This window comes from Cupressus sempervirens, chromosome 4 (genome assembly GCF_028749045.1).
Source record: "Cupressus sempervirens isolate cs-2001-9-10 chromosome 4, ASM2874904v1, whole genome shotgun sequence".
Classification (NCBI taxonomy): Eukaryota; Viridiplantae; Streptophyta; class Pinopsida; order Cupressales; family Cupressaceae; genus Cupressus; species Cupressus sempervirens.
In genome coordinates this window covers 371823879-371895967 of record NC_143121.1, presented here as the reverse complement: position 1 = coordinate 371895967, position 72089 = coordinate 371823879, and the positions used below count along the sequence as shown (strand labels likewise).

The following is a 72089-nucleotide window of genomic DNA, read 5'->3' as shown; positions in this document are numbered from 1 at the left end:
CTTTTGGATCTTTTTTTTTCTGATGTTTTTGAATTTTTTTAGTAATGAGGTGCTTCCTCAAAACTTTAGACATAGAACCATTTGAGATGGATATTGTTAATGGGTTTTTCTTTTTCCTCTCTGTCACAATCCAAAAGTTTGTAAGTACTAATCTTGAAGGATTTTGTGATAATGTAAGGACCAATCCAATTGGCTTCCCATTTTCCTTTCTTTTCCCTGGCTGCTTAATTCTTAAGGTTTTCCCTTAGCACTAATTCTCCAGTTTGAAAGACATGGGGTTTGACCTTCTTGTTGCAGTGTCCAGACAACATATTTTGATACACTTTAAGATGTTCATGCATTGTGCACTAATCTTCTTCTAGGAATTCTAGGTATTCTAGTCAAGTAATTTTATAGTCTTCATCTGATAGGATATCACAAAGAGTGACTCTCAAAGATGGGATGTCAACCTCTAAATGGATAATTGCTTCCCTATCGTAGAACAAAGAGAAAGGAGTGGTGCCCATAGGCATTTGAACACTTGTCCTATAAGCCCATAGGGAAGGATTTAGCTATAAATGCCAATCTCTACTAGTATCTTTAACTATTTTTTCAAGGATTTTTATGATTTTTTTATTGGTGGCCTCTGCTTGGCCATTGCCTTGGGGATAATAAATGGCAATGAATGGTGGATAATGTGAAACTTTTCACACAACTCGTCATCTATCTAATTTTTAAAATAAAATCATTATTCATTAAGATGGCATGAGGTATGCTAAACTAAAAAACTATATGGTTCAAGATAAAAGAGGAGATTTGTTTGTTAGTGGACTCTATGAGTGGTGTTGCTTCAACCCACTTAGTAAAATATTAAGTTGCTATAATAATCTATTTGTGTCTGCCAAAGGAAGTGGGGTGGATTTCACCAATCAAATCAAAACCCCATTGATAAAAAGGCCATGTTGTGGCCAATGGGTTGAGTTCTTGTGTGAGTGCATGAATAAGGTTTCCATGGAATTGACATTTTTTACAAGTCTTAACGTAATTTATAGAATCTTTTCCATTGTAGGCCAAAAATAACCCATTCTAAGAATTTTCTTTGCCAATGTGAATCCACTAGAGTGTGACTCGCAAACACCCACACGAAATTCTTGCAGGGAAACTCTAGACTCATCCTTTTTAAGACATATAAATAAAGTACCGTCGAGACCTTTCCTATATAACATATCAATCACCAATGTGTAATGCGAGATCTTTTAGATGAAGTTACATTTTTAGTTTTGTGAGAGGTCAAAAGGGATAATGTTGTCATGGAGGTAGGTGGTAATGGATTCATACCAAAGGGAGTCAGAGGTGTTTAAGTGGAAAATAATGTGGGATGGTTGAGTAAACATGGGTTGAACCACCTCCTCTACTAAGAACTCATATTGTTCATGTTGATCTAGTAGTTGAAGCAAGGAGGCTAAGGTAGTTATGGCATCCATTGCCTTGTTCTTTTCTCTAGGAATTTGTTCAAAAGTAATGTGAATAAAGCATGCCTTAAGTTTATCAACCATGTGCTTGTAATGTAACAATTTCTCATCTTTGGTTTGATACGTGTATGTAACTTGATTGATGACTAGTTGAGAATCTTCATAAACTTCAAGTGTTATTAACTTCCATTCCAAAGATAACTTGAGACCCAAAACTAATGCTTCATATTCAAACATATTGTTTGTGACTAGGAAGATCAATCTGTAATACTTGGGGATGGTGATGCCTAGAGGCATGATGAACAATATGTTGCCACTTGAACCATGATGTGTGTATGAATTGTCAAAGTAGAACTTCCATGTGACTAGCTCTATCTAGAGGATGTACATATCTAGAAAGTCTACTAAGATAGGGTTTGATCTCTCTATGGGTACATGTTCCAATTGATCTATAATGGCTTTACCTTTTATAGCTTTTCTATCAATGTACTCAATGTCAAACTCCCTCAAGATCATCACCCATTTGGCCAATTTTCCTGATAATGTTGTTTTTCTAAGAAGATATTTGAGAGGGTCAATTTTGGATATGATCTTGACTTTGTGTGTCAAGAGATAGTGATGTAGCTTTTGTGAAGCAAAAACTACTACCAAACAAGCATTTTCAATTAAAGTGTAATTTAGCTCATAATTGACCAAGATATGACTAATGCAGTAGATAGCTCTTTCCTTACCTTGATCAAAGAGGGCTCCTATTAATTTTTTTGTCAAAGAGATATAGAAAAATAAGGGTTTGTGCAGTATCGAAGGCACCAAATTAAGTGGATTCATTAGGTAGTTCTTGAGAAGATCAAAGGCCATCTAACACTGACCATCCCATGTAAAAACTATGTCCTTGTGAAGGAGATGAGTAAAAGGAACACACTTCTCTACTAGCTGGGATATGAATCAGCAAATTGACTAAAGTCTCCTCTTGAGGGAGCATAGCTAGCTCAAGTTCTTAGGATGTTGCATGTTGACAATAGCTTGCACCTTTTCAAGATCAACCTCAATTCCTTTAGTAGAGACAATATAACCTAGGAGCTTTCCAGATTGTCTGACAAAGGCACATTTCTTAGGATTTAGCCTAACTTTGAAGGCTTCTAGGCATGTGAATATCTTATGCAAAATTGGCAAATGGTCTTGATGTGTATGAGATTTGGCGAGAAGGTCATCTACATAATCCTCCATAAAGGTATGCATCATGTCATGGAAAATGGTAGTCATAGCCCTCTAATATGTAGCCCCTGCATTCTTGAGACCAAAAGGTGTGACATTCCAATAAAAGTTCCTACATGCACAAGTAAAGGTTTTCTTCTCTTGGTCTTTGGGTGCTATCCTTATTTGGTTATAACCCTAAAAATCATCCATAAGAAAGAACATAGAATGCCCTACAGTTAGGTCCACGATGTTGTCAATATTTGGGAGGTGGAAATCATCTTTGGGACATGCTTTTTTGACATCACAAAAGTCAATTCAGATCTAGATGCTACTATATTTCTTTGAGATGGGTACAATATTTGAGATCCATGATGCATAGGCCAATGAACTGATGAAGTTGGTATGAAGCAATTTCTCCAATTCTGTTTTGACCAATAATGCTATATGAGGATTCATTTTCTTGAATTTTTGTTTGACTAGCTTGGCATCCAAAGAAATGTTGAGATGATGAAGGATTAGATTTGGATCTAACCTTCGCATGTTAATGTAGGACCTATATATGCTACTTTAGTATGTTAGAAACACTAAATTAAAACAATCAAAAAGCATTTGCATAATAATTTAACATAACTTCATGAGAGACAAAGTGAACTCCTCAAATGAGAATATGAGTCATGGATAGGCTCTCTCAATGAGGATGATCACTTGATGTAGAGGCATTTCTAATAGCTAAGATGGCTTGATTATGTATTTATGCTCAAATGCTCAAATGGGCTTCAATGGAGGATTTTTGATAGATTTTGGTGAATGGATTTGATGTAAAAATGGCTTCTCAAAATAGCATTATGGCTTTACTTTCCAATATTGTGTTAAAATGGCTTGGGAGAGGATTCCTTAAATAGGAAAAGGGCTTGAGGGATAAAGGGCTAGGATGCAAGGATGGGAAAAATCTTATGGAAGGTTTAGATTGAATGTGAGGAGAGCACATGGATTGTGCTTCCTTACAGCCAATCAGGGAGTGACACATGTCACAGAGTCATTGGTTAGAGCAAGAGGGGTTGAGGGGTCAACAAAGGAGGCTCAAAGGTCATAAAGACCCTCATAATGGCTTGTAAGAGCAATGAATGGGCTTGTAAGAGTCATTTATGGCTTTGTGGGCTTCATAATTTTTTATGGTTGGGATATTTGTGAGAGAGTTGAGATATTTGACTTGGGTTGGATTAAGAAAGTCTTAAGCTTGACTTAGGAATGTGCAAATGATTAAGGCTTGGATTAGGCTTGGGTTAAGATTAGATTAGGCTTGTTAGAGATGGGCAAGTGGATGGCATTTAATGAGGGTGGGTGAAAGAGGAGATATTTGTTGGCTTTGGCTTGGGTTAGCAAGTCTTAACCCATGTTTAGGGAATGTGACAAGGTTAGGAGGGGATTAGGATTAGGATTAAAGATAAAGATTGACATCTTCTAGAAGAGTCTAGGCTTTGGATGAGGATGAAGACTTTCTAGAAGAGTCTAGAACTTCCTAGGATGAGGATAAATAAGGTTTTTAGGAAATAAATAAAGTTTTATTTATTTCAAGAGTTTGGGTTGAGGAGATATTTATTAAAATATATTTAATAAACATGAGGATTAATATTTAATCTTAATTAAATATTTTGAGTTGGGATTAGGGGTAGGAAATGATGGGATTAGCCTTTAATCGAAATTAAAGAAGGATTAGAAGATTTTGGAAGAGGTTAGCGGTCTTAAGGAAATTGGCCAAGTTTTGAGCAAAAAATAAATTAATTATTTATTTTGGGATTTTTGGTCAATTTAATAATTAAATAATTAATAAATAAGGAAATTATGTTTAAATAAGATTTAAACATTTTTGGGAGGGATTCCTTAATTAAATATTTTTAATTAAGATAAAGGGATTTAATGGCATAAAAATAAATTAATTAATTAATTAATGATGATGTCATCAGGGATTTTTTTCAGAAAATACAAATACTTTATTTTCTAAAGGATTTTTAGGTTTCTACAAGACCATGTAAAATTTATTTGCATACCTTTGAAGAAGATAATAAATTCACTTCTTTCCAATGGAGTTAATGAATGTGCCAAATTAATTATTATGGGTTTGTGCCCTGTCCCAATGTTAACCTTTTCTATCAGTTCAATTAGGATTGATGACCTTTCCTCTGAATATTCAAGTTAGGAATCAATCATCTTATATTTGGGTGCCATAATTGGGTTTTCACCATTAGATGTGTCACTTCATTTTGTTTCTATTTTTTGTCAAGACCGTCCATAGCATGGATCAATTCATTACTTCTTTGATGTGTTAGACCTTTTCTCATGTGACTAAGATGATTAATACTTGACCCAAACATAGGTATTTCTCTTGATCCTTGTCTATTAGATGGTTCAACCATATTAAGGTACATGAAAATGTCATGGTCAGTGTCAAAATTAGGGTTATTATGGGGTTTAGTTGTATCCTAGCTGATAAGCTTAAGATGGACTAGGGATAATGATTTAGGGTATAGATAGCATTCAGTAGGATTCAAAGACATGACCTCATTTGGTGACTCATACATCATATTGGTTAAGTCTATGACATGAACTTCTTCCAAATTATCTAGAGAACTAGAGGTGTAGAATTGCTCGCTAAACTCATCTTTGCCTTCTTCTAGGAAGAAGTATAGAAATAAAGTTTGGAACCCGAATCTATCATTATGTTCATCATTAGTCTATGGTGAGGAATCATGTTCTTATTCTATGATCTCTTAGGAGCTAGTCTATGGAGTGGAATCTTGTGTTGTGGAAGTTCTTTATGTAGGAATATGAACAAAATCACATTCTTTATCTTGAACAGACTCTTCAGATAACAAGTCAAATTCCCTCTTGGTAGAATCATCATCATCTTCATTATTAATGGTGTTTGTGCATTATTCTCTTTTATGGTGTAGATCAGAGAAGGATAGGTTCATACTCTTTGGCCTAGCTTCTTTGACATCCTTTTCTTTTGGAACCCATACCAGAGTAGTAGAAAAAGAATCTTTGTGTGCAGAGCAAGATTTAGGATAGGGTGTGGAATTATCATTGTCTTGTTTTGAATAGCCCAACCCTATTTTTAACTTGTTGGGTTTGAAATGTGTTGATAGTGGTGCCACAATACCTTTTCCTTTTCCCAAGGGACCTTCTCCCGAATAACCCATTCTCTTCATTAGATCATAACCCTTACCAAAAAGGTGTGGTGATATATCAATATTTTGTATCCTTTTTCTTTCTTCCTTTGGAATGTTTGGATATATGCCCCTTTCTTTAACAAAGTGCCCTTGATAAGTGTTCTTTTTGGTTGGCCTACCATGAGATTTAGGGGATAGTGGTGAGTCAAATAATGAAATTGAATATTCACCCACCACCTTATGTTGTGGTTTGCACTTTTCATCAAATTCTTTCATTAAATAATCCATTTTTTCATAATGGGTTTTTTTAGAGTTTCTCAGTGGGTGTGGTGATGAAGTAGAAGAGCTAGAACAACTTACTTTCTCTTTACCCTTAGTCGATGTGGATAAGTGGTTTTTATCTCGGTTGGTGGAGCATGAAATATCTGTTGATGTAGATTGGTTGATGTCATTTGTCAGGATGTTGGTTTCTTCCCTGTTATGAGGAAAAAGGGAGTTACAATATTGGGTATAATTTTGATCCCCAGGTATGGTTAGCTCTTGACCCATGTATAGATATTTGAGACAATTATGGTAAGTGGAAGGGACTTCTTGCACATCATGGATCCATGGCATACCTAATAGAATATTGTAAGTTAATTTCAAGTCCAAGATTCACTTTCTTTTACAACTAGGTCGACCCTAATTGGTAGAATAACCATGCCTTTAGAGGATCTCTCCTCATCATCATAAGCTTTTATGGTAATCTTTTTCTTAGGATCCACAACATCCTTTGTATACCTTAGTGTCTTTACCAGGTTCAAGGTACAAATGTTTAGACCAACCCCTCTATCAACCAAAGCTCTTTTTACTCTATGTCATTGGATGAAGACTTCAATATGCAATAGAGAGTTTTGTGGATGTGTGAAGGACATGTCATCTTATGCCAAGAAGGGCATATAGTGAGGGGCAACTAGGTTACTTACCATATTTTGAAATATATTGACATCCAAATTGTTTGGCACTAAGGCTTTAGTGAGGATCTCTTTATGCTCAGGAGATATTTGTAATAATTTGAAAATAGAGATATGGGTGGGAGTTTTCAATAACTAGCTGTCCATACTATATTTGGATATGTGGGCACTTGTGGTGGCTTGCTCTAGACTAATGGTTGGCCTTGGCAAGACTACTTTGGAGGCTTGATCTTTGGTAACAATGTTTAACAGTTGCTTCTTATGCTTGTCTTTAACAATGATGACATTAACAACATCATCAAACCCAGAGATCATGTTAATCATGTTATCATTGTTATGGGCATAGTTGACTTTTAAATTGGAGGATGAGGCTTGGTTATTTTTGGATGATTCTCCCTTCTCATGACTCATGAAAGGGTTCTTGAAGGTTGTATGCTCTTCATTATTATGAAGATTGTTTACTTTAATAGTGTTATTATCAATTAATTTTTGGATGGCTTCCTTTTAGGGCATAAAAATTATTGGTAAAATGCCCTTGATTGCAGTGGTAGGTACAAAAAAAAAAAATTGCTCCACTACTTGGGTTTGAATGGTGGTTTGTAGGGCTTTTCTTTTGGTAGTACAATGAGCTCATCTTCTAAGAGTGTTTGTGATGCTCTTTCATCAATCTCCCCAATGGGAGTACAGACTCTAGGTTGATCAATAGATTTGTATCCTCTTGGTGGAGGGACTTGGTTATAAGCCACCTACTAGTTGGAGATATTTTCGTTTAAAGGAGTGTTTGTGTTCCTGCAATAAAAAGGACAAGAGTGATCTTGCTTTACTATGTCCTGTTGAGCAATCATGTTGGTGTTATTGATAGATGGATATTGTTGATTGGGAGAGGGGGGAGTTGTAGTTTAAAATAATTGGCTTCTACCACCCCCTCATTTTTCACATGTTTATTGTTATTCCTCCACCATGATTTTGGTTTGTCACTCAAGCAGTCAGACAAATTATGAGACTAGGAGGAATTGTTCGAGAAACCCTTGCCATCTTTTGATAGCTTGATGATGTTGTTATTTATTAAGGTCTCTTCTACTTTGGCTACATTTTGTAATGTGGGTTTAAAGTCCTTAGTGTATATGAGCAATTTTAGTATGCTAATAGAAACCAAATTTAAATAAAGCTTCTACAAACTAAACAAAATTCATAAACTTCAAGATAGACTAAGATGAGCTCTGAATTGAGAATATGAGCCATTAATGGACTCTCTCAATGAGAAGCTCTCTTGTTGAGTGGATTTGTCTAAATAGATAGGATGTATGCTCAAGCTTATGCTTCAAAAAGGGCTTCAAATGGAGTTGGAATTTGGGTGTGAGTGTATGGTTTTGATGTAAAATGGCTTCTTAAAATGGCATTATGACTTTACTTTATGGATTGTGCTATTTTTCAAAGGGGAAGGATCCAATTTATAGGCAAGAGGCTTGAGGGATTGAGGGCTAAGATGCAAGGATGGGAAAAAGCTCATGGAGGGCTCAGATTGCATGAGAGGAGAGCACATGGATTGTGCTTCCTTACAGCCAATCAGGGAGTGACACATGTCACAAGGTGAGAGGATGGAGGAAAGGGGATGGATGAGTCAACAAAGGAGGCTCAAGGGATAAAATCTTCATGAAGACCCTCATAATGGCTTGTAAGAGCAATAAAGGGGCTTGGAAGAGTCATTTATGGCCTAGTGGGCTTCATAAAGTTTTATGGTTCGGATATTTTGAAGGAGATGAGAGGAATTTTGACTTGGGCCTGATTAGGAAGGTTTTAAGCTTTCTTAGGATTGTACAAATTATTAGAGGATAGATTAGGATGGTTTAGGATTAGCTTAGGGATAGGCAAGTGGATGGCATTTAATGAGGGTGGGTGAAGGAGGAGATATTTGTTAACTTTGGCTTGGGTTAGTAAGTTTTAACCCATGCTTAGGGAATGTAACAAGGTTAGGAGGGGATTAGGATTAGGTTCAAAGACATCTTCTAGAAGAGTCTAGACCTTGGATAAGGATAAAGACTTTCTAAAATAGTCTAGAACTTCCTAGGATGAGGATGAAGACTTTCTAGAAGAGTCTAGAACTTCTTAGGATGAGGATAAATTAGATTTTTAGGAAATAAATAAAGTTTTATTTATTTTAAGGGTTTGGGTTGAGGAGATATTTATTAAAACTTTTTTAATAAACATGAGGATTAATATTTAATCTTAATTAAATATTTTAAGTTGGGATTAGGGGTAGGAAATGATGGGATTAGCCTTTAATCAAAATTAAAGGAGGATTAGAAGATTTTGGAAGAGGTTAGAGGTCTTAAGAAAATTGGCCAAATTTTGGGCAAGAAATAAATTTTTTATTTATTTTGGGTTTTTTGGTCAATTTATTAATTAAATAATTAATAAATAAGGAAATAATGTTTAAATAAGATTTAAACATTTTTGGGAGGGATTCCTTAATAAAATATTTTTAATTAAGATAAAGGGATTTAATGACATAAAAATAAATTAATTAATTAAATAATTAATTAATTAATAAATGATGATGTCATCAGGAATTTTTCAAAAAATAAAAATACTTTATTTTCTAAAGGTTTTTAGGTGTCTACATTTTTCCCCTCTTTGATGTGATGCCGCAAGTGGCATGGCATCAAAGATAAGAAAATAAGATGCCCAAGGCTAGAGCAGAAGAGGAGAGAATGGACTGCAAGATGCCCCCTTAAGAAGGCGGCGGGGAGAGAAAGTGAGGGTCGATGACTTCTTGAAAAGTACAAGAATCTGAGATGAGCAAGAAGACTCGGATTGGCTTAAGAGAAGAGGTTTAGTTAGCTCAAACTCTCACTATGGGAGAATGAGAAAGGGAGAATCAGAGGCATAAGAGGAAGCAAGCTTAAGATCTCAGGGATTGTAGAGGATGAAGGAGCAGAGTGCTATAAAAGGAATCCAGGATAGGGAGATGGATGAGGGGATTAAAAAGCTGATGCAATAGGATTTCAAAGAGTCAGATTGGCAGCAGATGGGTTTCAGAGATCCCTAGGACTAGGATTGTGGATCTCGAAAGATGAGGCTTGGTGGATTGATTTGGATTGGTGGATCCCTAAGACTAGGATTGTGGATCCCTAAAGCTAAAGGTGAGGAGTGATTCAAAGAGATACTGATGCATAAGCTGGGGTAGGAGAGACGGATGCTGGATATGGATGGGGGATAATGGAGATGAAGGAAAACCATTGAAGCTTTTTGAGCGGGGGGGATACTTCAAAGAGAAGTACCACCATGTAGTTGAGCACTAGATTTGCTATAGGACTGTTGGTTAATTGCCAAGGTTACCAAGAGCATCAAGGCCTTTTCACCAACTGTCCAGAGGACTGACGAACTGACTCAAAACAAACACGCAAGGATTGCCCCAGCATCACACATGATTCTCGAAAGAATCATAGTGGAACCGACACTGGGTAACCCACAAGCAGAAAAGAAAAACAAACAAAAGACTTGATCAAGACCTTATGCCCAGATTGCCCCATTTGCAGTATACCATGATATAGAAGATCGTGGCAACTTTGATGAGGGAACAAAAAGATTGTTTGGAAAAGATACTTCAAGACCCAAAAGGGAAGATTCCAAATCAAAAGAAAATGAAAATCCAAAAGAGAAACATTTGCCAACGAGATGGGTAGGATGAGGTACTAATGGACCAAGATTAGACATGAGGAAAGCTATATCCTACAAGGATCTATCAGAGAGCACCTAAGCTAGTGGATCTGGATGAGTGATGCGTCTGGCAAGCTGAACTAAGAAGGATAACACTTTGGTGACAGGAGATCTAGCTAAATGATGCATTGGGATAGCTAACCAAGGGTTGTGCGATGTGTGCAAGATGTTGAGCAAGGAGGAACTGACACAAAAATTGGATAGATACAATGGTACTAAGCTAAAGAGGATGTACAAGCTAACGGACCAAGATATTTACAAGTGGGCTAGTCAAGATATGGTACAAGCTAAGGGACCAATGATAGGTATGATACAGATGGATAAAAAGCTCAGTATGAGAGGATAGCGGGATGGCTCAAGTTGGTGCAAGAGGCAGAAGCTAAGGATGAGGTGATAACAAAAGATATGGATTTGACAAGATGCATCCAATGATGATGATGGGGACAATGCTAAGGTTGGTGGTAGCGGAATGGATAGATGGCGCTAGAGTGAATGCCTAATGAGAGGATGACATTGGATTTGCATGAGGATAGCCTAGAGCGGGATACTAATGACAAGGGAGGATGGAAAAGACAAGATATCCAAGGAATACAGTGCCCCCAGTCAGAAGATGACATGTGGAAGGAGGTCTTACGATGGATGTGATAGGCTTCAAGCTAGGATGGAAAAGTAAAAGGCGCCAGGGAGATGGATGATAGCTCGGATGATTGGCTGAAGCTGCAGAAGATCAGTGGATGGTGTGAGATGGAAGCTGGAGGATGGAGGATAGGTGTATAGATTGGAAGATGGAGTTGGATGTCAAGATGCGACCAAAAGCATGAGGATGATAGGGTAAGCTGGGGATGGCTGGATTACGCATGATGCTTGTTTGCCAAGTTTTCATCATGGTACTTGTCCAAGGCGCTTGAATTGCCAAGTTTTCACCAGTGGACGCTTTATTTTTATTTTTTATTTTTGACTTTTTGACTTTGGACTTAGCTGGAATGATTTTGGCTTTCTTCAGCTATTTTGGCTTTTTTGGGATTTTTCACTGGCTGTTGGAATGTTCAATTTTGTTGCTAGCTGTTGGTGAGGCTGGTTGATTGGTCGGATTGATTGGATAGAAAATTCTAGCAGAATGACAACAACTCTCTAAAGGCTTGGGTGTGATTTTGGATTGGGTTGCTAGCTAGCTGGGGGGGATGATTTGGAGAGACTTTGGATTTGGGATTGTTCTAAAGTAAGGAACTAGATAGATTTGGTTACAGCAGGGGAGCTTGGATGATTTTTTGATGAGGCAGTGACTACGCTAAGTATGCCTTGAGCTGGGAGATTTCTACTTTTATAGGATTTTGACCAAAGTTGGCAAACATTCATTCAAAAGCTATGAACAAACAAGCAAACAAAAGTTTGGAGCAAGCACGTCAAACACACCAACATCCTAGGCAGCTCTCTACAAGGATGAAATTTGGTTTAGCTAGGGATTCCTCCATATACTCAAAGTACGTGAGGCCCAAGTCCGTAGATGAAACCAAAAAGATGTCACACAGCCGAGAGGAGCGGTAACCCACTTCTCCTCTTTCACTTCTCAAGGGTATAAAGTTCCTTGAGGCTTAGCCCGAGTGACAAAATCTTGATCCCAAGAGAGGTGTCTTTCAATTCACCTCCTCATTCTTATACTCTGTCAGAATGCTGGAGTTGAGGTTGTCCCAAGGGGTGATGAAATCCCCAAGCAGGCCTCCTAAAAAGTGTAAAACAATACCACATACATGATCTTGGTTTTAAAAGACATGCGTTCATTCCAATTGATGATTTAGATTTTGTAAGCTATGATTGAAGACACTTGTGATTATGGCATACAATGTTCATTCCAATTTGACAACGTCGTTAGCATAATGGAAGTCGAGAGATCGTCAACATAAGAAATGCGAGCATCATTGAAAATGCATCAAAACCATGCGATGTTCATTGATTGTTAGGCATTCAAGATTGAATGTGAGTTTGTTTTAAGCCCAAAACAAAGATGTGTGAAACTCGATTTGTCAAGCGCACGCCTAGAGGCCCTCCACGTCAAGAGTTGTTCAATTTTTATGCCCAAATGAAGTGTTAGTGAGACTAATGCGCATTCAAGGAATTTTCTAACTTAGAAAAACCACTAAAAACCCAAGTGAGTGGAGTTTGATTTGTGTGGAGCACTTAACACCCTCTTAGGTGGACCCATCCCCATAGATGGCGCTGAGATTGCAACCATTGGTTAAATTGATGGGTGATTAAAGAGGGTGAGTCCTACGACAAACTCACTCAAAGCATTTTTATTTGTTTTTTATAACTTAAAAGATTACAAAAATGTAGATTCTTTTTATGCTCCAAAAGATGATTATTTGATCTATGGCATTCAAGATTGGATTTGTTGTTTTAATCATGCATTCATAAAAAAAAAAAAAACTTGATTTTAATCCATGGCACTCAAGAGTGATTTTAGCAACATGCATTCAAAGACAAGTGATTAAACATTCAAGTTTTTTCCTTTGAGCATTCAAGATTGAGATTTTGTGTGTTGTTTTAAGAACTTTGAAGTGCTTTTTTTTAACCTTAGATCATTCAAGATTATTTTGGACTCAAAAGTGAAAATGACTCTTTGGACTTTGGTCTTCATTCAAGATTTTGTGTTCTAGTTTGCATATTTTAAGCCCAAAAATGATATTCCTAGATTGTTTTGATGCGTGAAAAACCTAAGAAACATTCAAGATTTTGCAGCAAGACATTTTTTTGGAACAAATAACAAAGCTTTTAGGACAATTTTTGGCAACCATTTAGGACTCTTAATTTTCATGAGATTTTTAAAAGAACTTTAAAATATTTGCAAATGAGGTTCATTTTATCCTTGATTGATGCTTTGAGTTTGATTTAGATTTTAGAGTGCACTTAGTGTTGATTTTGAACTTTTTGAAATGGAAACTTGAAGTTCTTTTTAAATTCTCAAAAATGAAGTGTTCCTAACTTTGCGTGAATGCATCTAAAACCTTGATGTTGCAAGGATGCAAATGATTGGATTGGTTTAGTTTCACTTGTTAAAAGATTTTATTTTTTTTTACAAATTTTTAGTTTTTAATGGATTTAAGTATGATTTGGGGGTTCAATTTAAGCACTAAAAAGAAGTGTGTATGATTTTGCTTCCTTAAAAAAAATGGCCAAGATCTCCCACAAGAAGAAGAAGAAGAAGTAAATGGAATAAGAAGAATATAGACAAGAAGAGGAAGAAGAATTCCAAGTGCTTTGTCCACCTATAAGCTTGGAAAATCTGTAAATACTATGAGATAGACTATGAGTTCCTTTGTCTTCTTCATGCTCATGTGGACCTACAAAACCAATTTATACAATCCTACCAATCACAAAAACAAGCAAAATTAGCCAAAATTAGCAAATGACATAGAAAACTTGACTAAAAAAGCTAATGAAGATGACCCATGCGGGGTCCCACCGGGCGTGCCAAAATGTATATGAGCAATGTTAGTATGCTAATAGAAACCAAATTTAAATAAAGCTTCTACAAACTAAAAAAAATTCATAAACTTCAAGATAGACTAAGATGAGTTCTGAATTGAGAATATGATCCATTAATGGACTCTCTCAATGAGAAGCCCTCTTGTTGAGTGGCTTTGTCTGAATAGATAGGATGTATGCTCAAGCTTATGCTTCAAAAAGGGCTTCAAATGGAGTTGGAATTTGGGTGTGAGTGTATGGTTTTGATGTAAAATGGCAATATGACTTTAGTTCATGGATTGTGTTGTTTTGCAAAGGGGAAGGATCCAATTTGTAGGCAAGAGGCTTGAGGGATTGAGGGCTAAGATGCAAGGGTGGGAAAAAGCTCATGGAGGGCTCAGATTGCATGAGAGGAGAGCACATGGATTGTGCTTTCTTACAACCAATCAGGGAGTGACACATGTCATAGGGTGAGAGGATGGAGGAAAGGGGAAGGATGATTCAACAAAGGAGGCTCAAGGGATAAAATCTTCATAAAGACCCTCATAATGGCTTGTAAGAGCAATAAAAGGGCTTGGAAGAGTCATTTATGGCCTAGTGGGCTTCATAAAGTTTTATGTTGGGATATTTTGAAGGAGATGAGAGGAATTTCGACTTGGGCTTGATTAGGAAGGTTTTAAGCTTGCTTAGGATTGTGCAAGTGATTAGAGGATGGATTAGGATGGTTTAGGATTAGCTTAGGGATAGGCAAGTGGATGGCATTTAATGAGGGTGGCTGAAGGAGCAGATATTTGTTAACTTTGGCTTGGGTTAGTAAGTTTTAACCCATGTTTAGGAAATGTGACAAGGTTAGGAGGGGATTAGGATTAGGTTTAAAGACATCTTCTAGAAGAGTCTAGACCTTGGATGAGGATAAAGACTTTCTAAAATAGTCTAGAACTTCCTAGGATGAGGATGAAGACTTTCTAGAAGAGTCTAGAACTTCTTAGGATGAGGATAAATTAGATTTTTAGGAAATAAATAAAGTTTTATTTATTTCAAGGGTTTGGGTTGAGGAGATATTTATTAAAACTTTTTTAATAAACATGAGGATTAGTATTTAATCTTAATTAAATATTTTGAGTTGGGATTAGGGGTAGGAAATGATGGGATTAGCCTTTAATCAAAATTAAAGGAGGATTAGAAGATTTTGGAAGAGGTTAGTGGTCTTAAGGAAATTGGCCAAGTTTTGGGGAAAAAATAAATTTTTTATTTATTTTGGGTTTTTTGGTCAATTTATTAATTAAATAATTAATAAATAAGGAAATAATGTTTAAATAAGATTTAAACATTTTTGGGAAGGATTCCTTAATAAAATATTTTTAATTAAGATAAAGGGATTTAATGGCATAAAAATAAATTAATTAATTAAATAATTAATTAATTAATAAATGATGATGTCATCAGAAATTTTTCAGAAAATAAAAATACTTTATTTTCTAAAGGTTTTTAGGTGTCTATGCTTAGGACTTTGAAGTTGCAGCTAGTAGTTCATTGGTGTGGAGATGTTGTTAATGAATATATCTAATTTGTTCTTTATCTGGGATGTCCCAATGATATTTGGAAAAGGCATGCCCCCATCTTTGTAGGAACACCTCGAAGGATTCTCCTAGGAGTTTTTTTCTATTGCATAGGTTGATCACGATGTTCTCCCTTGTGATGTTATAGGAATATTGTGTGATGAACACAGCAACTAATTGATCAAATGATTTGATGTTGGAGGGGAGCTTGGAGAACCACTTGGCTTGTCCCTTCAAACTTCTAGAGAATAGCCTCATGAGGTAAGTTGTGTCATGGAAAAATTCCATACTCAAAATATAGAATTGTTGGAGATGATCTTGTGGATCAGTTGTGCCAAAATATTTATCATATTTTAGTATTTGCATGTTTTGTGGAAATGTCGTCATGGTAATGCTTCTGTCAAATAGGAGGGGACATTCTTTCTCAAGAATGAATTAAGTTAGTTAAACTTTCCTTCATTTCATTTTTTTCATCTCTAGTTGTAGATCTTCAAGTTTTTGTGTGACAACATCTAGGGGTGATTTTCTTCATTCCTCTTAAGGTTGGATACGTCAAAGTATGATGGTAATTTTGCACCTTGTTGTGCCAATGATAGAAAATAGTGTTATTTATGTCATTTGAGTATCTGTTCTGTTATGTCCACAATCTTTGGATTTTGTTGAAAATATCCAATCTTTGTTTCAAGTTCATTTTCGTCCCACATGTTAGATAAACCCATTTCATTGGAAGGTTGTGAGTTATGGCATTTGAACAAGGGTGATTCATTGGCAATGTTGGTTGATAGATAGTCAATAGGTGAAACAAGCTCAATAATATTTAGGGATTGTGCAAATTTGATAGTTTGTTTTGCTATTCTAGCACTTACCCATATAGGAGATCTTTTATGTTCCGTGAAGTTAGGTTGGAACATTGCTTTCTTTAAAGATAGCAATCAATTTTAGTATTCTTCAATTTTGCATAATGTTGGTGAAGGAAAAGGGTATCCAAATATGTTTTTTGTTTATGAATATTACGTGTGCAGATAGCCTCTATTTTGAGATTTCTCTAATATGCATTGTAGGAACCTTCAAAATATGCTCTATTTTATGATCTATCAGGCATTTTTATGCAAGGTGTAAGCATTGTTATATGTGAAAATGTGCTATTTAATTCTTCAAATACATTTTTTGTTCATCCAAATGCGTTATTCTATCAGTCAGATGCATTGTATAGGGTGTAAATGCATTACAAGAGTGGTCAAATGTGTTGTTCTAGGTATTGGATGTATTATTTCAGGGTATACAGTAGTAATTGTATTTGGTTTAGTATTGGTTTGCAGTTGTATTTGAATTGGCTTGTAGTTTGAAGTTCATTAATATGTTTTAAAAGAAAACGCATTCAAGCATAGTCAGTAGTACAAATGATAATGAAATAAACCCACATGCACCTAGAAAAAAAAAATGACTTCCTGACAAGGCTTTCTAAAGCTGGTGTCTGCAAGGTTTTAGTGTTTAACCAATAGTGTTCTAATTTACCTCTCTTGTAACAAAGAGCTTCCCACCAATGCAAAGGAGGTTTGGCACAATCTCTTGTGAGACTATTGGAGGAAGTCTATGTTTCGAACACAGTTGAATTGCATTTGATTACGAATGCAAGATGGAAAGCATTCCTTCTCACCAATCCTACTATGGAAACTCTTAGGAGGTAGCCTTTCTACAGCTAAATAATCTACTTAGTGAAAAGGAGGAAAAGCAAAAATTAGAAGTAGGTTTGGGAGTTTGATCACCCTAAGAGATTAAGAGAATACCCTTATTACTTTGATCTCCAAAACATGACAAAGAGGATTGTTCAGTTACGAACCTTTACTTACAAAAGACAAGAAGCTCTTATTTAATCTTTGTGTTTGTTCATTCCCAACTTGATTGTTACTGACCCTTCCAAAAGGTTTGGTGTTCTTATCAACTTAGTGAGTTGAGAGCATAGGCCTACTTCCAAACAAATCAGCAAAATCAAACTTCCTACTTAAGCTAGGTTATGAATTTAGAAATGTCATTGTCTAATGAAGGGTTTAGGCCTACTTGATTTGGCACTAACAAGGGCTAGGCACATTTTTTATTGTCTTCATTCTCTTCTTGAAATTTCAATAGCCTAGGAGTTCATGTCTGGTCTAGAAGAGACCTGTAAATAGCTAGCAATCAGATCTGCAAGTTAGATATTGCATTTAATAACTCTAACTAGATGTGCTACAAAAAAATTTATGTGTTACAAAAACATGCAAATTTGTTATAAGATAAGTCAAAAGTACTAATTAAATATGTAAATGTACTACACAATCTAGTAAATGCAATATAAAACAATGCAGATGTGTTACAAAATACTTCAAATGCATTACAAAACACTTCAAATGTGTTACAGAATACTTCAAATGTGTTAAAAGACAATGTGGAAGCATTAAAATAGTGTTCAAAAGCATCAAAACATCAGAGAAGTCTCAGATCTAGTGTTTGTGAGTTTGTGAATGTCTTCAAAAGGTGGTTACTCCTATTATGGGTCTTTCCAAATTTTGTAAACCCTATAACAAGTTAGATCTACACAAGAAACTAGAGAAACACACAGATCTATAAGAAAAATAGAATATTAGAAAGAAAAGTTAAAGAACAAAGAGGCTTTAAGATGAAGCCCCATAGTGGGCACTAATTTGTACATGGTGGAATCGTGTATTCATGAGACCTTAGTGTAAAGTACAATTGAAATAATAATAAACTGATTTAGACCCAAGAAATCATTGTTAAACAAAGACTCTAGGAACATCTCATGTTTCCCTAACTACAACCACTAAAAATTTTCTTAGACCAGCATCTTAGTGACAATTCTAGAATGGGAGTATGCTATGAATGCAAATCTACAAAAAATCTATGTGAGATCTATGTTAAGATGCAGATTATATGAAGATAATAACACTAAAATGCTAGAATATTTGTTTGCATGGGACTAGAAACAATGCTAAGTGATGTTAAATTACTATTAAAATAACACTAACATGATACTAAAATGACATGAATTCTATATGATAACAATGCTAAAATGGATGATAGCTCTAAATATGCCTATAGTGCATATGCCTAAAACTTGGGTCCCTTTGCTCTTGAATTTCCCTCCTATTTATATGATTTTAGGAGGGGGTTCGGGTAAGGATCGGGATTTTACTTTTCACTAGAGGGTAATAGTGAAACTATAAATATATCATAAGGCACCAAGAGGAAGAGTCCAACAAACTTAGTTTGTGAGGATAAATGAGGATTTTTCAATTCTTTTGATTGTAAAAAGGAGGATTTTCACTTTCGTGAGGATAAATGACTTTTATTGATTTATTAAATGTTCCCTTTATTCTCAACTTTTGTCTTTTCATTTTTTCCTTTTTATATTTCATTTTATGATTTTATGAATTGTTTTTCCTCTTTTTAAAGTGATTTAGGTCCTTTTGGATTTGATAAATGATTGATTGATTAATGACTTGATGTTACCATTGATTTGAAAGTTTGTTGTTTTCCTATGTTATTTGATTTTTTCCTCAATTTTCATTGTTTTATCGGATTTGTGTTCTTTTAGGTCTTTGTCAATTTTAGGGTGTCTATGTATCATTATTACTATTTACTGCCCTATTATCTTCTCTTCAAACCAACAAAGACTTCCTCGTAAATAATTACTTTAGTCTTCAAATGTGTTATCTAGGAAATTGAAAAACAACTTAAAGAAACCTTGGGAATATTTCTATTGTTCTTTCAAGAGAGAAATTTGTGCTATTATCTTGCGTGATATTGATGCTTAACAAGAGGCTAGATCTGACAATTTGAATATCTTATACCTTGACGATGTAATTCTCTTTGCGGTTGATCACAATTGTTGATGTCATAACACAAATCCACAAAAACCTAAAATAAATTCATCAAAGATGTGATTGTATGAAGTTCTTTAAACTTTCCACAGAGAAGAATATAGTAGGGTGAAATTTTTTGAGCGATAAAATTTTCTCTTAGGGATTTTGCATGCGAATTTGTAACTGAGAGCTCCAATTGAGTGTGTTGCAAAAAGAGGGAGATTAGCTTTCTCATATTACTCTTCCAACCATTGTGGGGTGTTAGGGATGTTGATATACGTTTACAATTATGCTGAAAAAATGTTACCATTAAGCAATTTCAAATTAGGCTTAATCATCAACAAAAAAGATGTATATGTTGGCCCACTCCCTCCAATGTGGTCTCGAATTAGGATCTAAGGTCTTATTTGGAGAGGAGAAGGAAAAAATGCAATCTTATTTGAGCTAGGGTAAGAGAAATTAGATGATGTGGTCCCAAATTAGGACATGGAATCTTATTTGGAGAGGGTAAGCTAGAATTGCGATTTGGATTAAACCGGGGTAAGAGGAAATCATTCGTGAGATAATGTGCATGCTAAAAGAGAACCTAGGTAAGAGAGAATTCATGCAAGGATGCATATTTACAATTGTACAATTTGTTCTTTGATCACTCCCTACATCTAACGACAATTTAATTTTTTTTTACTATTGCATGATATTTTTCTTACAACTATAGGTCAATAGGTGTTTAATAAAAAAGTCATTTAAATGTTGTTTAATGTGAATAAATTAAATTATGATTAATTTTTAATTTAAGTAAAATACGATAAAAATAATCAAACTCAACTAAAAATTTATTATTGACTTATAGTTTCATATATGAATAAAATGATAATCTAGAAATGCTCCACATCAAAATATCTATTATAAAGAATTAATAAGAAAATAATAATGAATAATATTTTAATTGTAAAAACAAACTCAAAACTTTTAAAAAACTAAAAACTAAATCAATTTAAAAAGTTGTAAGCTAAATTAATTTAAAAATAAACAATCAAAAACTAAAAACTAAAAACTAAATCAATTTTTTAAAAAATGAAAATGAAATTTAAATTTCTTGAAAAAACATAAATTAACTTGCTAAAATCATATACTCTTTTTTTTAGTGAGAAAATAAAAGAAATAACATAAGTGTACAGTCGAAAAAGAAGACGTCACAAAAAGAGAGCTAACAATTTTCAAGCAAGAAAAAGTTATGATAAAACCATCAAGATTCAACTATGTAGCTTTTTGAGTCAAACTCATTGACTCATGTTTCATTAGTAGTGGTTCACAGAACCCATCTCTCATGAGAATGAATAGAACAATTAACACACATTGGATCTATGTGATGCTCATATAGCTAAAGCACCGAGACTTCCTAGGAGGTCACCCATCCTGGTATTACTCCATCTTGAGCATACTTAACTATGAAGTTTCCTCAATGGTTAAACCCACTATGCTTGCAACCCCATTTGAAAAACCTTCACCAAGTGTTGTGCCTTATGAACCATTTAGTAGAAATCCCCTTAAGCTCGTCAATTTATAAGTAAGAGAATTCATAGAAAGTCAAATTATGATAGTGCTATCAAGATTCAATTGTGTAGTTTTTTTAGCCAAACTCATTGAATCATGTTTCATGAGTAGTGCTTCACAAAACCCATCTCTCATGAGGATGAATGGAACACTTAACAAACATTGGATCTAGGTGATGTGTGTAGAGGTGAAGCACCAGGACTTCTCAAGAGGTCACCTTGCCCAGTACTACTCCAGCATCAGCACACTTAAATATGGATTTTTCTCCATGGTTAAATCCACTTTTCTTGCAACTCCATTTGTAAAAGCTTCACAAATTTTTGTGCCTTATGAACCATTTAGTAAAAAAACCCTTAAGCTCTTAAGCTCATCGATTGATAAGTAGGAGATATTCTCCACAGCAAGTCAAATATGAAATTGCTATTAGGATTCAATTGTGTAGTTGTTTTAGTCAAACTCATTGACTTATGCTTCATGAGTAGTGGTTCATAAAACCCATCTCTCATTAGAATGAATGGAACACTTAACATGCATTGGATCTAGGTGATGCTCATAGAGGTGAAGCATGGGACTTTCCAGGAGGTCAGTCATCCCAATATTATTCCATCTTGATCGTACTTAACTATAGATTTTCCTCTGTGGTTAAACCCACTCTTCTTACAACCCCATTTGTAAAACCTTCATCAAGTGTTGTTGCTTTTGAATCATTCAGTAGAAAGACCTTTAAGCTCATCAATTGATAAGTAGGAGATATTTTCCACAACAAGTCAAATTATGATATTGCTATCAAGATTCAATTGTATATTTTTTTGAGTCAAACTAATTGGCTCATGTTTTATGGGTAGTGATTCACATAACCCATCTCTAATAATAATGAATGGAACACTTAACACACATTGGGTTAGGTGATTCTCATAGAGGTGAAGCATTGAAACTTCCCAAGAGGTTAGTCATCCCAGTACTACTCCAATTTGAGTACACTTAACTAAAGAGTCTCTTCCATGGTTAAAATCACTCCACTTGCAAGCCCATTCACAAAACCTTCACCAACTATAGTTAAGCATGCTCAAGATGGAGGAGTAATAGGATAGGTGACCTCTTAGGAAGTCCCAGTGCTTCACCTCTATAAGCATCACCTAGATCCAATGTGTTTTAGTATTTCATTCGTTTTCATGGGAAATGGGTTATGTGAACCACTACACATGATAGCAATGTTATAATTTGACGTGTTGTGGAAAATATCTCAAAATTATCAATTGATGAGCTTAAGGAGCTATATGCCGAATGGTTCATAAGGCACGACACTTGGTGAAGGTTTTGTAAATGGGGTTGCAAGCAGAGTGGGTTTAACCATGGAGGAAACTATATATTTAAGTGCGCTCAAGTTGGAGTAGTATTGGGATGGGTGACCTTCTGAGAAGCCCCAGTGCTTCGCCTCTATGAGCATCATTGAGATCTAATGTGTATTAAGTCTTCTAATCATTCTCATGAGATATGGGTTCTGTGAACCACTACTCATGAAATATGAGTCAATGAATTTGACTCAAAAAACTACACAGTTGAATCCTGATAGCAATATAATAATTTGACTTGCTATGGAAAATATCTCCTACTTACCAATTGATGATCTTAAGGGGCTTTCTACTTAATGGTTCATAAGGCACAACACTTCGTGAAGGTTTTACAAATGGGGTTGCAAGAAGGGTGGATCTAACAATGGAGGAAACTTTGTATTTAAGTGTGCTCAAGTTGGAGTAGTACTAGGAGGGGTGACCTCCCGAAAAGTCTCAGTGCTTCACCTCTACGAGCATTACCTAGATCCAATGTGTGCTAAGTGTTCCATTCATCCTCATGAGAGATGGGTTTTGTGAAGCACTACTCATGAAACAAGATTCAGTGAGTTTGACTTAAAAAACTACAAAGTTGAATCTTGATAGCAATATCATAAATTTACTTTGTTGTGGATTCTCTAACTTATAAATTAATGAGCTTAAGAGACTTTCTACTGAATGGTTCATAAGGCACAACGCTTGGTGAAGGTTTTCCAAATAGGGTTGCAAGTAGAGTGGGTTTAACCATGGAGGAATTTTTTTAGTTAAGCATGCTCAAGATGGAGTACTACTAGGATGGGTAACCTCCTGGGAAGTCTTGGTGCTTCATCTCTATGGGAATCACCTAGATCCAATGTATGTTAAGTGCTCTATTCATTCTCATGAGAGATGGGTTATGTTAACCACTACTCATTAAACATGATTCAATGAGTTTGATGCAAAAAACTACATAATTGAATCCATGTGAATATATCATAATTTGACTTGGTGTGGAAAGTATCTCCTACTTATCAATTATGAGCTTAAGGGGTTTTCTATTGAATGGTTCATAAGGCACAACACTTGGTGAAGGTCTTGCAAATGGGGTTCTAAGCGGAGTGGGTTTAACCATGGAGGAAACTTTGTAGTAAAGTGCCATCAAGTTGGAGTAGTACTAGGATGGGTGACCTCTTAGGAAGTCCCAGTGCTTCACCTCTATGAGCATCACCTAGATCCAATGTGTTTTAAGTGTTCCATTCATTCTCATGAGAGATGGGTTATGTGAACCACTGCTCATGAAGCATGAGTCAATGAGTTTGACTCAAAAAATTACACAGTTGAATCCTGGTAGCAATATCATAATTTGAATTGCTATGAAAAATATATCCTAAATATCAAGAAAATATATATTTCCTATAGCATAGCTCCCACATATAGCCTATCGACTTAATAAAAATTCCTTAGTAAGCCTCACATGGGAGGGGCTTGGGCTTGGGCTCTATTTTTGTGAAGCGGATAGCTCCATGATAAATAAAATTTAAGGCATGGATCCCATGGGAGGGGCTTGTGCTCTATTTTTGTGGAGCAGGTACCTCCATGGTAATTTTTTGGAGGGGGCTAAAGATTTAATTGGAATCTTTTCCTACAAAATAGGAGCTCCGACATTTTATCCCTCTCAAATTGAGTGGGTGAGAATGGGGTGGGGTTGGATCTAGCCCCACCAACTTAGGAGTGTTTTTTGCCACATGTCAACAACTATTAATTATTTTAAGAATTTAATTATGATGCTAATAAAATTATGATATCATAAATTTAAATTGTTAGAATGATAATCATGGGACTGCTAGATTCCTTAAATTTTGGAGCTAATTTTTAAAGCTCAAAGAAATTAAGAAAATTCATGGGACTGTTCCCCTTTAAATATTCCTAAAAACTCTCAACAACTACCCACTCTATTTTTAAGAAAGCCCCCTTCCATGGGACCCCAGCCTAAGGTGGCTAAAATTTTATTTGAAATCTTTTCCTACAAAATAAGAGCTCCAACTTTTTCGCCGCCATAATTTGAGAGGGTGGAATTAGAGTGGGGCTGGAAATATCTCTTCCAATGTAAGAATTTGTTTTGCCACATGTCAATAGTCTATTTATTATTTTAAAATTTTAAAATTAATATTTATTAAATAATGACATAATAAATTTCAATTCTTAAGTTGATATTCACTCTAAAATTATTGAGACCACTAATTCCTTAAATTTAGGATCTAAATTTTTTAACTAAAACAAATTTGAAACAAATTTAAAAAATTAATCGAATCGTTCACCTTTAAATATTCCTAAAATATTTTAGCAACAATGATCCACTCTACTTATAAGAAAGCCCCCTCCATAGGACCTTAGCCTTAGTTAAAGAAAAGGTGGCAAATTTGAAACAAATTTAAAAAATTAATGGAATCGTTGACTATTGGTTCTGCTCTTTTGTACATACAACAATGAGAGTGATTTTTTTTGTCAAATGAGAAAAATTATTCATTAATGGTATGTGGAAGGAATTTTGGAAATGATTTCCAACAATCCTTAATTCATTAGATTTCTTACAATATTTATTTATTCAAGGATGTGTCAAATTTGTCACTGATTTATTGCATAATATTGACAACAAATAAATGATAAATGAGACACAGATACCATTCAATCTTGTGCAAGAAAGACAATTATAAACTATGAGATAAGATAAGATAAAATTATTAATGTCCACGAAAAACCAAAATGGTTTATGGGACTGAGCATACAAACAGAAGAGCCAGCCAGGCAAAGGCACCAAACGGTGACTGAAAAGGAACAAAGCAACAAGAAGAAAGAAAGACAAGGTAAGGACTAAGGGTCCTTCATTGTCACAAAGAAATCTGTAATAGAGAGGTACATCCATGGACAATCCATAGTCTTCGGATGCTGCGAAGAACCCCTATAAGACTGATGATGCCTGTAGAGATTGGTACAATGTCTGACAGATCTAGAATCTGAAGTAGTGGAAGGCCTTTTCAAACCCCGCGGAGGAGACAAGGGAGAGAAAAAGGTGGTGCTGAGCTGATCAGAAGTCTATCTCTGATGAAAGGACTGCAGGGTATTCTCTTGAAGATGGGTGGCCTCCTGAAGATAAAGTGCTAAACATCGTTGATCAATATAACTGAAGAACATCGAGAGAGAAGAACATTCTTTGAAAAGGAAATAAAATCTCCCTTTGATCTCATAGTAATAAGGACAACGAAATATGAAGTGAGTCTCGGTCTCAACCTCCATCAAAGTGTATAACTAGCATAATCGATCAGCCTGATCCATATGGTGATCAGTCCGAGCCCTGAGATGATGAGAACCAACCCTAAAAGAGCCCAAAGAGAACCGTAATGCATGATTCCAACGCCGGTAAAGATAGGCAAGGCAAACAACAATACCATCCTGAATAACAAGAAAATGCTCAACATAGAAGGCCATCTTAGGTGGCAAACCACCTAGGGGATGACACCAAGTAGTGGTAATATACTGCCTATAGATATCCTATCTAACATGCTCATTCAATTCTTGACAAGAGGGAAGAAGATGAGCTGGGGCATCCAATGAAAACTAATAGGGAGGAAGATGATCAATCTCAATCCGGATCGAACCCAAAAAAGAGATGGCTTAAGTGTACCAACATCTTGATCTAGCAGAAGTGTCAGATCTTACAATCTCCACCAAAGAACAATATGTCAAAAAAGAGTATCTATGTCGATCAGTACCTGTCTCCATAAAACCACAAAGCCGATGAAGAAACCAAATCAAGTCAAAAATAATAGCAAGTTTGAGAGGATGAGTACCAAACTCTACTAAAACAATGTTGTGAGGGGTGAATCTGTGACACCTAATGATACGACGCAATAACAGTGTCTGGACCCGCCCAATAGAAGCCCAATCAGAAGCAATAAGAGAAGGTCCCCAAACCATAGAACCATAGAGGACTGTCGGACGAACCAAGGAGTCAAAAAGGGACAACTTGGATGAAATATCCTAAAAATGATGCCTGAAGCATTGTCTCTCCAACAAAGCTAGGGAGCCCATACCCTTACTGACTCTAGACTGAATAGCAGGTCTCAAACTAAAACGTGGTCCTTAGAACTTCACACCAAGATACATGTAAGAGGGAGTAATCTCAACCTCCTTCCCCTGGAAGAAGAAATGGAGATGAGAGGTCTTTAAACAGTTAAAGACCATAACCCGTTTCTTAGATAATTTGACCACAAGCTATCGCTGAGTACAGAAAGAAGCAAGACTATCAAGGAGTCTCTGTAAGCTATCGAGAGAAGAGGCCAAGAGAACGACATCATCAGCAAAGAGGAGAATAGAGATCAAAACCTGATGTAAATAACACCCATCTCCTAGTTGAGAGGATTTCATAAGGAAATCCTCCAACTCATCAATATACAAGCCAAGCAGTGTAGGGGAAAGAGGACAACCCTGCTTCACGCCAATGGTGCTCTGAATCAGATCAGAAAACCCTTTCGGAGTTCTGAGCCTACCAGTAACCTTCTCATAAAGTCTCAAAATAGCAGTCTATAACATATCTAAGATCCCAATCTCCTAAAGTTGCTGAAATAAAGCCAAACTAGGAACAGAATCAAAAGCCTTAGGGAAGTCCACAAAACAACAATAGACCTTTTGAGAGCGGTGTCTAGCCTCTTTAATGATAGCCTGCAATGTAAAAATATGATCCAAGTTTGCTCGAAAGCCAGCTTGACCTCTCGCCCTACATCCCCATCTATCAAGCTCACTGGATAACATGGTGTTCAAAGCAATGGCATAAAGTTTGGCAAAAGTATGACCAATCATAATAGTTATGTAATTTCCTGGATCAGAAACAGGCCCAGGCTTGTGAATAGGGTAAACAACATGTCTAGACCAGGAATCAGGAAACCCAGTGCAAACCACTCTATTAAAGAGTGTAGGAAGGTAAGATCCAAGAACTGAAGCACCAAGTTTGAAAAGTTCTGCCTGAAAACCCTCTTTATTAGCTGCTTTGCTACATCTCAAAGATTTGATGGCCTCCATAATGCTAGAATAGGTGAACAAATGGCAGTGGAGAGGTGGAGTGGAGTAGAGAGGAGGCTGCCCATGAATGTCATAAAGCGTCATGATATGGGAGGTCAGAGAACGATAGTCGAGAGTGGAGGATGGGGGGGAGCAATGAGGGAAAAGGGTATGCCAAAAGATCTGGGGATTCTGGATAAGCTTGGAGCAAAGGGTTCTGCACTGAAAAGAGCCAATAATAATAATAAGTTCTTTTATATTTCTTACACTGTTGCAAATATAAAATAGCATTGATTCATGTCATTTTATTACGAAGTAAACAAATAAGTGGTACAAGCTTAAGAAAAGATAAGGTTGCAAATTTAATTTAAAATTTTCTGATCTTTCTTGTAAAACCGTGAAAATCCCTCAAAATTGTGAGAAGCGGCACATAAAATTAGCTAATAAGGAATCAACCCAATCTTGGAAGTGGTTTAGTTTGATATGTAAAAGAACCTAACATTCATAATAAATTAGTTGAATCTTTTATTATTCAATGTCATAGTTGGTTTTGATTCTTTTATTATGCAATGTCACTATTGGTTTTGATTGTATTTGACGATACATGTAACAATTTGTCATGTTATTTTTTACACAATTTAAAATAAATATAAAAGATATTATACTAAACATAATTTTAATTATAACACTTTGTTATATTATTATTTGCACCATTAAACATATTATTGATTTTTCAATTAAACATAAAGCTCTTTGCCATATTATTATTTTGCACTAGATCGTAACATTGTTTATACAATTATTTGAACAAACACTTTTGTTGAGTATACAAAAATCTAATGTTCCAAGAACTTAAGAAACTAAAACCATTTCAAATAATCTTGATGTTTTAAAATAATATTAAAAATGTGACAAAAACGTAGAAATGATCATCATAGATTAGTGATGGAGAAAATGTAAAAATATAATAGCAACATGACAAAACCAATGAATAAATAGTCATTTTAAAAATTCAATTGATTGAACAATCAATCATTATGCTCTTATATATCTTTAATTCCAATCAGATTAATCCATAGACTCTCCAATTATTTATACATAGATTTGTTTTCGTATTTGAAAATATCTGCATCATCTGTCCTAAACAATGTGTCCATAAACATTTTTATTGCGTACACTGAATAAAAAAAGTAAAGAATATGAAAACTTTCCTGCAGACAATCATCATAAATTCATAATAAGTGTCAAGAGGTAGAGGTTTGGGATTGGAAAGCTAGTCGAGTTTTGTTTTTTTTCTTGTGCTACCGATTGTTCTTTATGGATGTGAAATATGGGCCAGTAGCACTTCATCCTTTCAATGGAAATAAATTGAGAGGATTCAAAAGCATTGGATCACAAACAAGTTTAAAATCAAGAACACCATCTCATATGATATTATGTTAAGTGAAATGGGGGTTGCACCTATTAAGGAAATTGCTACAATTCGCCTCATTAGCTACCTAAAAAGAACTGAGAATATGTGTGAAGATAGAAGATAGATGGCCTAAAATGGTCTTTAATAATACATTGTGCAAATGTAAAAAGACATGGATGCAACAAAACATCAAGTGGATGTGCAAATGGAATATTCATTTTAATATGTGTCTCACTAATAATGAAGAAATAAAGCTCTTTGTTATGGAGAAATTCTATAAGAAGATTTGGGGTAATGGACTTGGAAGGAAAAAAAGCTTATTATATCAGCGAGTTCAACCCCACATGTGATCAACTCCAAAAGGCATATATACGGGGCAACATTTCTTGGAGAGCTAAAAGTCTCATTGCACAGCTCACAACCAATCTCATCAACTCTGATGTGAGATCGATCGATGGACGAGGTCAAAAGAGTCTTGGGAAGAGAGAATTTGCACATTTTGCAACTCTGGGAAGGTGGAAACGAAACAACACTTTATGTTAGAATGTGATGCGTATAAGGACATCAAGTTCAAATTTTTCGATATTATATCTAGAAGCTCTTGGCACAATTTATTCAATGTGGAGTACAATGAGAAGTTAGGGGGGCTCATCACCAGCTTGCACAAAAAAAAGATTTGAATTACTAAAGTTGGTTTAGTTGGAAGGTTGTCCCATAGGTTATTCTTAGCCTCACGGATGTTAAAAATCTACCTATCTATCTATCATAATCATCTTGGGGTGGAAGAGTGCCTACAAATGCTCTACATAAACCAAGATTTAAGCAAAATAATGTCTACAAAAGCTTTAATGAGGCCAATCTTACACCAAAGAAATGCATGCCTACAAGTAATATAGTTAAGCAAAGATTTAAGTAAAAGAAGTCCCACAAATTCTTAATTAGTGTCAAGATTGAAGTAAAGAGATGTTTGAAATTGTTATCATTAAATCAGGCTGAATAAAATGGCGTTGTCTATGCCAGCATCAAAACGACAATTTTTAAATAAATTCAAATCTTAGATACAACTTTAAAATGATTATTTAATTTAATTACCAAAAACTCTAAATTTTCATTTTGATGTCGGCATAGACATTGGCAAATACACAATATTTTGAGAATCTTCACTCTATGAAGGGGCTTTGCTCAGGAACATCTTGACGTCAAAACCAAGCAGATTAGAGATCGAGAATTTTCTGAGGATCATAGCAAGGCTGAATCCCTTGCTTCTAAAGTTCTGGAAGAATGAGAACTTTGAGAGGAATTTTTTTGGAAGCAAAAGGCTAGAGTTGATTGGTTCCAAGAAGGAGAAAGGAACACTACCTTTTTCCATAAAATTGTACAATCTCGTCGGAATTAGAGCTATATTTCTTCATTGGTTAATTTTGAAGGTATTCAATTGTCTTCCTTGCCAGCTTTGTTCCAAGAGGCTACTCGATACTTTTCTACCCTCTTCTCTTAGGACTCTCATCCTGCTAAAAATGAAGAGAATATTATTTTGTCTTCTATTCCCTCCCTTATTACCCAAGAAATGAATGCTTATTTCATGCAATTGATCTCTTTGGATGAGTTGGAGGAGGTGGTCTTTGGCATGCCTAAGGGCAAAGCTCTTGGTCCTAATGACTATCCAATTGAATTCTTTCAAGAATTTTGGGACATCACTAATCACAATTTTTTGGAGGTCATTAAGGAATCATATTCTAGCAAGCAGATGCTTCGAACATTGAATTCTACTTTCTTGACTCTTATTCCAAAAAGAGAAGGGGCTAATAAACTAGAGGTTTTTAGACCTATTGCTCTATGTAATGTGGTTTACAAAGTCATTACTAAGTTGATTGCTAAGAGACTTAAAAAGTGGCTCCCTATTATTATCTCAGAGGAACAAGGTGGTTTTGTTGCAAGAAGACAAATTTTGGATGGGGTGGTTATTGCTACCGAGGCTATTCACTCTATGGCTAGTTCAAGGGAGTGATTTATGTTTGTTAAGCTGGATATGGCTAAGGCCTACGATAGAGTTAAATTGAGTTTCCTAAGGAATATTCTTCTTACCTTTGGCTTTAGCTCTGATTGGGTGAGTTGGACTATGAGTTGTGTTATGTCTGCCTCTTTTTATGTTGTTCTTAATGGTCAACCTTCCCAACTATTTGATGCCTCTCAAGGTCTCCGCCAAGGTGATCCTCTCTCCCCCTATCTTTTCATTATTATGGCTGAGGACTTGGGAAGATTCATTAAGTATCAGGTGTCCCAAAACTCTATTCAGGGGTGGTGGTGGGGTAATGGCTTACCTACTCTTTCTCACCTTCAATTTGCTATTGATTCTACTCTTGTGAAACTTGCTCAGATCAAGGAAGTTGAAGCCTTTCAACATACTTTGGATATTTATTTGGAAAAATCAGGCCAAAAATTTAATGAGCACAAATCTTCTTCTTCTTTTTTAACACTCCTGAATCTATTCAACAAAGGATTACTAATATCCTGTGGTTTCAAATTGGGTCACTTCCTTTGCAATATCTCAGCATCCCTATTGTTGTTTTTAGGAGTCACGACTCTTTTGGCATAATTTGATTAACAAGCTTCAAGAAAAGGTAAATCATTGGACTCATAGAGGGCTCTCTACTACTGTTGAGGTTACCCTTATTCAATTTGTTATTCAAGCTCTTCCTATTTATAGAAGCATGGTTCAGGCTGCTCCTGCTTACTTTCTCAAGGAGTTTGATGCTCTTTCTCAGCAATTCCTTTGGAGTGGTAATTTGTGTAACTCTAAATGGAGTTTGATGCTCTTTCTCAGCAATTCCTTTGGAGTGGTAATTTGTGTAACTCTAAATGGAGTTTGATTAGTAGGGAGATTGTTTGCAAGCCTAAGAAGGAGAGCGGTATTGGTGTTTGATCGGCTATCTTGAGTAGCCAAACATTGGCTACTAAGCTTTATTGGTGATGGTGCTCTAGACAGCGTCACTCTGGGCCCATATTAATATAAATATTTTAGAGGTGTTGATCCTTGCTCTATTTCTGCACTTCCTCTTGAAGGTCGTGGCTCTATGGTATGGCATACTCTCAAGACTAGTGCTCATTTAGTTAAGAGGGATCTTTTCTAGATTTGTAAGGGAGGCTCTGAGGCTTTGTTTTGGTCTGATGCTTGGAATGGATTCCCCTCCATCTTATCCATCCAGCCTCATCTTCATACTCTTGTGATTATTTTCTTGTTGGATTGAATAAAGTGGCTCAATACAAGACTCCTTACCAATTGGGACTTGCTGTCGGTTATCAATGGAAGCACTCTTCATATTGGCCTCCTAGAGGCACAGAGGTGGATTGTTGGGAGCTTTCTTGGATTTTGGCCTCTAGGATGTGTTGCTCTCTGCTAGGACTAGATGTTTTGGCTTGGGGAGGTACCTTGTTTGGTAAATATTTTGTCTTTGTTGGGTATCAGGAGATAACTAGACAATTGTTAAGAGATGCTAAGGTCCCTTGGTGGAAACAAGTTTGGAATTGATTTTCTTGGTCTAAGTGCAAATTTTTCATGTGGCTAGTGGTTCACAATTGTTGTCTTACGTGGGATAATCTTTGTAAACATGGATTTTAGGGCCCCCCATTTTTTGTTTTGTGTGGTAATGGGGGGGAGGTTGTCTCCCATCTGTTCTTCCATTGCTCCTTTTCTACTCATTTATGGCACCTTTGGTGGAGTGCTTGGGGTTGCTCTTGTTGGCATGTTTCCTCCTTGCCTAAGTTGTGGGCCCGCTTGGGGAGTGCTCCCTCCAAGGCTTCTCATCTCGATGTTGCTTGGATTGTTGGCCCATCGTTTATTCTTTGGCATAACTGGCTAGAGAGGAATGGACAAATCTTTCAAGATGTCTGAATTGGTGATATGCATCTTTGGTGGAAGATCTCACATTCTCTTCAAGAAACTATTCAAACAAAGTGTGAACTAGATGGGGGTATGGATCCAGTTGATCTTGCTATATGTAATCGCCTCAATTTTCATCTTCAAGATGGGGTTGCAGCTCAATGGTATCAAAGAGTGTCCAAATAGCCTAGGTGACAGGGGGATGTGACGAGTGAATCGGGAGGGGCATTGGACTCCTCCTCATGGGGATCAAAAAATTAACACTAATGGTTCTTCCCAGGGGAATCTAGGACCTGTTGGTATTGGGGGGTTGGCTCATTACAACTCTGGTGAAGTTAAATTATTTTTCTCAGTGCATAAGGGTTTCCATACTAACAATCTCATGGAGGCTCTGGCCATTTTATATGTTGTGGAATAGTGTTGTCTGAGGGGATGGCGCAAGATTATCTGTGAGTCTGACTCCCAAGTGGTGGTGAACTTGCTTGCTTTGCAGGAGCTTGAGGCTGTTAGTTGGCAACTAGCTACTATTGTTAATCAGACTCTTCTCTTTTGTACCTCTCTAGAGTTCATTAGGTTTACTTACATTCCTCACGAATGGAATAGAGTTGCTGATTGTTTGGCCAAATGGGCTTTTGTTCATGCACCGGGCTGGAATATTATGGATAGAGGGTAGCTACCCCTAGATCTGTTACAAGAATTTGATGGACTTGTTGATCAAGACAAAGTTCCTTGTTGAGCTCTCCTTGTTGTAATCCTTTTTGTCTTAATAAACTTTTAGCCCTCTTTTAGAGTGAGATGAGATCAATAAAGAGTGCCAACAAATGTACTATTTAGGCCAACATTTAAGTAGATGAACATTAATAAATATTTTAATCATGTCCAAGTAAAAGAAAAGAATGCTAGGGAATGCTTTAGGTGGGAGAAGATTTAGTTAAAAAATGATTGGCAAAAGGGAATACATAAAAATTAAGTAATGGTAACGTTGCACCCACAATGTTTTCATTAAACAAAAGCACAAGAAAATAAAATTCCTTCAATATTATCATGAACAACAATAAAAACAATTCCATAAATGATGGGAAATGGCCGCTGCACGTGTTCCCACCCATGGGCAGTCTGCTGCTACCGCGAGCGTTGGTTCTATTACTGTTGCGGTTGAGCCAAGAGTGGCTTCTGCCTGCACTAGTTTGGGGGTAGCTGGTGGTGTGGTGGATGTCATTGGTGGTGGGACGGCAGCTGCTTCGTCCTTGCTTCCTGCTACGCCAGTTAGGATTTCTAGCCCTCTTCCTAGTGTTACTGTGGGTGCGGTTATTCCTGCTAATGCCTCTTCTACCCAGGTTGCTAGCCACTCTGCTATGCAGATGTGGCGGCCTTTGACGCTGGTATTGCTCTGGCTTTGAGGATGGGGTCTCATCCGATTGTGGTTAAACGGGAGGCCATGGCTATTCCTGTTAGTAACCCACTATTGCTTCACCTTGATGCTGACATTGTTGATGAAGTCAACACATTTGCTGATGACTTCTCTGCTACGGTTGTTATCTGTCACTTTAGGGATTTCTGGCCCTCTCTCGCAAAGTAGCATGGATATCCAAAGCTTGGGAACCACTCATCTCAAATTTAGTTCAAATCTACCTATTGCCAAAGGTTTTTTTATCGTGAAATTTGCTAATGTTGAGGATAGGGCTACTATCCTTTGTCATGGATTTTCTTGGGAGGAACAGTTCCCCCTGATGGCCAAACCTTGGTATCTGGCTTTTGACCCTACTACAAAATCCTTCAATAAGATTCCTCTTTGGGTTTGTTTGTCGAATCTTCCCCTTCATCTTTGGCAAGACTCGGTCTTGGAGGCTGTGGAGGATGGCCTTGGGGATTTCTTAATGGTTGATTCAGTTTCATCCAATATCTTTAGGATAGCATATGCTCGCATTCTTATGGAGATGGATATCTCTAAAGGTCTCCCTACTAAGATTAAGTTGCCTTCTCCTAGTAATTCTTGGATCCAACTTCTGGATATGAAGGTATCCCTTTCAAATGTAGGAAGTGTCACGATACTAGTCATCTTGTTGCTCGGTGCTCTTCTACTAAGGTCAGATCGAGGAAATCTCCATCTCGGTGGTCCGGGGCTTTAGAGGATCATTATATAGTTTAGAAAGTTGCATTGGTTGAGGAGGGTTGTCCTTCGCATAATGATCTCACTTTGGATGAGGTTTCCGTTGATACCTTGGATGTTGTACTTGGGGTCCCTCCTACAGTTCGGCCTCAATGTGTTGTTGATGTTATGTCTTCTGCTGACTCGGTGGTTCCTAACTCTTTGCCTACTTTGAGTCAAATTTCTACTGTTGTCCCTTTTGTCCAGAACTTTTCTACTCACTCTTTGGCTGGGGGGATTCTAGGGGTCTACGGGGATTGGCAGAGCATGGCAAGGAAGGTGGAGGATGGTTGGACTACAGTTAAAAGGAAAAAAGTGAAATCCTCCATTCCCTTGTTTGATATGGCTTTAAGATCTCAAAAGAAAAGACCAAAATGTAAATCTTGATGGTCTATTTGTGCCTTGGGTTGTTTGCCCTCTTGTTGAAATTTTTGCGTGTCCCTCTAAGTTTGTCGGGTGGTTTTCCATAGTTGTATTTGATTTTCATTGCTATATCTTTCTTGTCCCTTTGTACAAGGTTTTGGTTCCTTTCAAAACTTGTTTTTACTTAATCAAAACAATTTCGTAAATGACTTACTTGAAGCAAAGATTGAAGCAAAAAAATGATCAAAAATGCCTTAATTGGACCAAGCTTGAAGTAAAGAATGCCTACATATGCTCAAATTAGGCTAAGAGTGTTGCATGTAACAATTTAACTCCAATCTATCCCACCTCGACAGCGTTATATGCATTAGTCTAAATCATGTGGAATCATGCACTCATCTATAACACATGCTATTGTTAATGAGGCATGTAATAAAAAAATTAAATAGTTGAATCATAATGAAATGAATGAATGAATGAAGGATTTTAATAATGTCCAAGAGGCCAGTGCAGCTTATGGGACTCGCCTGCTAACAACTAGCCTAATCCAATTGTAATCCTTTGACTAATTCTTCTCGTCTTCGGTGAATTTTGATGATCAAATTTGCGGTCTTATCTAATTGCTTTTCTTTGAAGAGGTGGCCCATACTGTTGTTTTCTAACATCTCTGAATACCCAGATTTGATGTCATTGTACAGAAAGAAATGGAAATAACTGCTTGTTTATATTTTTTATTTGTTATTTTAAAAAAAAAAAAATTGGGATGTTTCTATTTTTCAGTAGATGGACTTTTGAACTGCTAATTATAAAAATACTAATTTTATTATATATTTTATTGGGAAAAAGAAATCAGTCGAGAGTAACAATTTTTAGGGAGCAAAACTTTGGCAGATAGCCTATCGGCTAAAAAATGCCATATATATATAGCAAATAGAAAATTTAGCCCTATATCTTGGAGCTGGTCTAGATAATCCGCCTTCAATTTGGAGGTATGGCCTAAGACAGCTCTCATTGAGTGGTGCAAGCTCAATTTTGACAAACACGGCTATCCTCCATCCAAATTGTACACTTGACAAATTTTCAAAAAATCGAAAACACTATGGATTTTTCTGAAAATTTCAACATTTGATATTCATGATTTGCATAGTTTGTAGTTGAAAACAACAAAAAAATTGGAAAAAGTCACTACATTTTTGTGAATCTGAAAAAAAAAAAAAAAGCTTTATTTTTTCTTTAGTGCATTTTCAATGGAGATTAGCCTGTCCCAATTTTGATGGGGCCGGTTGTGTTTTAAGAGATCGTATGGTTTTCTACAAATATTCTATGGTTATTATTGATGCCATTTAATTTAGGGGAGCACAAAATTGGGAAATAAACAGGATTCTAAAGCAAATTTGGCAATTATAAGAAACATTAGACGAATATACAGTTGAGCGTGTAGCTAGGGAGATCCAACTCCCACACGGATGCTTTAACCAACTTCATGGTAGGTATTGGCATGGGGATACTTGGCTGGCAAATCCTCGGAGCTTTCTTCTAAAGTCTTTCTTTGAATTTATTTTTGACAAGCTCAAGGGAAAAGCAGGTAATCCCTCAACCATCAGGCCAAAACTAAACAAGCTAACCAGATGCATAGCAAACACTGCAGTCAGGAAGGAAGATTTTTGTAATGCTTAAGACTTTCCACAAATAATCAATAATACAAAGACAAAGGTAGCTGATTACGATTAATCTAAATCTGACTTTAAACAAAGAGGTCCTACGTTCATTTCCCCTAAGCAAAAGCGCCAACATTCTATTAGTCTATAATCTAATCACCAAGTGCCTTGAATGGCACTTTGTTTCATAGGTCTAAAGGCAAAGCAAAAAGATGTATATCATAGAGAACACAGGTAACGCTACTATAGGATCATATTGAAAAGTCTAGAGCTTCATGAACCAGCTCAATTTAAAAACACAGGGTAACACTACTATAGGATCAAATTGAAAAGTCTGGAGCTTCATGAACCAGCTCGATTTAAGAATAAAGTTGGGGAAGTGTGTAGTTGCCATCATCGCTAGCTTAAGAATTAATTAAAGAATGCATAAGATGTGCTCCTACTTGATCACACCATTCCAGCATGTGGCCTTTTCTGTCTGTGTAAAGAGTTGGGGCTTGTCCATTGTAAATGAACAAATGCATTATAGAGAATAACAGAATCCAACATTTGGCTGGTTAGAGACCATGAGTTAGCATTGACACTGATAAACAGCATTCACCACAAAGGTATTGATGTGAGAAGAGAAAATAGCAACCAGAAACACTCTAAAAGAGTTAAGTGTTTTTTTGCTTCAAATTCAATTGCCTGTTGGATGTTCTGTTGTCCACTATAACATTTACACTTCAGGATATCCACTTACAGATTCAACTGTGACACAAATAACAATATGAGATCAGAGCATTAAAGTCTCATCCTACTTCGCATTCTTTATTGGCAAAAAGTTAAGACTCTGTACTGAACAAAATAGTAGCACTTAAAGATTGGACTTAAGAAAGAGTATAAAAACTCTGCAAGTTAGGGTGAAGTGTTACTCCGGTCTTCAACCATGGTTAAGTTATTTCAATGTTAAACCCAAAGGTAGTAGCACATAAAAGCAGAACAAACTACAGCATAGGACAGTTGTCCAGGTAAAAGCAGAGCTGCTTCCATGTGCATGACAATTCAAACACCGCCAGCATATGAATAATAGCTCAGCCGTCCAGGTAAAAGCAGAGCTGTTGCTATGTATATGGAAGACCACTTTATGAATCAATTTTTCTCGCAACAACTTGTAGACATACTAAAAAATTTTAATGATTGACATTGGGCCTCATTATAATCCAATTCTTTATTTTATAGAAAAAGATAGATAAATGAAATATTAACACAAAATTTACTTGTAGGCTATGAACGAGGGAAAATAACATTATTTGGGTTCTCTCTTTAAGAAAGTGTTCAATTTGCATCTAAAGATGTGAAATTAAAATTAGAGTTTCTGGATACATTTTCCCTGCCAAAATACAGGCATCCAAATATCGGATAGTGTTGCAGATACAAAATGGCCCTAATACATGAATCTGTGTTTCAGGTTTGGATATGGATAAAGATACAGCCTGGATATCTTTCCAGTCTTTCTAATTCAAGTCCATAACTAGGTTGTATGAAAGACATCTCAACATGGTACCAATTCATCTAGTGCTGCTTTACAATTTGTTAGGAGGGGGAATAGGAAACTGCATGGAAATGAAGCATTACAAATAATATCACAAACAAATGCTACTAATGGGTTTTATAAATCTCATATCTAACCATGCCCCAATCAAGGTTGAAATTTTGCAGTATTTGTATCCAGAGTAAATAAACTACCAGCTCCATACAACACTGGTATAAACCTATTTCATCATTGCATGGTTCAGCTATGTCTGAATAACATTTTATTCTCTCAATCTTGGATTTGACTTAGCTGCCATGACCCTACAAAATACGACAATAATAACAGCGCAAAATGCATTAGCAAGCAAACAAAATTTAGCACAAATCATAGAAGAAACAAACTACATCAAATAGCCAAAAACCAGTTAAAAATACTTAAAATAATTGATAATCAATACCAGACGTCACGATGAATCCAAATATATTAATAGACAATGACAAAATTACATGTAGCCATCATGAAATGCATATACAACATAAACATCATAATGCGTTTGATCAGATCTACACAGTAACAGTGCCACTCCTACTGCCTACCCTTGCAGAAACTCTCTTACCACTATGTTAATGATGAAAAATGGGCGATTGTAATATCCATGTTAAAATGCTCTACATCCACCTCATATTTATCACCCATTTGCTTCCACTTGAATTGTATGTGTGCTATTAGGCACAAAAGTTTAAATGCCAGTATACCAACTCTCTGCCTTATTGGCTAACAGCAGATTGCACATAAACAAGTGGATAAATGAGTAAGTGTGCAATACAAAGTCATGTTATTTTGTTGTATGGTATTTCCAACAAATGAGCTTATGTTGTTTCATATAAACTTTGTTGACACCTTTTCATATATTAGTCTTGTTTTTTAATGTTTGTTTCACTGGTTTTCCAGTCAAGAACAAAATTTTCAAAAATATTATTTGCTTGTCAAAGGTACTAGCTGGGGCAGACCCAGAGAATCGGATGGCAGATGGCAGTGTGAACAACTACCGACATCCAGAGGATGCTCTCCCAGGATCAATTCCCATGAGCAGTAGCATCCAGCTTCACAGGTTAAAATTTCAAACCAATGACAGTTAATTTGAAAAAGCTAACTTCTGGTAACGGGCTGCGCTCTTATTTGTGGTAAATAAAACATATAGGAGATTGCATGTGAAATGCAAGACCATTACTACCTTAACAGAAACAATAGATATTGGAGTGTATCCTCAAATAAAATACTAGGTGTAGCTTTCTCCATCAACTTCTACCAGGTTTGACAAGATTGTCTGAGATAAGATATTTTATGATTCTGCTTGCATATTGTGTCAAAAAACAAGCTATAAAGTTACACAGGTATATCTCTTGGCAATGCAAAGCAGCTACTTGCTTATATTGGTGGGTCCAAGACTAATATGGCAAAATTATTTTTTAACAGTCTTTCAACAGAAAAGGTAATGTATATGAACCTTTTAGGGAGACTGTCTTCCTTTGGAGTCTGGAGTTTGCTTGGGAAAAATTAGCTGAAAGTGTTATTTCTATTCCAATTTCAGAGTTACAAAAACAGTTATTTTTTAACCTGTAGGGGCACAAGCAGAGATCGAGCTCCAAGCTTCCATAATGATATGAACTCTCAACTGCCATATTTTTATGTAACTAATGTTTTATCTTTAAAAATATTATGTTTTTCCATATTTATCTTTAGCTGTTCTACTTATTCAAATGTAATTAAAAAACATGGCAATTTTTTGCCTGCACATTCACTAGCAGAGAGGCTCATTTTTGTAGGGATAAAAATCTGTCATCATATTTCGATATTATTAAGTAATAGAAATGCATGGTTTCAAGATAAATGACATAATCATGAAAGGCAGGACAGCCAAGATATTATTAAGTAATAGAAATGCATGGTTTCAAGATAAATGACATATCATGAAAGGCAGGACAGCCGAGCATCAAACACTAATACAGCACCATAATTGAGCTATATTACATACGTGATCTTTACAAAGACCCCAGTATGGATCGTGAATAAAATTTATGGCAATCAAGAGAACAATTCCATATTCCATTTTCAACATGTTCAAAAGAAATGGCAGCATGTCCTCTACTAATCAGACTGTAAGGAAATATTACTCCTTTTTCTGTTCACATGATTACGTATTTGCCTTTTAGCTTAAGCAGTAGCTTGTTAGAATAAGAGTGCAAAAAATTGTGACGTAAATAGAGCAACTAAACATTTTTGTACCCATTCCGAGATTCAGGTTCCATCTTATTCAATGATACTCATCACATCAAAAGTCAGTGAAAGAAATGTAAAGGATTTTGTAGTAATTTTAGAGAAGCATATAAAGCATAAAATCCTTTTTCTAAGAAAAGCAGATATTTTCCTTGATGTCTGTGTGCAAGATGACAATTTTGCTAGTTGAAAATTGGAAAAAAAGGAAAAATCTCTCTAAAGTACAAGATTCTTAAATTAAAATAGATGAGCTCCAACAACAAACACCTCAATTGCAAATCATCTATCTTTAAAAAAGGAAGCTTTAAAATAAGTAAACTCCCTCACAACAGCTTCAATGATACTAACAATACACTGATAATGAGGTGGTGATAAACAAAAACTAAATCAAAAGACGTCAAAAACAATGGCCAAATATTGATACAACAATTTTTGGAATCGATTCTGTTAGGTTGCAGTAAGCAACATAATACAAGGCAATTAGCTGGAGGGACTTGTAATACAGTCTCACATCCCAGGCCTTGGAAGCTGAATATTTATCGAGTCATCTCATCAATTTACCCGAAAACGTTCACCTTTTTAGAGAAAATAAAAATTGAAGAAACGAAATAATAACCCCTTGAGACCTATTTATTTGTTACAAGAGTTAATCTTGCACCAAACTAAAATCTATTCAGGCATTTACTGGATCTTTACAATATTCAAATACCTCACCCTGGCCATGCAGTATGCTCTCTGAGTTTTTGGTTGAGTACTATTGTGGCAAGGATAAAGCATACTTCCATCAAAAGACCTCAAAAGGGCATTACAAGCCCTGCTAAATTAAACAGATTCTTTGCGAATCTTAGATAGAATGCTAGCTTACATTCTAGAATTTAGAAATGTGAGTCAATCCCTCTCTTGCTTTCCCCAGAATACTTTCTTGTGAATAGAATCATCTGACAAAAGAGTTTTGGAAGATTTTCCTCGGAAGAAAAAATGCTTTTTGGAGAAGGATTTATTCAAGAAACTCTTTTCGTTGGAACTTGATGGCAGTTTCGTACCATCATTAATGGATAAGCAACTTTTGCTTTTGAATGACTTGAAATTTGACAAACCTTCATAAGTCGGAACATCATCATTAGCAACCCCAATTCTAGATAGCTTGTTTCTTGAAAACTGGCAATTTGAAGAAAAGTCTTTTGAATTATTCTTACAGACATTAACTTGCCCTACTAGTTTCTGTCCCTTTGAAACATCATTTTCACTTGCAGAACATACAGGGCAAGGTGGATCTAGAGAACAAGCTTCAGGAGTAACCTGCTCTAAACATTCTGCATGATACACATGTCCACATACCAGTACTGCAGTCACAGAAAGGTCATTGCTGGCCACCATCTTCTGAGCACTCCATGGCGATCTTTGAGTTAAAAGTTTTGAGCAAATGCCGCATGCTTGTACATCACCACCAGATGCTCCTGATGCAGCTTGTGAACTGTTAACCCTTATTCTTTCTGCTGCCAATGTGGCTCTATCCATACTTTCCCTACCAGGAGCCCATCGGAAATCAGACGGGCTGCTAGCATCTGTCCATCGCAAGCGTTCTCTCCTAGAAGAAGCAACAAGATCTGAAAATGTCTGCATAGACCAACAGTCAGAAGCCCCACCATGTGGTCCAACTGTTGAATCACCACTACTTCCAGATAACTTGAAGGAGTGTCTTCCTTCAAACAAAGGCACTGGACTGCTATTTGGTGCATTCCGTGCATGAATTCGACTATCTGAAACTTGCCTCAATAATGGGTGGCCTGAAGAATGATGTGTACGTCTTGAGAAAAATAGATTACCACCAATTGAACGACGACGTGAAGAAGGCTGACTTTTGGACCGGGTGGAGGAAAAGTTTGAATTGCTTAAATGGGGTGGAGTGGATTCAGGAGTGTTGGAGACTGTTGATGATCCAGCAGAATGTCCACCCTGCAGAAGAAATAGTAGAACCAGTTATATAAGAAATGCATTTGAGCACAAACTGATTTCTTCAACCAATGCACACACTTCCACCTCAAAAGTGAAATGCCCAAACCAATTTCTAAAATCATCATAAAACATTTTCTACCAACCATATAACTAACCTCTTTTGATGACGTTTGTGTTATAGATGGGCTTGAAACTAAATCTGCACAGATCAAGAACATGGAAAGATCAGTCATAAATTTACATTTATATGCTCATTAATAGCTGATTTGTGGATAAAGTTATCTACATTTGGATGAAATCTATGTCATTTAGAGAAGATCTTTGTAAATCTGAAAGAGGGACTGAAATCATATATATTGCTAAATCTAGAGAAGATGATACAATGAACAGAATCTTTTTGCACGGCATACTGGTGACTATATTAAAGCATGCCTACTATTTTTTGTAAAACAATAAAAAAATTCACATATTCATCATTAGAATTACAAGCTACAAACAAAAACAAAAAGGATTAGCAAAATTAACATATATTGACATCCTCGAGATGATCTTAGCAAGAAGACCTTTGCAGAGCAATATGATTTACTTGTCTCGTGGTATATAACATGGAATTCCACGTTAAAGATACGACAATATAAAAAAGTTATAAGTGGCAATGATTAACAAACTTAGAAAACCCAGGAATCATAACAAGGAAAGAAATGACTAAAAATTATTAATGGATTAAACTCTTCCATTGTTTGATTGCCCATTTGGTACAGAGTTGACTTCCATCATTTCCTCTAAACTACCTATTTTAGTTCTGATACGAGTTCAGAAACGAGGGTTCGGCAAAAAAAACAATTTATGCACAGGTTCCAGTTCCGCGGATATACATAACTAACATGTTCAATGTTCATTCATCATTGGTTCAAAACTTCAAACATATATATATAATAAGAAATTAGAAACATGATACTCATATATCCATAATTGCCAATAAAGTTGTAAACAAATACCTCATTTATCATATTCATAATTTGCAAAAATGGCATTTGGGGCCTGTTTTTGGGCACCCAAGCAAGGTTCCCTCAGGTTCTGCACAAGTCCCTCTCTGGCAGCCATGTTCCCTGTAGGTCCTATAGGAAACCTGACTGCCAGTAAGGGACCCAGGCAGAACCCAGGAGGAACCAAAACCAGCAAAGAACCAGAATCAGAATCCAGACCATTTAGGGAGAACCCAGTGTCATAGCATTTCCTTAATAATTAAATCATTGATCATTACTCGTAGTTTATTACCATATTTAAGATTCGGTTGCTCGTTTTCAGTTTCCAAGCATTAACTTCACTTTGAAAGCAGAACACTACATGTGCATACATCTGTGCATTATTTTCCAGAGAGTTCCACAAAAGCAATGAAAAGGGCAGAAGAAACATTAGTTGCTGAACAGTAGTAATACCTTGTCAACTGCACATACTCATAATAATATTGGCAAATCACTCTCACTCTCTAGTCAAAGTTGTGAATTTGATTGTATGATCCTCAACATGAATAACAATCTCGTTTGAGTTTAATATAGCTATCTCTTTTGGAATCTCCTTACCCCATTTGTAGCAATCACTTTTGATCTCCAACAAGTTTTGACCTTCAAGTTGTACTTTTTTCGTGTACAATGTGAAGCAAACTTTTCATAAAATTCATGGTTTTGGGTGTATTCTACCTTCTTCTGAAATGCCCTGTTGATATTGTTGGCATCCACCAACAAGGCTATGCTTTACTTTTCTATGACTTATAGAAAATTGTCTGGTTATATTTCAAATTTTTAGAAGCAAGAATGGGAAAACCCACCTTTACAAATTTCTCTCAGTGACTGCAGGTTTTCCGTTTTAGTTTTCCACTGTCCAGTTACTCTGTAGTTTTCAGAATTCATACTCCGCAGCAAATTCAAAAGTATACGACTTTGATTTTCAGCTCATAATCAATTTGCAAAATTTATCCCACTAGCTCCATTGCCTTTTGAATATGGAATAATTTCCAATGGATCCCACTAACTGAACAAAACAGTTTTTACGCCATCACAATTACAATTTAAGGTTCAAGGAACCAAAACAGATCTGTTTTTGTGGTTCTTGCTGTGTATTTCTCAATGAATATTTGAATGTGTATAACTGATCATACGGGCATTCTTTATTGGTCCATCTTCAATAGTGCTTTCCACATTTTTGTTATCAAGCTTCAAATGTGTTTAGAGATGCAAACAAATTTTGAATTATTTGTTGGGCGAATTGAAAAGGCCTATAAGAATGTTAACTTCTTCCCTAGGAAATGGCTTGTTTGGTGGATTCCGTATAACTAGATATGTGTCCATGATGGCATAAACCTTGGTATCTCACAGATTGCCAAAATGAAATATTTTGAATTGTTTAAAATAGTTAATTTTGGAACACATGCACATGTATATTGATTCGTGATAGTACCAAACTATCTAGTTCAATTAATTAAAGCCTATTACAAATGAATGTCGAAGTTAAAATTGTTACTTAGAAATATATATTTCCTTCTGTTGCTTTAATACTATAAAAATTGCTTGTGTCCATGATGGCATAAACCTTGGTATCTCACAAATTGCCAAAATGAAATATTTTGAATTGTTTAAATTAGTTAATTTTGGAACACATGCACATGTATATTGATTCGTGATAGTACCAAACCATCTAGTTCAATTAATTAAAGCCTATTACAAATGAATGTCGAAGTTTAAATTGTGACTTAGAAATATATATTTCCTTCTGTTGCTTTAATAGTATAAAAATTGCTTATGAGATAATAGTCTAAAAGAAATTCATAAAAACTTATTTATAATTAGCAGTCCCTCCCAAACAATGTACGCTCTAGTCACCTTAGGAGGCTTGCATAGTCCCATGAAGTGATAGAATATTGAACAGCTTAATGCTTAATAGTGTCCTATGCTAAGTCGCAAGGTTTGAATTCGAATTCGAGTTTGTCAATCATAAAATTCGGATGAAATTTGGCAAGGATAAACATTCGAGAAAAAAAAAACCGACATTAACTTGAACTTATATATATTTATCTATTTTTAAATACAAGTAATATATCCACAAAATTGTCAAAATAGTTTAACATTGCTAAATAATTAAACTAAATAGCTTAATATTATTTTGAAATAAAATAATCTTATTATCAATAATAATATTATATTAAATATTGTAAGAATCTGCCTTACAGCAGAATTCACCCAAGACCAAGGAACTCAAAACACAAGCACAAATTAGACCAGAGTATGATCGGAATAACTGTATAGTATTCAATTCAATGTACAAGTACACTAGGAGTGCCTATATATAAAGGCCTCTGAGATGCATCTAGAATGCCTAGAAATCAATATCATGATAAATCATACAACCAGGCACATGCCCACCAAATATGGGTTATCCTCCATTAAGCACGAAAATAAGTGCGATGATGAGAGGATAAGCCTACAATGGTGTAGCACACAAATCAATGTTGTAAACACCATGTGCTAAATTAGGAGTGCGAATAATTATGTTGTTTACATGACAACTCAATGAATGATGCATACTCTAATGTTGTAGACACCATGTGCTGAAATAGAGTTGTATACTTTTGTGTTGTCAACATGACAACTCAAAAAGGTACACAAACTCCTAAGTGTCTCATAAAAATAAATAATAAAACAATGCACTAACCTAAGTAAACTTAAATAAAGTGTAAATAGTAAATATCTATTTACACCAACACCCCCCCTTAAGTGCAACTTAGGGGAATGCACTTAAGCTCACAAATGCATGATGGGTCCTGACTACCAAGCCATGTTAGGTACCCATGTACAAAAGCAATGCTATAGAATGATGCAATGCAATCTCTCATAAAATGGAGAAAGAGGGAAAACCTCATGGGAAAAACCCTCCTCCAAAAAGAGAGATGAGTACAATAAAGAAGATGAGAGAGAAGAAGACCTTAGTTGAGGAAAAAATCTCTCCCAAAAGAAAGAGAAGAGAGAAGTCAAGCAATTCCCCTTTCTGCAACAACCCGCACCCCCAAGAGATCTCACAAATGAGTATACTTGACCTCAATGAAGGGTTTGGTGAAGATATCGGTGACCTGCTCTGCTGTAGGACAATACTGTAGTGCAATGATCTGCTTATGTATAAGCTCTCTGATATAGTGCATACGAACCTCAATGTGCTTTGTCCGCTGATGCTGAACTAGATGCTTAGAGATCTCAATGGCACTCTGATTGTCACAATAAATAATTGTAGGCTTAGGTAGATCAAATCCAAACTCCTCCAGGATGTGTTGTAACCAAAGAGCCTTTGTAGCTGCATTGAGAGCTCCTCAATACTCAGCCTCTGTGGAAGAAAGAGCAACATTATTTTGCTTCCTACTCTGCCAACAAATAGGGCCGAAACCAAGGTGAAATATGTACCCTGAAGTGGACTTGCGAGAATCTAAGTCCCCTGCATAATCTGAGTTTGTGTATCCAATCAGCTGAAGTCCTGTACCTACTTCATAATGTATCCCATGTGTATGTGTACCCTTTATGTAATGTAAAATGCGTTTGGCAGCCTTCCAATGAACCTCATGTGGTTCTTGCATAAAGCGTGAAACAATGCCAACTGCAAAAGCTATATCAAGGTGTGTGTCAAGTAGATAAGGCTCCCAACTAACTGTCTGTATAAAGTAGCATCAACAAGTGGAGTGGTACACTTAGCCTCTAACTTGACACCTAATAAAAAGGGAGTAGGAGCGGGCTTGCAGTCACTCATGTGAAACTGAGAAAGCAAGTCAAGAGCATACTTGGGTTGTGAAAGTGAAATCCCTGCTGAAGATTGTGTGATCTCAATACCAAGGAAGTAATGTAGCAAACCCAAGTCTGTCATAGCAAATCTGTCCTGCAGAGAGGTCTTGACACTGGCAATGATGGATGAAGTGCTCCCAGTAATGATCAAGTCATCTACATAAAGCACTAGAATCAAGTGTGAATCATCCTTTTGAAGAATGTAGACATTTGAAACAGAATGACATCTTGTGAATCCTACTAAGAGGAGGAAGGAATCCATTTTGGCATACCAAGCCCGAGGAGCCTACTTAAGACCATAAATAGACTTCTTCAATCTACAAACCATAGTAGTATCCTGTATGAACCCCTGTGGTTGCTCCATATAAATCTCTTCTTGAATATCACCATTCAAACAAGCGCTCTTAACATCCATCTGGGGTACAACCCAACCATGAGCTGCAGCAATAGCTAGTGTCAGGCGAATGGAGTTCATCTTGGCAACTAGTGCAAAAGTCTTTGTATAGTCAATACCTGGAACCTGCAAGAAACCTTTAGCAACTAGTCTGGCCTTATCCACACTTCCATCCACTGAAAATTTGGTTCGATAGATCCACTTACATCGAACCACTTTTCTTCCCTTGGCAAGGGGACTAAGTCCCAATTGTTCTGTTTAATCAATGAGTTATATTCTTCCTCCATAGCCTTGTCCTATTCTGGAATCCCTAATGCTTCCTTAAATGACTGTGGATCTGAAGCAATGGCTATATATGCATGTGGAAATGACTTGTGTTGTGACCTAGTCCTCCAAGTGTTTAAAGGATTTCCCACCAATGAACTTGTTACATCAAGGGTTTGCTGTGCCCAACGAGGTTTACTGGAAGAAGAAGGAATGGCCTCAACTATTTGTTGACTCTGTGAAGGTGGTGTCTTACAAGTCAAAGTTAGAAAAATCTCATCTTCCGAGTCACCATCATCACTATGATCACTATCCACAAAGGAGGAAGGAGGAGTTGAAGAAGCCAAACTTGGACATGTTTCCTCAAAGTGAACACTCCTCTCATAAAAGATTTCATGCGTCTCTGGATCCATTAGTTTGTATGCCTTGAGATGGTTAGGATATCCAACAAATATGCATGGTTTGCTTTGAGGTTCTAATGCCTTTCGCTTTTGTGGAGGTATCCTTGCCCATGCTAGACAACCAAAATCTTTGAAGTGTTTGACACTTGGTTTTCTGCCACACCAAGCCTCAAAAGGTGATATTCCATCTAAGGCCTTATGCGAACTTTTGTTTTGGATGTAGTTGCCACAACACATGGCTTCTAACCAAAACACTTGATCTAGAGACTTGTGTTGAAGCATACAAGTGGTCATTTCCTTAAGAGTTATATTCTTTCTTTCAGCTACACCGTTCTGTTGTGGCGTGTATGCAACTGAATGTTGAAGATCTATACCCTCATGTGTGCAAAAGTCTATATGCCTGGAGTTGACATATTCCTTACCATTGTCTGTTCGTAGGATCTTTGTGGCTTTCCCTGATTTTTTCTCAACTTGAGCTTTGAAGGTGATAAAGTTATCAAATACTTCACTCTAATGAGCAAGAAAAAGACCCAAGTGTACCGCGAAAAGTCATCAATAAATGTGAGAACATAGCAAGCCTTACCAAATGATGGTACTGGAAATGGGCCAACTACATCACTATGAACCAATTTTAAAACAGCAGTTGCCTTCCAAGACTTCCCCTTGTCATATTTCTCTTCAAAATGCTTGCTTGCTTCACAACCTGGACATACACCCTCTGAATACTTGACTTGAGGTAGACCAATGACCATTTCTTTGTTGCTGAGTTGTTGAAGGTAGCGATAATTAAGGTGTCCAAATCTCTCGTGCCATAGTTTACTTTGTGTATTTGAATGAGTCAACAAGGCAAAGGAAGTGGACTTAGGCACAAAATGTGAGAAAGAATAAAGTCTGTCTCATGATTTGCCTTTCCAACCGCCACCATAGAGTCATCTTTAAGATTTTTCACCACAACTGTATCGGGGAGGAACTCTACTTTGTTGCCACATCCTTAGTGAGTTATTTGATAGATTGGTGCTAAGGTTAGGAACATGTAGCGCATCCTTGAAGATGCCATTTTCCAACTCACCATTTCCTTTACCTTCTACTTCCACTTGAGTATCATTGCCCACATAGATGTAAGGTACACTTGATGGTTTTAAAGAGGAAAACTGCTCCCTTGAAGCACCCATATGATGTGTTGCTCCTGAATCAAGAACTCATTCCTCAGCATTATTTGTACTTGCTACTAAAGCTTATCCCTTACCCTCTGAAGTGGATGAAGATCCCTTATCCTTATATGCATCTGGTACATCAATTTTGTGTTTCCTCATTATGTTGACCAATTCATCAATCTACTTATCCGTGCACTCATGTTCATCATGACCATTCCTCTTACAATAGGAACAAGTTTTCTTCTCCTTTTTGTTGGAATTGTTCCCTTTTTGGTTATTTTTGGAAGAAGACTTTCCTTGTTGTGAAGAAGATTGTTGAGTAGAAGAAGATTGATTTGAGCAAGATTGTTGTTTTGAGGAGGACTATTGCGTGTCATCTTGTGGCTTAGCCTTCCACTACTTCTACTTCTTGTTGGAGTTTTTACCACTTGAATTACCTTCATTTGCTACCAAGGCTTTGGTCTTGGAAGACTTGAGAATTCCCATACCCACTAGATTGTCATGTTTTAAGATCAACATTTCTGAAAATTTTTCAAATGAAGGCTTAACATAGGCACTATCCATTGTTAATTTGTGAGTATTAAAACTGGAAACAAAAGGAGCATATTTAGGTAGAAGATGAGTCATGATGTGTTTGATCATCTTTCCATCCTTGATGGGTTCACCACAATCCTTAAGTTGTGCCCTATACATGTCTACTTGGGTAAGATAGTCTTTGATGGTGTCGAAATTTCTAGGATCCAACTTGAGAAGTTTATCCTCTCCGGTTAAGCCATGTCTTCATCTACTGTCCCATACAAAGCTTCAAGTTTAGCCCACACCTCAATTGGATCAATAAGCTTCCTAATGTGAAATTTGACAAGATCAGAGATATTTTTCGACAAGGTTCCTAGGGACATCTCTTGTTTGGATTCCCAATCTTCTTTCTGAGCTTCATCAACATCGACAGGAGGTTTTTTTGCTGCACCAGTTACATAACATAATAAACCTTTTTCTACAATGGTTCCTTAATGTTTTCTTTTCAAGTAGCATAATTATGTGGAGTTAACTCTGAAAAAGAACCCATAATGCAAGAACACAAGATTAAGGAGACACAATACACAGTACACACCCCACCTTTTCACTAAATCAAAAAATCCCTCCCCAAATGAATGATTTTGGCACTTTATATATAGTGCATTTACAATAGGCAGCTTGTCAAAATGGACAATGTGGACTTCTAACTTTGCTGATTACAACCTCAATATAGAGTACAAATCTAGAATTTTACAATGTAACTCAAAAATACAACAATTGTGAAGCAATACAATGCAAAACAGGACCTATCTCTGAAAATGGTATTTTTGTCCACACAAGACTACAAACTAACTACAGATCTGAAAAGTAGACGAAAAAATATACACTTTCAAAAAAAAGGGAACCTGAAAAGGAGTCCAGATGAGTCCGTATGATGAGTTTGAAGTTGCAAAATGCAAGATTAGACAAGTATAGTCACCAAAAAACGCTATTTCTGACAAATCCGTGCACCAAAACCAGAAAAGAGCTGCACCACTGAAAAGTTCGAAAAATTTTACCGAAAATCAAAAAAAAACCGCACCTAATTTAGAGTCTGGATGACTGAGTTATGGCCTCTCAAAGTCGAGCTACCAAATCAAAACTGCAACTGGAGAGGGGTCTGGAAAGGAAAACACAATGTTAAATTTGATGGTCAAATGGCCATCGCAACAGTTCAAACTTGCCCTGTAATGACGTTCAAACGGCCATCAAATTTAGGCTCATAGATTGCTGACGTAAACAAAACGCAGGCCCCTATTGACATGGCAATGACGTCACCCGTATGGTTGATGAGGTTAGTTGTACGACACTATACGAACGTGTACGACTGGGTCCGATATGTACTCCTAACTACGTTGTACGGCAAGTGACTCGGCAGCTGACGTGGACGTTTGTGCAGGAAGTTGATTGTATGACAACAGGGCGCTTAGGTGGTCCAAGCTGGGGCAGGTGAGTGACGTGACGATAGGAGTTGACGTGTTTAGTGACGCAGTGCCATGTGTGTTGATTCGGCTGCACTAATTGTGTGTTGTACGAACAAGCTAACTGCAATGACAGCTGATCGAATAAAAATCCGCCGCGTGGCTTACGGGCCAGGACCTGTGTTATCAACCGAAAATCTTCATCATCCTAGAAATGGAGACGACAGTGCCGGTAATGGAAAAGAGGGATATGCCAGAATTCCAAACTTTAATCCCACATTCATGGGTTAAGCATTGCGACAGCATTTTAAAATGAAACTTTCGCACACAGCAAACAACGAAGTTGATGGGAGTGTAGCCAACAGGCAGGGTTATCTTCGCCCGAATGTGTAAAATACGTTCGCCGAATTTGGCTAGCTGCTGCCGAAAATGTTGAGCAGTCCCCGCCAAATTTAGATTTATGCCTGCCAATAAAATAAAGAATATTCTACGGAATATTCTCAGTGCAAGGTTGGGGTGTGAGTGCAAAGTGCCTATGCAAAAAAAATTTCCCTGCCTGAACGCCCAACTGGGCTAAAAATTCGAAAAAATAATTCTGAAAAATACAAAGAAATTGCAGAATTAATAGATCCGAAAAATGAATTTAACAAATCAATTAAAGACCATACCTAGCTTGCAAATCAGGCCTTCGAGTTCCGATTTGCAAAAATAAATTTGCCTCGCAGTCGACTATGGCCTAAGGTAGGCACATTTATAGTTGATCTTTACCAAATCTTCACTCCAGACACAATGGCATGGTCCGCTTCGGCTCTAAATGCTCCCAATTTCTGCAGATGCTTCGGATCTGAATCGAGTCCCTTTGAGAGATGAAGCAACGAAGTCTCGAATGGCTATGTGACGAATGTCTCCCTCAGCTTTGATACCATGTAAAAATCTACCTTAGGGCAGAATTCACCCAAGACCAAGGAACTCAAAACACAAGCACAAATTAAACCAAAGTATGATCAGAATAACTGTATAGTATTCAATTCTGTTGGTGTAAATAAGTATTTACTATTTACACTTTACTTAAATTTACTTAGGCTAGTGCATTATTTTATTATTTTCCATTATTTTATTATTTCTCTTTATGAGACACTTAGGAGTTTGTGTATCTTCTACAGTTGTCATGTAGACAACATAGAAGTACGCAACTCTAATTATGCACATAGTGTCTACACTACAGGAGTTTGCATCATTCACTGAGTTGTAATGTAGACAACACAATTTTTCGCACACTTAATTTTGCACATGTTGTCTACAACACTGATGTACGTGTTTCACCTTTGTAGGCTTATCCTCTCATCATCGCACTTACTTTCGTGCATAATGGAGGATAACCCATATCTGGTGGACATGTGCCTAGTTGTTGGACTTATCATGATGTTGATTCCAAAGCATTCTAGATGCATCTCAGAGGCCTTTATATTGAGGCACTCCTAGTGTACTTGTTCATAGAATTGAATACTATATAGTTATTATGATCATACTCTGATCTAGTTTGTGCTTGTGTTTTGAGTTCCTTGGTCTTGGGTAAATTCTGCCCTAAGGCAGATTCTTACATGGTATCAAAGCTAAGGGAGATACTCGTCACATAGCCATTGGAGACCTCGTTGCTTCATCTCTTTAAGGGACCCGATTCAAATCCGGAGCATCAGCTACAATTGGGAGCGTCTAGAGCCAAAGCGGACCTTGCCATTGCGTCCGGAGCGAAGATTCGGTAAAGATTGACTATAAATTTGCCTACTTTAGGCCTTAGTCAACCGGGAGGCAAATTTTTTTGCAAATCGAAACCCGAAGGCCCGATTTGCAAATCTGGGTATGATCTTTCTTGATCTGTTAAATTTATATTTTGGATCAATTAATTCTGAAATTTATTTCTCTGTATTTTGAAAATATTTTATTTTTGAATTTTTTTCGAAAATATTTTTTTGAAATTTTATGCTCTATTGGGTGTACGGAGAAAATTTTTTGTAGTGTTACAGGCTAGGCTTGCACACTGTATATTCCGCAAGGAATATTTTATAATATTTGTCGTAGGCGGGCTTCAACATATTTGCACCGGGCATTAATAATTTCCCGGTGAGCTTCCTACATTTTCCACATATCAGAAATATCAACACCGGCAACCGGACCGTTCAACAACAGCCGACGACCATCATCACCGACGGAAACCTCTTCCTGACCACAGGGAGTTCCTTCGATTTACACTCTCTGCGGGTTGGCTTTTAAAGCATTCAAAACTCCAAACGATATCAATGTGGGACTAAAGTCCCAGATCGGATTTTCATCCAACCGTCGAAATTTATATTTCGACCGCTGTCACCTCGCCATTTTTTCAGACCCCTACGTAGTCCGACAGCTGTACACGCAGTGACTCAGCGACCGCACCCACAAAGAGACACGTCAGACGCCAGCGGGTAAACCGTACCTGCATAGTCAGAGTGACATGTCAGATTTGACGCACACGCCCAGTCATCTGCCAGCATACTGAATCTGGGGCCCATTCACACAGAAATGTGGTGATTTCACGTCAAAAGGACACGTCAGTGCCCAGTGGGATAATTCGTACAATCTGTACAGTTCGTACAAGACACGTCACTATCCGTGCAATGTGACGTCATCCCAGCCCTGCGCAGACGCTGACGTCAGCAAACTGCGAGCCTAAAATTGACGGTCGTTTGACCGTCATTACAGGACGTTTTTTGAACTACTGAGACGACCCTTTGGACATCAAATTTAACATAGTGTTTTTCTCTACAAACCCCTCTTCATTTGCAGTTTTGATTTTGGAGCTCAATTTCAAACAGCCATAACTTGGTCATACGGACTCCAAATCAGGTGCAATTTTTTTTTATTTTGGGTAAAATTTTTTGAATTTTTCAGTGGTGCTTCTTGTTGTTGGTTTTGGTGCTCGGATTGGTCATTATAAGCTTTTTTTGGCGACTGTACCTATCTAATCCTGCGTTTTGCAACTTCAAACGCATCGTACGGACTCATTTGGACTCTTTTTCAGGTTCCGATTTTTTTGAAAGTGTATATTTTTTCGTCTAGTTTTCAGATCTGCAGTCAGATTGTAGTCTTATTTGGATAAAAGTATCACTTTCAAAGATAGGTCTTGTTTTGCATTGTAATGCTTCACAATTGATGTAATTTTGAGCTACATTGTAATAGTCCAGATTTGTACTCTATATAGAGGTTGTAATCAGCAAAATCAAAAAGCCCACTTTGTCCATTTTGGCAAGTGGCCCATTGTAAACGCACTATATATAAAGTGTCAAAATCATTTATTTGGGGGGGGATTTTTTGATTGAGTGAAAAGGGGCGGGGGTGTACTATGTTCTGTGTCTCCTTTATCTTGTACTCTTGCATTATGGATTCTTATTCAAAGTTAACTCCACATAATTATTCTACTTGGAAAGAAAACATTAAAGAGCCATTGGTAGAAAAAGGTTTATGGCGTTATGTCACTGGTGCAGCCAAGAAACCTCCTGCTGATGCTGATGAAGCTCGTAAAGAAGACTAGGAATCCAAACAAGAGATGGCCTTAAGAACCTTGTTGAAAAATATCTCTGCTCCTATCAAATTTCACATTAGGAAGCTTACAAATCCAATAGACGTTTAGGATAAACTAGAAGCTTTGTATGAGACAGTAGATGAAGACATGGCTTACACAATAGAAGATAAACTTCTCAAGTTGGATCTTAGAAATTTTGACACAATTAAAGACCATCTTACCCAAGTAGAAATGTATAGGACACAGCTGAAGGATTGCGGTGAACCCATTAAAGATGGAAAGATGATCAAACACATCATGACTCATCTTCCACCTGAATATGCTCCTTTTGTTTCTAGCTTTAATACACAAATTAACAATGGGTAGTGCCTATGTTAAGCCTTCATTCGAGAATTTTTAGAAATGTTGATCTTAGAACATGACAATCTAGTGGGTATGGGAATTCTCAAGTCTTCCAAAACTAAAGCCTTTGTAGCAAATAAAGGTAATTCAAGTGGTAAAAACTCAAACAAGAAGCAAAAGCAATGGAAGGCCAAGCGACAAGACAACACACAACAATCCTCCTCAAAACAACAATCTTCCACAAGTCAATCTTCTTCCACTCAACATTCTTCTTCACAACAAGGAAAGTCTTCTTCCAAGAACAATCAAAAGGGGAAAAATTCCAACAAGAAGGAGAAGAAAACATGTTCCTATTGTAAGAAGAATGGACATGAAGAACATGAGTGCAAAGATAAGCAAATTGATGAATTGGTAAACATTATGAGGAAACACAAAATTGATGGTCCAAATGCATACAAAGACAAGGGTTCTTCAACCACTTCAAAGGGCAAGGGCCAAGCTTTAGTTGCAAGTACAAACAATGCGGAGGAATGGGTTCTAGATTCAAGAGCATCTCATCACATGGGTGCTTCAAGGCAGCAATTTTCCTCTTTAAAAGCTTCAAATGTACCTTACATCTATGTGGGCAATGATACTCAAATTAAAGTAGAAGGTAAAGGGAATGTTGAGTTCGAAAATGGCGTCTTCAAGGATGTACTTCATGTTCCTAGCCTTAGCACCAACCTTCTCTCCATCTATCAAATCACTCACTATGGATGTGGCAACAAAGTAGAGTTCCTCCCCGACACAGTAGTGGTAAAGAATCTCAAAGATGATTCAATGGTGGCGATTGGAAAGGCAAACCATGAGACTAGACTTTATTCTTTCTCACATTTTGTGCCTAAGTCCACGTCTCTTGCCTTGTTGACTCATTCAAACACTCAAAGTAGACTATGGTATGAAAGATTTCGACACCTTAATTATCGCTACCTTCAGTAATTAAGCAGCAAAGAAATGGTCATTGGTCTACCTCAAGTCAAGTTTTCAGAGGGAGTATGTCCAGGTTGTGAAGCAGGTAAACATCCCGAAGAGAAATATGACAAGGGGAAATCTTGGAAGGCAACTGCTGTTCTAGAATTGGTACATAGTGATGTAGCTGGCCCCTTTCCAGTACCTTCTTTTGGTAAGGCCCGCTATGTTCTCACATTTATTGATGACTTTTCGAGGTACACTTGGCTCTTTTTCCTTGGTCATAAGAGTGAAGTCTTTGACAACTTTATCACATTCAAAGCTCAAGTTGAGAAGAAATCTGGGAAAGCCATCAAGATCCTAAGGACAGACAATGGCAGAGAATATGTCAACTCCAAACTTATAGACTATTGCACACATGAAGGGATAGATCTTCAACATTCAGTTGCATACACGCCACAACAGAATGGTGTAGCTGAAAGAAAGAATAGAACCCTTAAGGAAATGACTACTTGCATGCTTCAACACAAGTCTCTCGATCAAGTGTTTTGGGCTGAAGCCATGTGCTGTGCCAACTACATTCAAAATAGAAGTCCGCATAAGGCCTTAGATGGAATAACACCTTTTGAGGCATGGTGTGGAAGGAAACCAAGTGTTAAGCACTTCAAAGTTTTTGGTTCTCCAGCATGGGCAAGGATACCTCCACAAAAGCGTAAGGCATTAGAACCACAAAGCAAACCATGCATATTTGTTGGATATCCTGATCATCTCAAAGCATATAAATTAATGGATCCAGAGACTCACGAAATCTTCTATGAGAGGAGTGTTCATTTTGAAGAGACATGTCCAAGTTTGGCTTCTTCAACTCCTCCTCCTTCTTCCTCCTATGTGGATAGTGATCATAGTGATGAAAGTGACTCGGAAGATGAAATTCCTCCAATCTTGACTCGTAGGACACCACCTTCGCAGGGTCAACAAAAAGCTGAGGACCTTCTTTCATCTTCTTCCACTAAACCTCGTTGGGCACAAGAGACCCTTGATGCAGCAGGTTCATCAGTGGGAAATCCTTCAGATACTCGGAGAACAAGGTCACAACACAAGTCATTTCCACATGCATACATAGCCATTGCTTCAGATCCATAGTCTTTTAAGGAAGCATCAGGGATTCCAAAATGGGATAAAGCTATGGAGTAAGAATACAATTCATTGATGAAAAATAACACATGGGACTTAGTCCCTCTTCCTAAGGGAAGAAAAATGGTTCGATGCAAGTGGATCTATCGAACCAAATTTGCAGCGGATGGAAGTATTGATAAACATAAGGCTAGACTAATTACCAAAGGTTTCTCGCAAGTTCCAGGTATTGACTATACAGAGACCTTTGCACCAGTTGCCAAAATGAACTCCATTCGCCTGACACTAGCAATTGCTGCAGCTCAAGGATGGGTTGTACACTAGATGGATGTTAAGAGCGCATTTTTAAATGGTGACCTTCATGAGGAAATTTATATGGAGCAGCCACAGGGGTTCGTACAGGATTCTACTATGGTTTGCAGATTAAAGAAATCTATTTATGGTTTAAAGCAGGCTCCTCGAGCTTGGTATGCCAAAATGGATTCATTTCTCCTCTCAGCAGGTTTCACAAGATGTCATTCTGATTTGAATGTTTACATTCTTCAGAAGGATGACTCTCACTTGATCTTAGTACTTTATGTCGATGACTTGATCATTACAGGGAGCACTGCATCCATCATAGCCAGTGTCAAGACCTTACTTCAAGATAGATTTGCCATGACAGACTTGGGTTTGCTACACTACTTCCTTGGCATTGAGATCATACAATCTTCGGCAGGGATTTCACTTTCACAGCCCAAATATGCTCTTGACTTGCTTTCTCGGTTTCACATGAGTGACTGCAAACCTACTCCTACTCCCTTCCTATCAGGTGTCAAGCTAGAGGCTAAGTGCACTACTCCACTTGTTGATGCAACATTATTCAGACAGTTAGTTGGGAGCCTTATCTACTTGACACACACACGCCCTGATATTGCCTTTGCAGTTGGTATGGTTTCATGCTTTATGCAAGAACCTCATGAGCTTCATTGGAAGGCTACCAAGTGCATTTTGCACTATATCAAGGGTACACATACACATGGGATTCATTATGCAGCAGGTACAGGGCTTCAGTTGATTGGATACACAGATTCAGACTATGCAGGAGACTTAGATTCTCGAAAGTCTACTTCAGGGTACTTATTTCACCTTGGTTCCAGCCCTATTTGTTGGCAAAGTAAGAAGCAGAACAGTGTTGCTCTTTCTTCCACAGAGGCTGAGTATCGAGGTGCTGTCAATGCAGCTACAGAGGCTCTTTGGTTACAGCACATCCTGGAGGAGTTTGGATTCGATCTACCTAAACCGACAGTTATTCATTGTGACAATCAAAGTGCCATTGAAATCTCTAAGCATCCAGTTCAGCATCAGCGAACAAAGCACATTGAGGTTCACATGCACTATATCAGAGAGCTTATACACGAGCAGATCATTGCACTTCAATACTGTCCTACAGCAGAGCAGGTCACTGATATTTTCACCAAACCCTTCACCGAGGTCAAGTATACTCATTTACGAGATCTCTTGGGGGTGCGGGATGTTGCAGATAAGGGAGTCCCTTGACTTCTCTCTTCTTCTTCTTCTGGGAGGGATTTTTTCCTCTTATGAGATCTTCTTCTCTCTCTCTCTCTTTTTCTCTATTGTACTTATCTCTCTTTTTGGAGGAGGGTTTTTAACATGAGGTTTTCCCTCTTTCTCCGCTTTATGAGAGATTGCATTGCATTATTTGAGCATTGCTTTTGTACATGGGTACCTAACATGGCCTAGTAGCCGAGACCCATTATGCATTAGTGAGCTTAAGTGCACTCCCCTAAGTTGAACTTAAGGGGGAGTGTTGGTGTAAATAGGTATTTACTATTTACACTTAAGTTTACTTAGGTTAGTGCATTATTTTATTACTTTGCATTATTTTATTATTTCTCTTTATGAGACACTTAGGAGTTTGTGCATCTTCTAACGTTGTCATGTAGACAACATAGAAGTACGCAACTCTAATTATGCACATGGTGTCTACACCACAGGAGTTTGCATCATTCACTAAGTTGTCATGTAGACAACACAATTTTTCGCACTCCTAATTTTGCACATGTTGTCTACAACACTGATGTGCGTGTTTCACCTGTGTAGGCTTATCCTCTCATCATCGCACTTACTTTCGTGCATAATGGAGGATAACCCATATCTGGTGAACATGTGCCTAGTTGTTGGACTTATCATGATGTTGATTCCAAGGCATTCTAGATGCATCTTAGAGAACTTTATATTGAGGCACTCCTAGTGTACTTGTACATAGAATTGAATACTATACAGTTATTCTGATCATACTCTGATCTAATTTGTGCTTGTGTTTTGAGTTCCTTGGTCTTGAGTAAATTCTGCCCTAAAAGATTCTTACAAATTCAATGTACAAGTACACTAGGAGTGTCTGTATATAAAGGCCTCTAAGATGCATCTAGAATGCCTAGAAATCAGCATTATGATAAGTCATACAACTAGGCACATGTCCACCAGATATGGGTTATCCTCCATTAAGCACGGAAGTAAGTGCAATGATGAAAGGGTAAGCCTACAATGGTGTAACACACAAATCAACGTTGTAGACACCATGTGCTAAATTAGGAGTGCGAATAACTGTGTTCTCTACATGACAACTCAGTGAATGATGCATACTCCAATGTTGTAGACACCATGTGCTGAAATAGAGTTGCGTACTTCTGTGTTGTCAACATGACAACTCAAAAAAGTACACAAACTCCTAAGTGTCTCATAAAAATAAATAATAAAATAATGCACTAACCTAAGTAAACTTAAGTAAAGTGTAAATAGTAAATCTCTATTTACACCAACAAATATCATAAAATTTGGATGAAGTTCGAAAAGGGTAAAAATTCGCTGAAATTTGAACTTCATGGATGAAATTCAATGAATCTTGTGACTTAGGTCCTATGTTTTCATCTTTTATTCAAGCACAAGCATATAATTATTGTCAAAATGCTTTCATGATTTATCATATAATGGGATAGTCCATCAGAATACAAGTCTGAATCCATTTTTTCCATAGTTCATTTTAAATATACGGTCTCGAGTTGTGTTCACAAGTATTTTGCGGACCAACATTTTAAACATAAAACATAGGCTTGTTAATTGTTATGTATTGTAGGAAATCTCTTCTATTGTATGTTGTGATGTTATAAAATTCATTACTAACCTTCAAGTCTAAAATTCATTAGACTTTTAGTTAAAAGTGAACTACATTTTTTCCTTAAAGCAACTAACAGATTTGATTAACTAATCATTTTAGCAAACATAAATACATATAATTGACATACTTAAGAAAATCTATTATATGGAATGAAATCTGTACAACATGGATTACATATTTTACACAAAATATTAAGCACAAAGTTGGGAGTAATATATTTATAGTGGTGTGCTCAGAACCTTGTCATCTGACCACCTACCATAAACAGTTAGTAAATGTACTTTTTTCTAGGAGGTGAAATGAGACTTGGGCTTATTCCAGAACATCTAGTCCTATAATCTGATCTCCAAACCAGCTACAATGGCATTGCATTGAAAACATATTCCCAAACAAGGAATCAAAATAAGATTCTCCTTCTATTTCTTGGTGTAACTTCTCTCATGGTGCACCCCTGCTTGCACTCGGTGAAAGGTAAATTGTCAATGCATTTTGTGTAAACCAGAGACTGGTAAGTATATTTTAATAACTCATCTCAATTTTTAGTATTTGGCCAACCTTGTTGCAGGACACACCATTCTGCAACTTGCTCTTATATGCCAAGAATTCACTGTTATCAGGTTACTTTGTCTGTTAGAAAAAAATTGGTTTTTTTACCATTAAAGCTGCATACAGAATCTTCTTGTCACCTTTGACATTAAAAAGTTTAGTTATATTCCAATAACTCTCTTTGTATTTCTTCTAATTACAAATGCGGAGTACATCAGGCTTCTGTTTGCAGAACTTTGAATTTTTTTTATTTGGCATGGTTGCCAATGACCTTCCCCGTAATGCTTGATGGATGCTATTGATCTTCATAGTGCTGATGGCTAAATTATCAATGCAAATCATGTCAATTGTCAATCTACCAGTGCATGCCAGTTTTTTGACAATAAATATAAACAAAAAAATAGTGTACAAAGAGAAAAAGAGAAAATATAGAAAATGATAAGAAGAAAACAATAGATGAGGTTTGCCTTGATGTGATTAAAGTTCAAACTTCTAGTGTTATGTTGGTCTCTTGTGTATAAAGCATGGAATTCAAGCAATTGGTTAGATGCTAGCAAGGAAAAAATATGAAAGGGTAACATTCATGTTGCCAATGACAACGATGATAAATGTTGATGCTTCAAACTTTAAATGTTGCTTGCATCATTTTCATTTTAGCTGAGTTTCTCCCCTTACAAATGGGACATGAATTGATGGAATTATTCTCTAACATCATTTTACTGGGTTAAAGGGAGAGGCTGACTATGCTGGCAAACTAAGTGAAGTTGTTAAACTTAGTTGTACATGTCCCTTTCCTCTTTTCTCATTGACAATACATGCTATTGTTATGATTAATGATGGCTTTCAAGTGGCAGGAACCGAAGCATATTGTTAGTGTAAATACATATTTACTATTTACACTTTACTTAAATTTACTTAGGTTAATGCATTAGCATATTAGTTGTCATGTAGACACCTAAGAGTTTGCATATTCATATGACTTGTCATGTAGGCAACACAGTAGTTTGCACTCCAATTGAGCACATGTTGTCTACATCATCTCTTTACGAGATACACCTTTGCATTCTTATCCTCTCATTGTTGCACGTACACTCATGCACAATGGAGGATAATCCACTCTTGGTGGATATGTGCTTCATTGTTATGCTTATCTCTTTGCTGACTCCTAATCATATCAGTTGCCTTTATATACAAGGCACTTCTTTGATGTATTCATCCAAATATATGATATCCAATTATTTGATTAATCCAATCATCTGATATCCATTCTCATTTGATCATCATTTGTCTCTCTTGTACTATCTATTGAGCTTCTTGCTCTTGGCGTTGAATTATTGCCTTAGGCAAATTCTTACATAGTATCAAAGCTATACCAAATTCTTACACATATGTTGCTTCCTCTTCCTAAACTTGAAAACTATTGAATCTATAAGCACAAATGGCATGCAGCCTTGCTTCTTCATTATGTTATGTCCTTTTATTTGTGTCAAAGTATATTGGAATCGAAGGTTTTTTCAGTTTTAGTCTGAAATTATCAAAAACATATTTAATTGACAAATAGCGTATTTTATGCTGTGCAGTTTGCTCAGTGGTATATAATGCCATGGGTTATTAATGTGGTTGATCATTTTTGTGTTTGATCGTTTGTTTCAGTATCATGATAAAAACTCCTATTTTTGTCTCAATGTGTGCTCAAATTCATGACACTTGATCTTTGCATTCTAGAGGATGTAAGGAAATCAGAACCTATGGAATTGTATGTAATGAAAATTCAACTATTGCAACTAGGTGGACCTTGTTAATCCTCTCCTTGAAACATGAGACACCACCAATACAGTTATGTCCCTTGAATCTTTCCAGAAAAGAAACCTCATCACTGCAATGATTGTAAATGAGAAAAGTCATAAAACAGTCAATCAAATTTCTTATAGAAGAGTCTTCTGAAAAAGATGTATTGGCAAGCCTCTCATGGACCAAGTTTCTTGTGAGAAAATTTATCATTCCATGTTGAATTCAATTTGAATTTTACCTTTGTACGCTATCTAAGTTATAAGAAGATTATGGGTTTTATCACAATTGTTGTCCTTACTCTCAATGTACAAATGTTAAGCATATTGTCTTGTCAAGGTGAAGGATTTTCTGGAAGACAAAGCATTTGCATATAAGTCATTTACAGAATGCTCAAGTCTCATGTAATGTTCTAGTACAAGCCATTATCAATAAAATCAAGTTTTAGTTTGACTTGTGAGATACTTTGTTCTCTTATCAGTGGATTTTTGGTTAGAAATTTTTCTAGCTGAATCTCATGTAGTCCGTGCAAATATTACCCATTTGCTTATTGTCTCTGGCTTTTGAGATATGGTTGAATAACAAGTTCACTATCCCAATTTCTTATTGTTATAAAGCTTGATAGTTTGATATTAAACAATGGATACGAAGTCTCCTTAAATAGAAGAGTACAAGAAAATGTTTCTAAATAAAACACTAATTAACTGAGTACAAAATAGAAACTAGCTAATAAAACTAAACACACTAATGATGACCATTAGAAACATTACATTACTATCTCTTAATACCCTCCCTTAATCATCATCATGCTAACTACCCTACAAAAGACAATCTACAAGTCTTTTGGTCACGAATGCATAGAAGGCTTCCCTTTTCTCATCATAACACTCTAGGACAAGAGCCTAATGCTGAGAACCTCTCCGAATCTGTGCAAAACTTCTGGAAATGACCAACCAACCACAAACCATCCAACCTGATGTTGGGAAACAAAGGTATCACTCCTTGTAGCTAGAGGCACCAAGATGAAACTAAGACCATGACTTTGAGGAGAAAAATGGAAAACCCTTGTGTAGACCATTGCCCTAGCAACTTTAAGGTATGATCCAGAATAGCTGCAAATTACCACAATTTTTGTGCAAAAATTTGTCAAAACCCTCATAAGATTTTTTCGAAAAAAATCAGAATGAGGTAACACAAAAACAAATTTTGATGATAGAATTGAAAAAAAGAACACAATTTTTTAGGAGAAAAATCAATCAAAAACCGACAATTTTTGCAAGAAAAATCAATCAAAACCCAAAACTATTTTATGATAAAAATCAAATAAAACCCAACACAATCTTTAAGGGGAAAAACCGATAAAAACAAACACTAAAGCATCAACCAATAGCTAACACAAAATCCAAGACATGGATCAACATACAAAAGTTTATTCTTTAGGGAAAAGGGCAAAGCCCTTTTACAACACAATTTTTGAGATTAAAATAATTGCACAAAACCCACAATTTTTTTATGTACAAAAATATAAAACCCTCCCAAAAACAATTAATGAAAGACTATTGAAAACCACAATATATAATCTCCTATTATCTCCTACTTATCAACCACAATATAATTTTTTAGGACAAATTATAAAACCTAATACAGTTTTTTCGGTGAAAAGAAGGTTAAAAACCTGCCCATTCATAGATGACTACTGGCAGAGTACTCACCAAGTTGCAAAACCTGGCTGATTTTTCTAGCCTGGCAAGTTTGATGACTTTTGCGGGCACCAAAAACGTGCTGAATTTTTAGCAAAAACTCACCGAGTACTTGCCAGCAAGTTTTTGCCAAAAAATCTCAGTCATAGTTAAAAAAACAGCACTTAAAGGCAGAAAACAGGCCTCGAACTAGGAATTCCTATTTCAATTCTCTAAAAAGTCTGGTCCTTGTCAAATTCTGTCAAAAGTCTGCCACAGAGCACCAAATTTCGTTGGGAATTCTCTCAAAGGAACCCAGAATTCAGACGACTTTTAAGCGACTTTGGATTCCAGCATAGGAATGCAGATAAGTTCCAAAGAATTTGGTCAAAAAATACCTTTTTGTTTACTTTTTCAATAAGTTTTTATTGTCAAAATAGACTCAGAATTAGTCTCAAGCACATGATTGAACTCAAATTACTAATCATATTTAATTTGAATTAAATGGTACTTGAGAAAAATCAGGATGTATAAAAGTATCGAACATCTATTATGGAATGCATGTTGTGCATATAGGCTAACATGTATAGAAAACTATGGATTGAACAAAATTTAAAGAGATCTTTACCGTGGTTGAATCTGGATCCAAAGCCTGCTTTCTTGGCCTCATCCAGTCTGATCCAAAGCTGCTATCTTTGAATCATTGAGTATGACAATTAATGTGTGAAGCTTACAATATGGCACAATCATAACATTGACCTTAAACAGGCCTATAGCATTACCTTTTGTAATTCTAATTTGCAACAGCAGAATGATGATTCACTCGATGGTTTTTGATGATATTTGATCATGATGGCTGATTATTATGTTCACATTATTGCTTTCGAACGGAAACATTGATATGGTGGTGTATTTTGCTACATTGCTTTAGAATTAGCATAGTGGTGTTTGAACTTATTTGCTGCACATATATATATACACACACACTTTGTACAGCCTAACCCAAAACAAATCTGAACCCAACTCCAAAAAAAATTGAATGAATTTCGAACCCAAATCTCAAACACAAACCTGTCCCCGAATCCAAACCAGCAACTTAGTCAAGGATCTATATAACCCTATAAGAAAAAATCAAGAAGAATAAAATATAACTCAAAGGGCAATTGAGTTCAGACTGCAAAAACCCAAACTACAATCAAGAGGAAATGAACGAAATCTTTTTAAAAGTTCGAATCACAAACAACAGTTTCTACTTTTTTTCTTCGTTAGTCATCTTGAAGACTACCAATTATAACCAAACTATTATTGCAAGCCACATTTATAATCATGTAAAGAACGACAAACCAAATCTGACGAAGTTTAAATTACAGTTTTTCAAACATTTTCAACAAGATTCTTGTAAACTACCAGAACTGCCAAGATTACTTTGAAAGCGACGTTCATAGTGATGTTGCTCTACTTCACCAATTCTTAAAGATAAAGTATTACAGGATTTATTACATACTTGACATTATAAATATCATATAAAGTCTAGTCAACATAAGCAATGAAAAAAGTTTAAATTCATGATTTTTAAGATCCCTTGATGGGATCCCCAATATCTTATCAGGGTATTGATCCATGTGAATATTAACTGTCATTTTCATTTGGTTAAGCTGCCATCCATCCTTCAGAAATCTTGTGATGTTTGGTAATATGAAGTATAACTATTAACTACAAACTAGCATACCTATATTTTAAAAAATCTATGTAAAGTACACTGATAGGTATCAAATTTTTAAAAATAAAACTAAAGAAGAAAAAGTAATATTTATCTACCGCAGCCATGTGCTGTTATTCTTATAAAATCAATATAAACATCACGTGCACAGCACATCCCATAAAAAAAAAATACAAAAACCTGTTTTCCAAACAATTAGCAAAATAATAAAAAGACAGAAAAATTAACTATTTTTTAAAACAATGCATTTGCAATGCACAAATTGCTTTAAACATTTCCAAAGTGTGTTTGCGTAAGACTTGCTATTTGTTTTTCAGATTTCTTATACACATAAGAATGCCCGTTGCCATTGTAGAGTTACACCAATCAGGATAATGAATGATTAACTGTATGAGATTAAGCTACTAAATTTTCCCTTAGTATTATTAAAATTGCTGTTTTTCTGTGCTTCTATCCATACGAGGTTGCATAAACTTGTATTTTATGAATTAAAGGATCAGTTATGCAAGACAAGCCCCTACATTATGGCTAACATAGTGAACATTAAAAACACACACTTCCAATTATAGGATAATACAAAAATTAAAATATAATGACAGTGCCATTCAAAAAGAATTCAGAATTTAGTAAGACCATTTTTTAGCATATTTATCAACAATAGTTTTTCTGAGAGATGATTGTGTGCATAAAAATCTCCATAACATCAAGATTTTGGTTATTCAGCAAAGTTTTACAAAATGTAAACAATAGCACTGATTGATAAGTAGGAGATAATTCCCACAGCAATTAAATGGGAAACAAAAGAAGAAAAATACTCAGGAAAAGAAATTACCTGGTTGGCTGCCAAAATCCTCGGCATTTCGTACATGACCAGGAGAATTCGACCATTTAGATGCTCGAAAACTATCTGAAGGACTTCCTTCATTTCGAACATTTCCATTTTGGTGGGTCGAAAATCGCGAACTTGCAACTCTGCTTCCTCCACTGTTTGATGAAAGGGTTCTCTGCAGTCGCATGGAACTCAAGGCTGTCACATCATCTTCACCCTGTAACTTAACATCCCAATGAGGATACGTTGAAGTTGAAAGCCCCACATTTGACTGCCAATGTGGCTCACGCAGACCAATCCTCCCTCCCTCATTGGTCAATAGATCCCGAGGCCTTCCAGCTACACAACAGACCGACCCCATCTAGACTTTCAGCACCAGCTGAACTAATGCTTATATGTGAAAGCTCCAAACGATGAATAACTTCATCTTATAAATCTGAAAATTTCAGGTCCAAGTTTTGCTCACTGAGTCACTACTGAAATAGTTGCAAGATATTTTGTTTCAAATAAATTTTAGAAGTCGATGTAGAAGCAAGTCTATGAGATAAATTCTGAACTCCGGGTTCTAAATCAAGCAGACTGGACAATATAAGTGTAAACACAACCTCTTATGCTATCTCCCAGCTTTCGCAGTGATTCTAAAATTTGTCAAATGCAAGCAGACAATTTGCAATGTTCTCAATCACGAAGTTTGAAGAATAGTTTTCATTTCATTTATCTCTTTGAATGAGAGGAACTTCATGTTGAAACACTGAAATATGAAGCCCTTATTGCTGACTGGACATGCACAGACTCTATTCTATTCCATCATTCTGTATTCTTCCATAAATGGCTGAAACAGGCTGCACAAATAAAAATTAAACAGCATCTCAAATCAGAATTAGAATCCCCAAAGCTTCTTTATATGGTATGTTAATCTTTCATATATATTAGGGACGATGTTACCTTTGCACCAAAACAATTATTGTTTTTGTCCACTACCCATAGTTAATATAAACCTTCAAGGTACAAGAACTAACCAAAAAATACACAAATCAAGAGCTCTGGGTCACACTTTCTTGTCCACTAAAATAGCTGGAGAAAGGATGATCCCAACAATAAAACAACCCTAATAATGACTTTGTTGCATCCACCTGCTTCTGATTTGTCTACGCTTTTAAGAGCCTAGAAGTAAGTTAAGTCGTTTCATAGATTATTTTATATTTGTTTTCCAAAACTTTCACCAAACAATAGTCTGAAAAGAAAGATCAAGGTCCTGTGTTTTGTCAGCTCTATCAAAGAATGTAGCCTGTCCTTCCTGCTAGAGGTTCACTTGGGAATCTACCTCCTCCTAGTATTGCTGACCTGAGGATTTTTTTTAAATGTGTTGCAAATAGGAAACAAAGCCAAAAGCTTGTGAACCTCATGTTGTACGCTGACCATACCTTTTGGCTAAGCTGCCAAGGTCTGTGAGCTACCACTAATCAGAAAAGGACTTGCATCTAACCTTAAATCACATGTTCGGGCCTCATCACATTCAAGAGTGGTAAGAACCTGGTGAGATTTACAAAAATCAAACACCTAAACCAGTGAAACCCAGCCGTGGAGATTTTTTGGGGGAATCCATTTAATTTTTATCAGGGCAATACTTTTCTGTTAAAGCATGTGAGCAATAAATGTAGAGCTAGGAACATACTATTGACCATATTTAAGGCTTTGGATTCCACTTGCAAAAATATTTCATTTTACCAGCCTTATATTTTACCAGCCTTATACAGAAAAGGGATCTTCGTTAACGCAAATATATCAAATGCTTTCGTACCATAATCAAGAAGAAAAAATATCAACTCAAATCTATTTTTCAATCTTCTTTATCACAAAGAATTCACCATACATATTTTCAATAACCCATTAACACACATTAACACAAAGAATTCACCATACATATTATCAATAACCCATTAACACACTCTCGGAGGCTTTGCATACTATGAATTACAAAAATATATTATTAAGGTATTTAGGCTTCCAGAGCTTGACCGCATTAGAAGTACAACTAGAGACTTCAAAGACACATTTGCCTGATCTTCAACAGTATTGACATTTCAAGTTGCAACTTATCCCACTATAACAGGAAAGAAATAGGAAATGGAATGAATTTTCTCTCAGAAAAAGAGTGAACTACTGATATCAGACGAAGAAGTACTAAAGATTATAGGCAGGTATATCCAAGATCTGTGATACGAATATAGTACTGTTATTTTACAGATTCTTTGTTCAAAAATCCGGACGACTCAAACTCAAGGCAGAAGCAGAAAAGAGCATTAGATTATTTAAAACCAAAGGAGGGCTGTTGTAAAAGCAGATAGAGAAACTGCTTCACATACTTCAAACTATCATGCAAACATGAATTTTCGACCTGGCGCATTTATTACTGGTCACAAATCTGACCTTTTATCCAGCATTTGCCTTACAAGATCATTTTAAAATAGGTCTACAGAGATATAATTGCTCGATCTAGATTAATCAAAAATATTACACCATCCCAGTAGGCCAAAAGTCAACAGATCCGAAACGTCTTCAATGGAATCTTTTCTCAAGATTATTCCAGAAATCTATTTTTTCAGTCACCCGAACACATAGTGGTACGGAAAAAGGAACAGGACCATGATTCAAATGAGGATTCCGCTGCAAGTGATGACGGAACAGTTATTTATAGTTTAACTGGGCTTTTCTTCGATATCATGTGATCTGTCGAAGCCTTAAAGCTATAGTATCCTATACTCGTTCAGTAGGGCACTTGTCTAATGTTAGACCTCCCCTATCTCTTATTTCCAAGCTTCTCACTTGGCAGCCATCGTTTGTTTTCTTTGAGCTTACCTGCACTATTCTGTTTTCCTGAGCGTAACTAAAATCTCCGTCTATCTATTTACACTAAAACAAGGAATCTCTATACTTACTAGGATGGACCGAAAAATTCCCTTTTCCTACCATAAAATCCTCACTGAACTTCAAAATCAGCTCTTTATACCAACATTAAACCTCAAACTGTTTACACTTCTTCAAATCTCGCAAAACCAACAGGGCAGAAAAGTTTCTCTTTTACTTCCAACTGTGTTCTTGAACAAAGCTTAAACGTTTCAAAGCAGTGACATTTATTATCAGTACAAGGGCCTATCAGACACCAAACACACAAGAATCAAGGAAAAAAACAAAGTTCTTAAAAAAAAACACTGAAAGCGTCTTACCAGTTATAACGATCCTCTCTTATGACAGATTCAACCTCATGAGATTTTCTGAGATCGCGGCAAAATCACAAATGCTAAACGAAAAACACCCTCTGTTCTAAACCCCAGGAGGTCTAAGGAGCCAAGATTATGGTCGACTGAGTTTCCAATCTGGTATGGTTTTAATAGAAAATTTGAGGGACCATATCCGTCTACTCGGACTATCAAAATTGTTTCAAGAACGTAGAAACCAAAATGGTAGTGATTTCCTCAGATCGAAGCAGAAGATCCGCGTGTTTCCTTGAACAACCCTCCTTTTCTTCTAGCGATCTTTCGTGTTTCGCGAGCATTTTTATTTGTCTCGTATGCCACGTAGGGTGCATCATCAGCGTCCGACGTGGGATATTGGCCGCCGTACTATTCATCCGCCATGGATTGTATGAATGCCGTATCGCTTCTCCAAAATTAATAAATGGGCAAACTGTTTGATCTTACGAGGTGTGTCAGTAGTTATGCGCGGATGTAAACAGAATCTTATGTTAATGAGGATAAAGTATGTTTTCCTTTGTGCTCGATTTGACCGGTTTGCTCATCATCTGTAATTTTCTCTCTTTTTAATGCAAAGAAAACTGGAAATGCTTGTTTAAGATGCACGTTTGGATTCCACGCGATCAGTACCGAAAGTAATTATAACTAACTTTAAAAAGTTATCGGTTCTAGGGAAGGAGTTCGTCTCCAACACGAAAGATTAGACTAAAAGAAAGTTAAATATCTAGTAGAAGACTCTTGTGAAATACCTAGTGGAAGACTTTTGACTAGTCCATAGAATCAAAATATGTTTGGAAAACTTTAACAATTTTGCTTGTATCTTTTATTATTGGTATCAAAATTCAATAGTCTATAGAGATTATCCTAAAAATTAGGATAACCTATCCTATTTGGTGTAGTAGTCGAGCTTGAGGTCATGGGTTTCCCTCATAGTCTCAGGTTTAAGACTGCCCTAGGTTTGTTTGGTGCATGTGTGTTACAAACATGTGTGTGTGGCCCAAGGGAGACTAGTTTCGGCCTGCTCACCCCAAAATGGGCTATTGGGCAGAGACACCCCCTTTGGTTATTAAAAAATAATAATAATAAAATAAAATATTAGGATAGATTGTGATCAAGTCTTATTATCAATTTTTTAGATCACATTTGGGAATCTAACATCAGAATGATACAAGAGAACATAAGTCGTGATTTTATATAAAGATGAGAAAAGAGAGCATAAGGAAACCTCCTTAATGACTTTGTGATCTAAAACATTGATGCAAAAAACTTAAACACAATCTACACTAACAAAATATTAAGGAGATCTCCTTATGCTTTATTGTAATATCCTAGTGATGGATTACAAAGTGTGATTTGAAACATTGATGAAAAAAACTTCAATACCATCTACCTTGAAAATTTTTGCAGTAATTTTTATGATTTTCATCAAATGCTTATTTCCTTTTATTTTTAATTAACTAGCACCTACACCAATAAGGTGCAATGTTCAAGTCAATAATGGCATATGTTATGTGATACTTGAGCGGTATACTTACTTATACATAATTTTTTTTTAATGTTTAGAGTTTTTTGCAATAGTAAAGGTTATTCTAAATTTCAATTATA

The 72089-nt window shown here is 36.4% G+C and overlaps 1 protein-coding gene across 1 annotated transcript; it reads right to left on the bottom strand.

The window, feature by feature from the left end:
- Window positions 1-40962: 40962 nt before the first annotated feature.
- On the bottom strand, window positions 40963-70760 carry LOC149561613 (uncharacterized). Its single transcript, XM_089825207.1, has 4 exons — window positions 70458-70760; window positions 67234-68072; window positions 42657-42700; window positions 40963-42501 (listed from the first exon to the last, which is right to left on the bottom strand). Exons 2-4 carry the CDS (start codon window positions 67589-67591, stop codon window positions 41434-41436), a joined length of 1470 nt encoding a protein of 489 aa, XP_089681333.1. The 5' UTR covers window positions 67592-68072; window positions 70458-70760; the 3' UTR covers window positions 40963-41433.
- Window positions 70761-72089: the final 1329 nt, after the last annotated feature.

Bases quoted from the DNA above. Each gene is read 5' to 3' on its own strand.
- LOC149561613 (XM_089825207.1), bottom strand. From the start codon at position 67,591: ATGGGGTCGGTCTGTTGTGTAGCTGGAAGGCCTCGGGATCTATTGACC. The intron at 42,701-67,233 runs GTAATTTCTTTT...TGATCTGTGCAG, and splicing joins GGATTTTGGCAGCCAACCAG to ATTTAGTTTCAAGCCCATCT. The intron at 42,502-42,656 runs GTTAGTTATATG...TTTCTTCTGCAG, and splicing joins CACAAACGTCATCAAAAGAG to GGTGGACATTCTGCTGGATC.